General features: G+C 29.7%; 2 protein-coding genes and 1 long non-coding RNA gene across 6 annotated transcripts; 1 reads left to right on the forward strand and 2 right to left on the reverse strand.

The window, feature by feature from the left end:
- Positions 1 to 9,499: 9,499 nt before the first annotated feature.
- LOC129307875 (mannose/glucose-specific lectin-like) lies at positions 9,500 to 11,088 on the reverse strand. Of its 2 annotated transcripts, none has more exons than XM_054948814.1 (5): positions 11,014 to 11,088; positions 10,694 to 10,897; positions 10,373 to 10,606; positions 10,035 to 10,232; positions 9,500 to 9,946 (listed from the first exon to the last, which is right to left on the reverse strand). In XM_054948814.1, exons 1-5 carry the CDS (start codon positions 11,014 to 11,016, stop codon positions 9,701 to 9,703), a joined length of 885 nt encoding a protein of 294 aa, XP_054804789.1. In that variant the 5' UTR covers positions 11,017 to 11,088; the 3' UTR covers positions 9,500 to 9,700. The 2 variants fall into 2 exon arrangements, with proteins under 2 accessions (XP_054804789.1, XP_054804790.1); XM_054948815.1 differs by having other exon boundaries at positions 10,694 to 10,885; positions 11,014 to 11,084.
- A 40,633-nt stretch (positions 11,089 to 51,721) lies between these two features.
- LOC129310025 (uncharacterized) lies at positions 51,722 to 54,327 on the forward strand. Of its 3 annotated transcripts, none has more exons than XR_008593003.1 (2): positions 51,722 to 52,163; positions 54,078 to 54,327. It is a non-coding gene; the product is annotated as an uncharacterized LOC129310025 (long non-coding RNA). The 3 variants fall into 3 exon arrangements; XR_008593001.1 differs by having other exon boundaries at positions 51,722 to 52,092; XR_008593002.1 differs by having other exon boundaries at positions 51,722 to 51,888.
- A 4,361-nt stretch (positions 54,328 to 58,688) lies between these two features.
- Positions 58,689 to 59,616, reverse strand: LOC129308958 (uncharacterized; the record flags this gene model as incomplete). The annotated part of the gene is made up of 1 exon (XM_054950314.1): positions 58,689 to 59,616. A coding segment is annotated over one exon (771 nt), but the record flags the coding sequence as incomplete, so codon positions are not given.
- Positions 59,617 to 60,948: the final 1,332 nt, after the last annotated feature.

Here is a 60,948-nt window from a genome sequence, read left to right on the forward strand (position 1 = left end):
TTAAAAGAGGGGGAAATATTTAGCTATTTTGAGAGAAGATAAAAATTTAATCATTTAGTTTATCAATTTTTGAGAAAAATATGGAGAAAAAAAAAGTAAAAGATATTTAACATAAAATAATATAATACATATTTATAAATAAATTTTATTAATTTTCATTTAAAAAATAAAAATATAATTTAAAAATTTATTACAATGTATATAAGAATATTATTTTAATATTTTAAAATTGTTTATTTTAAGTTCATTTTCCTAAAAAAATAATATTTACTAGTAAAAAATAATATTTTATTAAAATTATAATTTAAATATTCATATAAATCATTTTGTCATATTAATAATTGAAAATAAAATAAAATATATGTATATCTTTTTAATCATATATTATTTGATATATGTGTATGCAGTTACATAATATATATTTAATTTCGCATATAATAACTGTAGGCATATTTCAGTTCAATTGACAAAGAAGAGAGGTTTAAGGCTTGAAGGAGGGAGAGGTCAAGAGTTCAAACCTTAGCTTTGTCATATTTTACAACAAATATGTCATGCGGCGCGTGGTGGTGATGTGGCATGTGAAGTGCTTTGAGAAGGCACACACGTGACAGGTGATGTGACACGAGATAGTAGCGTGGCACATGAGGTAGCTTGAGAGGGCACACACGTGATAGGTGATGTGGCCACGAGATGGTGGCATGGCACATGAGGTGGCTTGAGGAAGTATGTCATGTGACGCATGGTGGTTATGTGGCATGTGAGTTGCTTTGAGAAGGCACACACGTGACAGGTGATGTGGCACAAGATAGTGACGTGGCACATGAGGTAGCTTGAGGGGGCACACACGTGACAGGTGATGTGGCCACGAGATGGTGGCGTGGCACATGAGGTGGCTTGAGGAAGTGCACATGTGTCATGTGACATGGCATGAGATGGCTAAGTGATGTGGCATTATCTGTTGAACACGTGGACTGTGACGTGACACAAGATGGCAAGTGACGTGGCATAATCTGTTGCATATATGGTAGGTGATGTGGTATCACTTAATGCACACGTGGCAGAGTAATGTAGTATAAAATAAATTATTATTTCTTAAAAAAAGTTTTGGCAGCGACATTTGTTGTCGCTAAAAGTATACTTTTGGCGGCGATAATATTTGTCGCCACAAAAAATTATTAGCGACGGTTGTTATAGTGATGATTTTTAGTGGCGGAAAGTCGCCGCTAAAACTTTTTAGCGGTGACTTTTGAATTTTTGGCGGCGACTTTTTGTTATCACCAAAAATCAATTTTTTTATAGTGTTTCATGTTCTATGTTGTGATTTTCCCTAATATTATCTCCAACGTTGATAGATATTCTAGCTATCACACGTCATGAAACTCCAAACCGTCACCACCTGAACCTCCCCATAGTCTAAATGATCGAAATGATTCCCTTCCTTCGCAGATGCTTGAGTAAGCCAAAACCAATAGTCACCGAAACATTTGAATCTATCAGCATGTAATTATCAGAGAAGAGAAAAAAAAGATAAAACTTGACAGATTTATAGTGTCATACCATTTGATTGGATGAATATTTTGAGAATTGATATGCACGCAGCTCTAAATCTGGTTGGTGTGTTGGTGTATGTCTCTTCTTTATGGGCTCTTAGACAGATTGGGAAGCCATGCACAATAAGGATGTCCTTATTAATCCATTGAAAACGAGTGAATTAGTTAATTATTGGAAAGTCAAAATGAAGCTCTAGCGTGTCGCCTTGATAAAGCACTGTATGGTTTCAAACAAACCCCACATGTTTAGCTTGAGCGACCGTCCTTAATTAGTTTTACATCATTTGGGGTTTGTTCACAGTGGTGGATTCAGAATCCAAGGTCAGGGAGGCAGTGGTGAAGCCAGATCCTCAACATACAAGAAACTTTTCTATCTTTTTTAAATTCATTACTATTTCTCTTTTCTTTTTTTCTTTTATTTATTTTTTAATTTAACATTGCAAGCGCAACAAGTCAGCAAAAAGCATTAAATCAATGAGTTTATTCTAGAATATTAAAACTTCATTCTTCATTATCTTTTTTTTTACTAGCCTCTATCTAGTATTTGGAATGAGGATGATATGGTTTTAGTTTAGTCAAATTAGGTTTCCCCCTATTTTTAAAGATTAATTAATAAATAATATTGATATGTAAGTATAGTGAAATTACGGGCTAGTATTCACCATACTTTTGAGCTAAAAAATAAATAAATTTTTGATATAGGCTAAAAAGTAAGATTGAAATGAGTTTAAAGTTTAAAATATGGGCTAAAAATGTAAGTATAAGAAAGAGAGGGTACAAACTGCAAAATACAAAAATTCATAACCCATACATATCATTTTTCCCAAGTGCCCCCACTTCTACCTGTAACTCTGTCCATGTTTATTAGCAATAAATGTGATTTGCCTCACTTCATTGCCTATTTTGATGATTTATATAGTCATTGGGAACTCCTCAGTGAAAATTATAGGTATTATATTAGATTTAAGGTTGTTGGCCAAAAGTTACTTTATTAAAAATTTATTTAGTAAAAGTAAGTTTATATTAAAAATTAATTGTCATAATAAAATTCATGTTAATTAGGTTATATTTTTTTAAAAGTTAGTTTGATAAATTAAAAGTTACTTGAATCACATATAATTTAAAGTGTTTTTGAATGATAATTATAAAAAAGAACATTGATTTTTATAATTTTTAATTTTTGTTGTACAAATATTTCACATTATACATTAAAAATGTTTAAAAAATATGTGTAATAAAAATTTAATTAATAAAATTTAAAATGTTAAATAATATTTCCTCCGTTTTAAATTATAAAACACTTATATTGTTATAATAAAAAAATTTTTAGTTTATAATTTACAATCTAATATCTAATTTATTTTTAAAAATATTTGTATGGAATTCACTTATATTTTAAATTTTTCCAACAATCCAGCCCTTTTCTTTTTTCTTTTCCATCAAAACCATCCATCCTTATTTTCCAAAACTTGAACATCTATAAATAGTATTCTATGTTTTTTTTTTGGTGAATTTTAAATAGTGGCCTGGTTCGTTGTCAAATACAATAGAGAGATAAAAGATGTGGGAAAATACAATAGCTTGGTCAAATAAAAATTAGGTATACATTTAATTTATTCTCTCTATTAAATATAAAACATTCAACTTTCAATTTCAAAATCTCAAATTTTTCTCGTTGGCCAAATTCACTTTCCATCTCATTTGAATGTGCTTTTTCGTAAATTAATTTGGATAACAATTGGTATCCAAATAACATCTCACTTTTTAAAAGTGGGAAAGTATCTCCTAAATGTAAAAAGTTGTAAAACCAAATGGGCAAACAAAGAATTTGCTCTTAAAGATGTTGGAGATCTAAGTTATTTTCTTGGTATAGAAGTTCAGGAGGTTGAAAGATGGAGGCTTGTCTCTATTCTGGGCCAAGTATATCAAATTAGACCTAACTCAAGAAAGTTGGTTTTTTGAAGACGAAGGGGGAGACAACACTTTTATGACATTTAGTCTCTAAGTTGTATAAAGGAAGGAACAAATGTAATGAGTAATATAGAGGCATTCTATAGAACTATTGTAAAATTACCTCAGTCTGCAACCATTACCAGACCTAAGATAAGTTTTCGCTGTCAACTAAAGTCTACCAATTTATGTAGAATCCTCTCAAAAAACACTGGAAGGCATAGAAACACACACTCAGATATCTTGCTGGTACTTTGACTCAAGGTTTACATCTTAAACCATCTAAAGATCGCGCTCTAGCTAGTGGCTTATTCTGATGCTGATTGGGCCAGTGATTGCAATGACAGGAAGAGCACTACAAGGTATATATTGTGCTTATTTTAGTAGGAATTTGATTTCCTGGGGTCTTCTAAGAAACGGATGACTGTGGCTAGGCCTAGTACTGAAGTTGAATACGCAGAAGCATGGCACTGGTTGCTGCTGAAGTATTATGGATTAAGTCCTTGTTGAGTGAATTATGTGTTAAGCTTGTGCATGTTCCTCAGATATTGTGTGATATTGTGGGACCTATATCTTGAACAAAGTAAATTGAGCTTGATCTTCACTTTGTTAAAGGGTGTGCAATCAAACAAGAAATACACTTCTTACATATTCCTTAGGCATCTGGCCAAGTTGCAGATGGCTTGACTGAAGCTATTTCCAGTATACAGTTTGAAAATTTTAAGAAAAGTCTAGGGATCGGAGATGTACCTTGAATTGTGGGGGAATGTTAGAGAAGTAACTAAAGTTGTAATAATGACAGTTAATTTGTTATAACTAGAATGGTTAAGTTAACCATATAGTTTTTGTATGGTTGGGTGAATCATAAATGTTGTAACAGTACTAAACTAACCAGATTGATTAACTCAGATAAGAAGGTTTTGTCAATGCCTAGCTATCACAAAGCTCTTTGCTTTTTGGCCGAAGCAAGTATGGACACTTCGCCCATTATCCTTAACATTGTGCATAATCAATTAAAATCGCATTTACCAATTCTTTTCTTAAGCCTTTCATTAAATAAGATCTTTTTTTTTTTTGGGGTTAAACTTGATTAAACGAGATTTCACTACCTCTCATGTTGAGGACTAGCTGGGGTGTGACAAATTCAAGCTGCATAAATAGGATCAAGATCTATGAAAGAACAATTTATTCCACAAAATCATGAGACAAACACGTAGTACAACCATCAGGGAAATCGAAACAAAGAAGAGCTATGAAAGCCCATGTAAACAACACAAGAAGAAACTCAAAACTTGCACATCCACACACTACAGCAGAAAAATGCATGGAGCATTCATTATTCAAGAGCAACATCGTTATTTCTTTGTTTATTAGAAATTATATTTATATTAATGCAAAGGTTTCATGTGGATGCCAATTGCATCAATATAATAGCCACCTCTTCCATGGAATCCAGCCGCCACACATCCTTCGACCGGCATGGATGAGAAAGAAGTGCCGCTAGCAGTTCCAAATAAGTCCATGTGTGGTAATGTTCGTTGTGAAAGATAGTGATGTGATCACCAAATTGTCCTTGTAATGTCCGTACGTCCCAGTTGTGGATGTCAGATACTCAGAAGGCCCATTAAACTTGTATATGATATATTTTAAACTTTAAATAATTAAATTTGAAACAATTTCACTCCTACCGTTAAATTAAAACAAACATTTGTTACTTTTTTTTTAAAAAATGAAGTCTAATGTGTAATTTCCATCAAATTTCACTAGTCTCCCTCTCTCGTACTTTGGTGATGACTTTGGCAAATTTTACATTCTTCTTTCAATTAGCCAGTATCACTAATCATCTTTACACTTAATTTCTTCACCTAAAAACCTTCCAAAAGCATCATAAAGGGTCTAGAAATGCTTCCCACCAAACCTTAAACCAAAATAGCATAGATTAAATCCAAAAATAACAAAATAAAGCTAAATATGCAAACCCAAGGTAAGATGCACATTTTCTTAACTTGGATAATCAAAATATATACAATTGCATTAAAATATATTAGAACTCAAGGAAATTGTGTTGAAATGATATGAAATTCTGAAGGTTAACAGAACTTATATTTAATTTGAATGGTTTAATTTTTTTAAAAGTTTTTTCAGTCTTTTAAACAATAAAATTTAGGAAGAGAAAACAGCTTTTAAATCGTGAAGCTGGCTAAAAACAAAGAAAAAATTTTTTTTTTCCACCAAATGAAATGCATGATTTTCATTTGCACAATTGCACAGCTTCTTTAATTATGAGTTCATGAAAACATCTTATGTATTTAGAATCTCTTACGGCAGTTGAATCCAGATAATAGTGTGTCTTTTATCTAATTCGCCACCTTAAAACTAAAAGGACCTCCACCACAACCTCCCCAAGGCCCCAATAAAATACTTGAATCTTCCTGCATTAAAAAACTTAGAAGGCTTAGGGCCTATTTGAAATTATTTTTTATTTTATTATTTTAAGAACTGGTATTTTGTAGAGCATATTTTGAAAACCAAAAAAATAATAAAAATAGATGTTTTAATTATTCTCCCTTATTCTTTAGAGCAATAATCCCAAAACACTTAAAAGTTGTTTTCATTTTTCTATTCTCTAAAAAAATATTTTATTTTTTTATTCTTTAAAACACTTTTTAAAAGTACGTTATCAAATAAATTTTTTTATTCTTTATTTTGAATAATAGAAATTATTTCCAGAACTGATTGCCAAACTGGCCCTTAATATTTCCAATCAACCCATCATTAGAAAACTTCAATGATGTATTTTGAGAATGATTAAGAAGATCTAATGCATGGTTTACTAATATTATGTTATAGTCGAATAAATTTACTTGCTGGTTAAACAAAAATACCAAGTCCATCAAGATAATAACCAAATCTCCCATGGAACCCGACAATGTCACCGTCTTCTATCGAAACAGAAATACTAATTGACATCGGTAGGTGTACTTCCAAAAGGTCCGTAATTGTTTGGATTTGTAGTAAATGAGAGGGACATGATTACTATTACGTTCTTGTGAGATTTTCAAGTTCCTCTTACGGATCTCAATTGCCCTGAAGGCCAATTAAATTCAATCTGCGCATGATATAGACAATTATGCAGACAAGGTAATTAAAATGACGACGACGACGGCAACAATAATGATCAAATCTATTAATATATTATGAACCAAAGTCACCTTTTGTTTTTTGTTCACCGAATTCATTTGGTTTCCTGACAAATGTTCCGGAAATATCACCTTTTGATTCTTTGAATGAAATGGAAATAATATTATCTACAGTGTCATCCCATTTGATTGGATGAATTAATATTTTCACAGTTGATATGCTCCCAGCCCTAAATCTGGTCGGTGTGTTTGTGTGTGTCTCTCCTTTATGGGCTCTGTATATAGACAGATCACGAATCCATGCACAAAAAGGACGTCCTCATTAATCCATTGAAAACGCGTGAATTGGTTAATTATTGGAAAGTCAAAATAAAGCTCTACCGTGTCGCCTTGATAAAGCACATGTTTGGTTTGAGTGACTGTTAGTCTTACATCATTTGGGGTTTGTTAGCAATAAATGTGATCAGTCTCATTTCATCAAAGTTCATGGCTTTGAAATAATATATATGTTCTTGCAATGGAATCCTTTGCACAAGGATATGCATATAAGAGCTTGTAGAGTGATGTAAAGAAGTCTTTATATCTGGGGTGTGAAAAATATACATGTTTAATGGGTGTGTTAAAATTAGTCAACTTGAAAGCAAGATGTGAGCGGATCAATGTGAGTTTTACTTGGTTGCTTGAATTGTTAACAGATATGTTTCCTCATGGTAATACGCTTCCCAACCGTCAACAGCAAGGCCAAGAAAATTTTGTGCCCAATGGATATGCAATATAAAAAAAATGCACGCTTGCCCTAATGATTGTGTATTGTACAAAAAGAAATATGAAGGGCTACACAAATAATTAGGCTACAACCACCTCCCTTCTACAAGGCTTTAGTCCAAATAATTGGGTTCGGGTTTGGCCAGAATTCTCAAATAAAAAAACATAAAAATTATATGAAATACAATAAATATTAATTAATTTTTTAAGTTTTATGTCATTTTATACTAAAATATGTGCATTACTATAGTTATTTTAGAAAAAATTAAAATTTTTATATTTTCATATTTTAATATTTTTAATTAATAGGATATCTCAAGATAATATTTAAAATATATTTTAATACTTATTTTTATATTTTAAGACCCAATTTTTTTAAAACTTTTTTGAGTCTTATACATCATTTTCTATTCAAAAAAATATATTTTATATTTTTTATAAAATAATATAATTAATTTTAAGGTAATTAATTAAAAAATTTTGAAAATAAAATTTAGACATGTATGGATTCCCGACTCTATTACTAGATAAACATAATAAATAAAATAATATTATTAAATAATTATTTGGTTATCGTTCATGCCAAACTTGTTAAAAAATAAGAATAAACTAGAGTAAAAACTCCTTGTATGTAAGGGTTAAACAACATAAAAAGTTTAAAGAAAAAATAATTCCAAAAAAATATTTTACTCATAATTAAATAATTTTGTTTCATATAATAAAATGATGGCTATTTTTTTATATTCTAAAAGATAAAAAGTACAGTTTATCCAAAGTTATTAAAAACTTTAAACTAATTGGAATAATAATTTTAACTTAGTAGTCTAACCATGATTAAATTGAGATAACTTGATTGTAATTAAAATAATATAATTTAATTAAAATATATAAAATATTTATATATGACCATGATAAGAGAAATATTTAAATAACCAAGATATTAATTTACAAGTAAATGAAACGTCCATGAATAAATTATACATGATAAAAGGTAACAGAGTTACTTAAGTACAAAGTTAATAAGTTATTAATTTTTATTTTATTCTTTTAAAGCTAAAATAATATTTTATGCTTTATAGAATTATTTAAAAATTAAAATTAGTTCAAAAAATAAAGAAAAAAATATTTTTAAAAAGTTTCAAACATTCAGGTAGAATTGAATAAACCCGAAGCCTGAAGGTATTAGGGTCGGATTTGGTTATATGGATTTTTTAAAAGAGGTATGATACTTTTAACTCTAATCCAAATAAGTTTGGCTCGAATTGAGCTCAACTCGAATAAGCCTAGTCTGTCTGAATTACCGGTTCTAACACAAACACTAATATTTAGAGAAATCTTTGTAACTCTACTCTAATTCACGTCCATCGATCACATGTTAAAACTATTTGTTAGATGATAGATAAGGAGTTTTAGTCAGTAGCTTCGATATTTTCTTGAAAAGGATTGTGCCATTGAATATTCTTCATGGCAATTTGTGTAAGAAAATATGTCCAGAGTTAAATTATATAGCCAAAGTTATTGAAAGTGACAAATATAATGTTATAGTAGCTAAGTGATGGTAAGCAAGGCTGTGAGATGCTTGAATGGTCCAATTACGTGCATGAGTAAATAATGTTTATTATATGTTACTCCCTCCTATCCATAATTATAAATGCCACTTTTTAAAAGTCTCGTTTGGTTTAAAATAATATAAGGCATAAAATATTTTTTATAATTTTTTTAAATTATATCTTTACTTTATTTATTATGTTTTTTAGAAATAGTCAATCGAAATTTCAACGTCATCATTAAAGCATTTATTCAGGTCATAGTGAGAGTATAACTTCATGCTTTAAAAAATCAATGGCTGGAGCATGTAGCAGGGTCACTTGCCCATCATACATGCCCTGGTATTAATTCTTAATCCAAATTAATCAATTAAAATATCGTTTCCCAATTCTTTTCTTAAACCTTTCATTAAATAAGATTTGTTTTTTTTAAAAAAAAATGATTAAACAAGATTTCACTACCTCTCATGTTGAGGACACTAGGCAGGGTGTGACAAATTAAATTCAAGCTGCATAAATAAGATCAAGAGCTATGAAAGAACAATTTATTCCACAAAATCATGAGAGGAACACGCAGTACAACCATCAGGGAAATCGAAACAAAGCAAGAGCTATGAAAGCCCATGTAAACAACACAAGAAGAAACTCAACACTTGCACATCCACACACTACAGCAGAAAATGCGTGGAGCATTCATTGTTCAAGAGCAACATCGTTATTTCTTGGTTTATTAGAAATTATATTTGTATTAATGCAAAGGTTTCACGTGGATGCCGATTGCATCAATATAATAGCCATCTCTTCCATGGAATCCAGCCACCACACCTCCTTGCGCTGGCATGGATGAGAAAGAAGTGCCGCTCGCAGTTCCAAAAGGTCCATATGTGGTAATATTTGTCGTGAAAGATAGTGATGTGATCACCATGTGGTCCTTGTAATATCCGTACGTCCCAGCTATGTCTGTCAGATACTCCGAAGGCCCATTAATCTCAATCTACACGTGGAATGCAAGTACCTAGTCAGCTCACACAAACATGACAAACAATTTGCTTGGCCATGAATAAAATCAATACTAGACTTACTGTTCTTTTCACACCAGTGTCATGTGGGTCACGCCCACCAAACTTTATACAGTCGTCACCAATGGCATTTTTAAAAGCGATGGAATTGATACAGCCACTTTCATGAACAATTATCTCTCTTATCCAACCCGCCACCTTAAAAATAAAAGGATCTCCACCAGAACCTCCCCAAGGCCCCAATGAAATACTTGAATCTCCCTGCATTAAGAAATGTAGGAGGCTTAATATATTTCCAATTGACCCATCATCAGAAAACTTCACTGCTGTATTTTGAGAATGATTAAGAAGATCTAATGCATGGTTTAATAATATTATGTATAGTTGAATGAAGTACTTACTGGTTGCACAAAAATGCCAAGTGCATCAAGATAATGACCACATCTCCCATGGAACCCGACAATGTCACCGTCTTCTATCGAAACAGAGAAATGCTCACCGGTGGGCGTTCCAAAAGGTCCATAACTGTTGAAATTTGTAGTAAGTGAGAGGGACATGATTACTAACAAGCCCTTGTAATGTCCATAAGTTCCGCTCACGGATTTCAATTTCTCTAAAGGCCAACTAAATTCAATCTGCACATGATATTATACAATAATATAATGATGATCATTATTAGTATATGGTGATGATCTATTAACATATTTCTTAACCAAAGTCACCTTTATCTCTTCACCCCAGTCATTTGGGTTCCTGCCACGAAATGTTCCGGAAACAGCACCACTAGCATCTTTGAATGAAATGGACTTAATATTATCTCCAAAATTGATGGTTATTCCAGCTATCCCACCATCAGTCTTGAAACTCCAACGGTTGCCACCTGGACCTCCCCATGGTCCAAATGAAATGATTCCCTTCATAGATGCCTGAGTAAGCCAAAACCATTAATGGTCACCGGAACATGTGAATCCATGAGCATGTAATATCACTTATCAGAGAAGACAACAGAAAAAACCTGATGGATATATGGTTAGTGTCATACCATTTGATTGGATGAATTTGTTGAGAGTTGATGATATGAAGCTCTAAATCAGGTTGATGTGTTGGTGTGTGTCTCTCCTATATGGGTGTCTATTTATAGACAGACAAAGCCATGCGCAATAAGGACGTCCTTATTAATTAATCGATTGAAAACGCGTGAATTAGTCAATTATTGTAGTGATCAAAGCTTTCACGTTTTAGATCCAAAGCCATGTTCCCCCGAGATGCTCGCTGTCCAATCTCCTCTTCATTAGTCAATCCTCTGCATTTAATTTGTATGTCACTGTGATGACGCACTTTAAGGAGCAAATGTGAAATATAATTTTTAAGTACACACGCAATTCATGCAAACTGATTTATTATTTCTTCAGCATTCATGTATATTTTTCAATGCCTGAGATATGGATTTTGAGTAGCGATATTTTGTTTTCTCGATAGTTATGTGTTTTCAGTAGCAATGTTTAATTTTTTCATACCACCTGTGCACTTAGTACTTTAGATAATAAAGCTTCCCAAATGCTTTCGCTTATCCTTTTTCTATGTCATTGGTATTTGTAGATGAGAAGAAATGGTGAAGGCAAAAGGAAATTCATCACAGAAGAAAATAATTGAGCCTTTAATTTGTGTGTTTTAAGATTATGCATTGGTTAGCGAATCTGTTCCCTAATTCAAGTTGGTTGAAAAGTCTTAAAGCTCATTTCAAAGGCCAAACAAAGAAGAAGTAAAAATTGAAGGCACAAATAATAGGCTTCTCTTTGTTATTGACATTTTCTTGCTTCTTTTTGTAAAGTAGTTTTTGCTACGGTTAAAAGGATGGCTTATGTAATTGATATTTACTAAGTTGTTAATCTCAAAAGCTGTGTACATATTCATTTTTGTTATATACAAAATGATATAATTCTGATTAATCTAATTGTTACCACTTTGTTTTCAATAGTAATGAAGCCAGAGTATAAAGTGTGTAACCAAATATTATTTCATTGCATAAGAATATACATTACCAAGTAAGTTACTTGGTTGTCACATGTAACTCTCTAGAAAATAACAACTGATGTTAATTAGGAGGTTTAATAGTGAATATATAGTTGCTATTGAAAGAAAACTTTGTGCTATGCAAACCTTCGAATATTATTATATGAGGATTTCACAAAACCAATTAAGTTTTCATGATTTCAAAAGTGATTCTACCATGATTTCCATCCCATGTTAGAAGATTTTAATTGTCATAAATTTATTTTATAAGAAACCATGTTCTAAACTTAATGTTAGGCAATCTAAGATAACCTTTTTTTAAATGGGTTCCCAAAATTTTAAAAGTAACCTTATACCATGATTTCAGAATGTACACTTGATAATTTACAGGACTTTTGATATAAATATCAATTACATCAATCATGTTTCAGAATGTAACAAAAACACTAAAAAAGAAGGAAGAAAATGCCACAAACAAAAAGAGCCTATAATTTGTCATTTCACTTCTCTCTCTCTGTTTTTTTTTTTTTGGTCTTCCTCGTTGTTTGCCTTTTGAATGGACATCAAAGATTTTGAAAAGACTTGATTTGGGAGATGAGTCAACAACCAATGCATTATCTCATTGCATCTTCACGATTTCTTCTCATGTGCAACAACAAATAACACAAAATAATTACTAAAAAGCTTTATACAAGGTAGTGAATATACATTAAGTAAGAGCTAAAAATAAAATGTTACTAGTGAAAACTTGCAACATAACTATTGAAGAAAAAAATAGAACGTTACTATTGAAAATCCATAATATAAGTACTGGAAAAATACGAAAGCACTAAAACGCCACTACTAATTATATATGATCCAAGTACTAAGAAAATATACATAAGTACTGAAAATACAAAACATCACCGTTGAAAATCCACAATATAAAGCACTGAAAAATGCATATAACATAAGTATTGAAATATAGAATTTCAGTATGAATAATGCATAATTTATGTGGGGCAACAAGATCTCAAAAGTAAACAAACCCACCACTAATTTTAAATCTAAAATCTATACAGATCATGCATGTCACATCCTAAAATATGAGAGTGACTGGTATGGGATATGCATTTAAACTATAATAACCTAAAATTTGAAGTTAATAATATATATATACATATATATATATATATTTCTATGTGTGTGTGAGAGACTAAGTATTCTAATTATATTTTATCATCATCATCATCATCATTATTACTTTCAATAGTTATAAAAAATAATAATAAAAATAATCATACATAAACTGATATTAAGGTATTTTGATTTTATTTCTATTAATTTGTGGTATGGACAAAGCAAGAGAAAATGTTGGTTTAGGGGAAATTGTGTTAACAATTTATCCACTAGGTCCTTGGATCGAATCTCTCTCATACAAGAGAGAAGTTCTATTTATTCCCACTCTAATTTTTTATGGAGTTACAATTTTGCTCCTCTGTATCTTTTTTTTTAAAAAAATTAATGAGACAAATAAAAGAATCAGGCAACTCCTCTTCCTTTCCATTGTTCATTTTCGAAAGCTCCAGGATCAACTTAGTAGCATTTGCCTCTTCTCCGATATACCTTTGATTTCCCATGGTGATTGAGGATGGCGACCGTGAACGAGGAGCTTTCCTTGTCATGCCGCCATGCAGGAGCAGAGTTCTTCATCATCTCCCCTGTTTTGCGTCACAGATAACTCAACGTAGCCAGTCGTCTAGCCTGTCTGTTCATCGCCATCGCTGCTGGAGTCCCGTCCATTCATCACTGCAAGTAGTTCCGGTGAGTGTTTGGCCATTTTCTGTCGCTACGTTGGCATCCTCATTAGAACTGTAATTTCTTCGTGCTTCCCCTGTTCAGTGCTGTTATCTTCTTTCTCTCTCCTTCCTTTATGTGTCGTTAATGATCAAAGGTGAGGCATTTCAATCCTCCTCTTCCTTGCTGCTTGGTGTGCATTGTTGGTTGAGATTGTGGAATTTTCTCCCTCCTTTCTTCGCTGCTGAAAGTAACGTGGATGCAGATTTAATTTTATTCCAGCATTAAAATGGATTTATGTTGAAGGAGAAGATTGGTTAATTTTATTGTTGCCATTGGAAAAAAATTATGAAAAATGGTTGTAATGTTTTCTCTTGTTCAACTACCCTATATGATTGTGTGGGGGGGGGGGATTGGATTAATCTGAAATTTAAGAGTTAGTTAAACATTTCCATTAAATAATTTTAGTTTGGTTATTTTAGGTTATGATTGATGGAGATGAATGTAAATTTGGGTTTTACTCTTAAAGTTAAAAGTTGATTCTTGTTTTTTTCCCTCTTAAAGGGTGGGGATTTGAGAAACTTGTTTAATCTATATATTGATATTTGAAAAAATGTTGGAAAGAATAATAATGAACAAGAGATTTGGTATTTATTTGAATTTTGATGCATATAAGATATTCGATAAAATGTTTAAAAGAAAGTTGAAATTAAAAGTAGAGATTTTGAAGAGAATATTTTCATTGATAATTCAAGTACTAAATTGCTATTTGAAATATCTATGTAAGGTTGTGGCAATGTCTGAGAGGTCCGAGAGGAAGTTTGTTGGATTTGTAGGAAGTTCAATAAAATTTTATTGTATATGATGAGGAGATTGGAAGAGAAAAGGACATATTTGATTTGGGTGTTAATTATTTACAAAATTTACTTGAGTTTGGTGAAGATTTTTGATTGTGAAGCTATTGTGAGACAAATTAGATATTGGGACATTATATGGTTAATGATTATAAATGATAAGTCATTTGCTCCTTACCAAGGAAAGATGGTATAAGCGCAACATAAGGGTATCATTGCTAGTTAGAGAAAGAAATAAAATATTTTAAATATGGCTGTTGGGTTAGGGACAAATATTGATTTAGAAAAATTTGATAAGTTCTGGACAAGATAATAGATTGATAAGTTTTATTGGTAGTATATGAAGTCGAGTTATTGTTAAATAAATTTATTCATTCTTCTAATTTAGATAATTAGAGTAGCCAAAAGGCAACTGAGAGGTGCTCAGAAGGAGCAAATTTTCATCTTATGAGCTTTCCAAGTAAATGAATAACATCTCAACTGATTTGTCAATAAAATTATATTACATATTTAATATTTTATTAATAAATTATTTTTATTTTTATTTTTATTTTTATCTCGAGAAATTAGAAAGAAATGTTGAAGGATATTTGAATTATGGCATGCATATGTGTTTTTCCTTACCAACGATACTTTCAAAATTGATGAGATTATTTTTATCAATTCTGGTTATTTTTGAATTACTTAATAAATGCCAAACATGGACATTAGTTACAAAATTTTAGTTTCATTAGTTTTTAAATGCTCAAAACTATTCATGTGAGTTTGACTTTGAGAATGGAAACTGTATTTTAATAATGATGACTTTCTCGTATGTTTGAAAATGAATTTGGAGGGAATTTTATACAGAACACTAGTTGCCAACGACAGTTTCGTTAGTCCTCAATACGCTATGACTAATGATTAGCTAATTTAATTTTCATGAGCCTTATTCTCACATTTGTTATTCATAGGTCTTATACTCTTGTTCGTTTTCATGGCTTTAAGTCACATTTGGTTAGTATTATCCTTATGAATTGTGTGTCTACTTTTGTTTTGTAGCTCATGCTATGTTTAGTTTCTTACTCTCGTGGATTGTGTATTCGTGTTTGTTTTCGTGGCATAAGCTATATTTGGTTATTTACCTTTGTAGATTGTGTGTCTACATTTGTGAGTTGTTTTGATAAATCTCCAAAAATACAAATTTTTTATTAATTGATGATTTCATATTTAAATGGTTTTTAAAATTGCAAATGTTATTTATTTATTTATTTAATCTATTTGTTTTATCAAGCTTATATGTTAAAGTTACTTTATTATGAAGATCTAAAGGTTCATGCTATTGAAGTTGTATAGAAATTTTTATTCCAAATTTACAAATTTTATCATATTGAATTGTTTTTTTGTAATTTCCATAACAGTTGCCAAATTATTCATTTTTATGCTTTTAAATATTATGGTTGGGACGTTATTTACTGAAAAATATTTTATTTGGTCTCAGATAGCATAGTTGACATGGTACCTCCCACTGACCTTTGACCGACTCATTGTTGAATTGACTAGAAGATTGGTTTTTGATAATGTCTTCCTTTTTATGTAAATTCTAAAATTTATGTTTTATGTTTTGGAAACAAACAAGGCATATGATGCTCTACATTCACTCTAGTTAGGATCTTGACTCTCTTTTGTTATGTTGTCTATTTGGTTTTAAGGAGCAGAGCTTTGTAGTGCTGGGTGTATATTATAAAATTTCTATTGCAAAGATTTCGAGAGATTCTACTTATAGGGAAGGTGCTCTCAAAATTTTTACAAAAAGTTTGATATTTTGATGTATGTGAAAAGCAAATTAGATACATATGATCAAGCTGATAGTGTATTAGATGTATCAATTCAGAACTTCCTTAATCAAGGCTTAGGACATGTGTATTTGTGCCTATATCCCGTACTGGTCACGTTAAATTTTTAGGTGCAACATAAACACTCATCCTTTAAAAATCTCAATTAAGGAAAGTTCTTAATTAATATAGTTGACTTACTATCTACCTAATTGTATAAATCTAACTTTACTTTTCACATAATCAAAATGTCAAATTTTTTGTAAAAATTTCAGCAATACCTTCCCTATAAGTAGGATTTTCTAAAATCTTTGCAACAAAAATTTTACAATTTATACCCAGCAATACAGAGCTCTATTCCTCAGCAATAGATAGACAATATAATAAAGAGAATCAGGACCCTGACTATAGTCTATATGGAGCATCTAATCATATTTTTTGTGACATAATTCATAAATTCATAATTACATCAATAGGAAATATTTACAGAACAAATCTCCACCAAGCTTACCAAAAATTTCCTAATTAAAAAGTAAGATGTACAGTGTCAGCTATGTTATCTAAGACCAAAATAACTTTGCAGTAAATGATATCCCAACCATAACATTTTGTAGAATCAAAATGAATAAAATACAATAGTTATATAAATGAAATGAGAAAGCAATTCTATATAAACAAATTTTAAAACTTGAAATAAAAATTCTATATAACTTCAATAATCAGAACATTTAAATCTATAATGAAAAAGTAGCTTTAATATTTGATCTTGATGAATCAAAATGATTAAATAATAAATAAGAATAACAATATTTACTAATTGAAGATCATTAAATATGAAATCACCAATTAATTAAGAATTCATATTTTTAAAGATTTATTAGAACAATTTACAAATATAGACACACAATCCACGAGGATAAATAATCAAACGCAGCTTATGCCAAAAAAACAAACGTGGACATACAGTTCACGAGGATAAGTAACCAAACGCAACTTGAGTTACGAAACAAACATGAACATACAGTTCACGAGGGTAATGCTAACTAAATGTGGCTTGAAGTCACAAAAACAAACATGAGTACAAGACCTATGAATAACAAATGTGAGAACGAAGCTCATGAAAACAAACTAGCTAGTCATTAACTAAGGCGCCAAGGGCTAACAGAACTACTATTAGCAATTAGTGTCTTATATAAAAGCCCCTTCAAATTCATTTTCAAACATGTTAAGAAGTAAATGCAGATACACAGTCCACGATGGTAATGCTAACCAAACATGATTTGAAGCCACAAAAACAAACATGACTACGAGACCCATGAATAACAACCGTGAGAACAAAGCTCGTGAAAACAAACTAGTTAGTCATTAACCAAGGCACCAAGGGCTAAAGAATTGTTGCTAATAACCAGTGTCCTATATAAAATTTCCATCAAATCTATTTTCAAACATGCAAGACAATCATCAATGATAAATACAGTTCCCATTTTTCAAAGTCAAACTTGCATGAATAGTTTTGAGCATTAAAAACTTTACCAAAATAAAATTTCGTAACTGATATCCATGTTTAACATTTATTGAGTAACCAAAAAAAATCAGAATTGATAGAAATATTCTTATTAGTCTTGAAAGTATTCTTCATAAGGAAAAACATATACAAATGTCATAATTCAAATATCTTTCAACATCTCTTTATAATTTCTTAAGATAAAAATAAAAATAATTTAATTAATAAAGTATTAAATATGTAATATAATTGTTATAGAATGATCTATGTAAAAAAATATCTTGAAAAAAGAATTTTATTGATAAATTAGCTGAGACGTTATTCACTTACTTATAATATGCTCAAGTACTAGAGTTCATTTCTTAAGACTTTAATCAACTCTTCCGTCCTCTAAGCACCCTATTCAATATAAAGAAAAAAAATATTTAATGGACTTACTCTAATTAAATAGATTAGCTTCCGATATTACTCATGCTATAATTAATCGGATTCTAAATCATTATAATTTAATAAACCAAATCTCAATTTCTTCAAGATTGCATATCTTTCTTTTTATTTGACACTTTTTAACTTGTCCTTCCAACTCTTCTATAACACATACAACTAAATTTTAATCAAGAGTTTATATATACACCATAAATTTGATCCATCAAATGTGAAAGAATTTTTTATTTTCTCCTTAATTTATATGCTTCACGATTCATTATGGCAGCCAACTTTAACCACGACAATATACACATACATATACATAATTTTCATAGCTTCTAAGCGTCAATGTTACCACTTCATGTACGTCCAATTTCATTACTTTCATCATCAAGTACTCTATCGACATCCTAAAAGCTAACATAAGAACAACTAACTTGACCCTTAATTTATATATCAAATACCACTTCCAAAAATCCTCTAATTCTCTCTTCAACTTTCATTATAGCAATAATTATTTCCTATAATAATTTAATCAACAACCATGCACTCCCAAAATTTGAATAATTACATATTAATTTCATAATCAAATTTTCTTTTCAACCTTTAAAATAAGTTTATAGATCAATGACACCCATACAAAACATACTTCTCACAATAATCAATAAAATTTCAGAAAGATACCAAAATTAAGCAAAACTCTTCTAATGGGCATTTCATCAAATACCTTATGAATATTAATCTTTAAACTAATACCAATATCTTCCACATCAATTTTGCTTCCCAAAAATTTATCAGCATCAAATAATCAGATCAAGCTCAACCAAAACTCAAATCCAAAACATCATCATTTTGTTCTTTATACTAAAATTTTAGCTTAAATCAATTTCTCTTTTTATATTCAAGCATATACAGTATCACAAAACAAGAGGAATTTCACAGCCTTCATAGCCGCAACTATTATAGCACGCACAAGAGGAGAGTTTACAATTTTATTCACTTAATTACCCACACAAACTCAACAAAATCATGAAGGCTAAGGGTTTAAAGGCTCACATCACGAACAGCTATGACAAGGCAGAGAAAAAGAGTCATGTTTGATTTCCATGCTTGACAATGGAGGTTCATGGCAAGCATAGATCAAAGAAGAAAAAAGATGAAATTCAACACAAAACAAGGGAGGGAAGAACTCACCATTTGCACCACAACACTGTGGTTCTGGGCGGACATCATAGCAACGGCAAGTGGAACTCCTATTCTCATCAACAGCGTGTTGAATTGCATGGGACAGAGGTGGCTGGATCGAGGATTTGAAGCTTCTGAGCAACAAATTTCTCTTGCTCTCAGACGGAAGAGAAGCTCCGATAACACCCATAACATAAAAACGAACAGAGGAGAAGGAGCGAAGGACAGAAGGGAAAGAGAATATTTCCGGTGACCCACATCACCGGTGACAAGTTGGACTGTGGACTGTGGAGAGAAGAGTTGAGATCGCCAAAATTTCTAGATGCAGGGTTCAAGTTCTCTCTCTCTTTTCTGCAGCTGACCGACAAAGGAGGAAACAAAAATGACGTATAAAAGTTGATGGGAAAATTACAAACGAAGACCCCTCAGAATTTTATTTTATCATTATCATTATCATTAGCATTATCATTATCATTATTATCATTATTATTATTATAAAAGGCAAAGGCATATTAGCACTTTCTTCTAGTAAAAGAAAATAAATTAACATTTAACTTAAGTAAGATTTGAACTCTAAATCATCATAACAGTATCAAATTTGCTAAACTATTATTCTTTGTTTGTCTTAAAATTAAAATAAATAAATTAAATATTAATTGAGAGAGAATTTATTAAATTTTAAAATTTTTGGGTCATTACAATGCAAGCTAAATGTGAACAGGTATTTAAAAAACGGAACATTACAAAATAAGGAAAAAACGCAAAAAAAAAAAATGAAGGAAACAATTGGCGAAAATGAAATTGCAAAGATAAATTGAAAACCAACCAACAAGAAGTAGAGTTACAGAGAATTTCTAGTGTATAAGTCACTTTCGATGGTAGTGGAGAGGTAAGGAATGACGACGATGATAACGAGACGGAAAAATTAACGGATAGTCCAAACCGAGTTGTTTTATTCAATTAATCTTATGGGCATTTCAGTCCAATCAAATTCTTTTTGACTACAAATAGGGAACATGGTTCTTAAATGGTATTTCAATAATTGGAGGTCTATAATTGTAATTAATCATCTTATAAGATCTGCAATTGTCATTTTCCCAAAAAAAAACATCTTATACCCTATTAAATGAGAAAAAATATAAAAAGATGATATCAGTTTGAAGACAGATAACTAATTTATTTAGTTAAAAATATTTTATATTTTTTAACAGAAAGATTAAGCATAACTATTCAAGAAATATATATCTATGACACTATTTAGAATTAATCAATTTTCCCTGTTTTACAATTTTTTATTTAATAATTTGCAGCTCAAAGTCCTCACTTGGTACTGGGGATATTTCAGTAAATTTGGTCTCAAATCATTAAAGGACCGTTAGTCCTAATTTGAGACTTTAAATCTTTTAGTCTCAAAATAGATCATGTGGTAGTTTGATTTATATTTTTGTTGAAAAATGGAAATGAAGAAATGAAGAATATATTCCTAGGACATGTGCCTCCGAGATGCTTGCCGGCCTGTCTCAGCTTCATTAATTCGCAAATGCTCTCTCTCATTCTTTGCGTTTTGTATAGCCACGAGATGACGTACTGTAATTCATGCATGCAGCTAATGACCGATTACAATATTGTTTTTGTCTTTGTCTACGTGTTCAGATACTGTCATTTTTGTCTACACGCGCACAATTAATTTGTCCCCACGCGATCTGTATTAGTTGATTACATTTTAGTCTATCTATGTGAGAGTTCAAATTTAATAATCTTACAAAGTCTGTTGTTAGTTACTCTCTCTAATATAACACTATTCTTTCATCTTTAATACAAGATTCTTTATAAAATTTTATGAGACCTCTGCGACTGAAATTGAAAAATGCTCATCACTTTTTCACTCTCTCTCTCTCTCTCTCTCTCTCTATTTTTTTTTTTTGTTTTCATGGCCAACTTGACTTTTCCACTCTCAACGGTTTTCCCATTATCTCCTCCCTCCCTCCCTTGCTGCTAAACTATACCAAACAACAGGTAATTTGAAAAGGATGTAATTATTTTTAACGTTTAAATAAATTTCTTAATTTCAATAAAGTAGTTAACAATGTCTTAAGAAAAAATTGAGAGGAAGTATATCATTTTATTTTTATTATAGAAGTACATCATTTTAGTCTTTCTCTACATGAGACATGAGAGTTCAAATTTTATAAATATGATTTATATTGCACCATCTATATAGTCAATTATAATTTAAATATTTTTTCTACATGAGAATTCAAATTTTATATAATTAATTTCTATGCTGCTTCTACCATGACCATCTTGGCATTTATTTCTTTTTAATTCTACCCAGCTCCATTTTTCACTTAACAAATTATGAAATTTTTGATTAAAAAAAATCTAAACATCTGGATTCAACTGCCATAAGAGATTCTAAATACATAAGATGTTTTCTTCATGAACTCAAAATTAATGAAGCTGTGCAATTGTGCAAATGAAAATCACATGTTTTTTGGATTTCGGAAAGCTAAGGAACAAGCAGTCACGACAAAAGGATTTTGGAAAGCTCATTTAATTAGACTGTATTTTGGATTCATTTTACCTCTGCTGATACTATGCCTAGTGCCAACTCCACAGGGATGATCACCAGTGGCGGAGCCAGGATTTTGGGTCAGAGAGGGCAATGACAGAGTTAGGATCCTTGGTACATGGAGGAAGATCTTTCTATCTCTTCCAAATCCACTATTTTTCTTCCTTTCTTTTTTTCTTTCTTTGTTTCTCAATTCAATTTTCAATTGTAAACTTGTAAGTGCAGCGAGCTAATAAAAGACATTCAATGAATTTAGTCGAATCTTGAATCTTCATTTATCATTGCCTTTTTTTTTGACTAGTTTTGACTAGTTCTTAAGTAGTAGGATAAGGACCATGCGGGTCTAGTTAAGTCAAATTAGATTTTTTTTCTATTTTTTTAAAGATTAATAAATAATATTGTATTTAGGTATTGTGTAATTTATAATATTCACGAGGCTTTGAGTTAAAAAAAATTGAATGGATCTATACTAAAAAAGTAAGATTGAAATACGTTTAAAACTTAAAATATGAAAATAAGTGGTGCAAAGTATAATAAGTAAGGGTGTACATTTTACCCATTGAACTGCATATTCGCTTGACCTGTTTATAAACAGGTCAGCCTATACCCATTCAATTGAAAGAAAAATGGGTGTGGGTGAGTATTTACCATATATGGATAAACGGGCAAGTAACGGGTAAGGCCACAGGTGGCTCGTACCCACTCATTTATACTATATATTTTTTAAAATTTTTTTAGTCTCCTGATTCTAAAAACACTAGCCTAGAATTCATAAAAAAAAAAGAAAACAATAGCCTAAAAAGTCAGAAACAAAAATGAAAAAAGCCTAGACCCAAAAAGGAAGGAACTTCAATCTTCAAAAAAGAACAAGCATCCCTACGTGATCGCATTTACTGACTTGCCATTCATGAGATTTGAATCTACAATTTTGGCTTTCGCATTGTGTCTGCCTGAGTGACTAAGTGTGAGCCCTAAGTCCTGACGACTCTACTCATTCTATCATTTACTATTGCACTTTACTGGTTTGCCTTGTTCTTCAACCTCTCCCCTATTTGCCTGAGTCACAAAAGAGCTCCACTCCTTCTACTGTTCACAGTAGCAATTCACCGGTTCACACTATACTTCAACTTCTCCCTTAGTTGCCTAAGTCAAGTGAGAGCTTTCAGCTTCATCATTGATTGACCTTTAGCTTCAACTTCATTAGAACTTTAAATCAGTTAGTACAAGAAGCCAAGAACTTTAACTTTAGCTTCCTCTCATTATCTCTCATTATTGCTATTCATGACTTTGTGTATTTTATTTTTTTTCACAATTTTGCCCATGATCTTGAAGTTTTGATGACTGATGATGAGTAAATTCTAATTTTGTGAAATACCTAAAATAGGTTCCCTTTTACCACATTCGGATCATATACTGGTCATCCTGTTCTTCAACTTCTCCCTACCCTTGGTTGCTCTATTATAAATAGGCAGCCCATTCCTAGCTATACCTATTTAAAGGTGCAAATAGGTATAAGTGGGTATGGGCAGGTGGTCAACCGTATACCCATAAATGGGTGGGTTATGGGTATGGCCACAAGTGGCCCGTACTCACCTATTTACAACCTTAATAATAAGTAAAGGGTATAAATTATAAAATATAAAAATTTATAATCCAAACATGTCATCTTTTCTAAATGAGGGGGCATATGCCCCCCACAATTACATGTGGCTCCTCCATTGATGACTACCAATATTGCCCTCCTTACTTATTGCATAATGATTGGGAAATTGATTGATCTAGTGCCATTGATTTTTAAATCCTTAAAGGCTTACATCTTTAAAGGGGAAACCACCACTCTAGTCTTCCCTCACGTGATTACAAATATTCTCTTAGTTGTTAGAGTGCCTAATGAAGATTTTGAGCCTCAAGATCTACTTGAGGGCCTTATTAAGTATGAATCCCTTTGCCATCCTAATAATCCTGAGGTGTCGAATAAAGAAGCAAAGCCTGAGAGAGAAATCTAATACTTGGATTTGCCAGTAGTTTGCTCTTTTGAATAAGTAGAACCAAACTACAAGAGAGCAGTTGACATAGGTGTTAGCATAGCAGCAACAAATTTTGGAGGCTCTTAATTACCTCCCTTTACATGTCTTGGCTAATCCCGTTTCTTCTCCTAGTCTGAATACTTAGTGGCTACTGAGGGCTACTATGTGAGCACCAGTACCCCTGACTTCTTTTACTTTATTATTATCTTTTCTTATTGCTTTTGTTTTTAGGATTTCTATATGTTTCACTGAAACTATCTGTGGTGCTATATTTTGATTCCTATAACTGCCTCTGTATTCATTATTAGGTCAATAAATTGAAATTGAATATCCTGTCTTGCTAACTTGACCTATCATGTGTAGTAAACTTTGGAACTTATCCACTTTCTCTACTATTATCATGCCACAAGTGCAATGTCTTCTCCCACTTAGGCTATGTTTGTTGTCTGCCATCGCTTAGTCTATGTGTTTGTTAGCATGAGTTGTTAGGGGAGTACTAGTGTCCCTTCCTCTCTTTATGTTTATGTGTTTTACACATTGGGGCAATGTGCAATTTAAGTGTGGGGGAGGGAGTGATTGTGTTCACTTTTGTTACATTGCTTGTCTTTGAGTTTTATTTTGTTTTTTTTTTGTTAGGAATTATTGTACATGTTTGTAAATTGTCTAATTTTTTTGAAAAAATTGCAAATTTTAAAATCTCAAAAATATTTTGCTTTCTAGAAGTTTTTAAAATAATGTAAAGGACACATTTTATATTTTATCTTTGAAAATTATTAATTGTACCAAACAACAATGCTCTCAACTTGAACCTTTTTTCTCTATGTCCATCATATACTTCAACACTGTTCTCCCACAACAATTTCAAATCTTCAATTAAAGGAGCCAAATAGATGTCTATGTCATTTCCCAACTGTTTTGGCCCTAAAATTAGAATGTATAACATTATATATTTTTGCTTCATACATAACCATGGAGGTAAGTTGTAAATTACCAAAATAATTGGCCATGTATTGTGAGTGCTACTTTGAAGCCCATATGGATTCATTCTATCAATAGATAATATGAGGCAAAGGTTTTTGTCTTCTGCTCCAAAGTCAAGGTAATTGAAATTATTTTTTTTTCATTGAGAAGAGTCAACTGGATGTCGAAGCTTCCTATCTTTGATCTATTCATCTATATGCCATGCTAATTTTTTTTTTTTTTTTGCATTTTTTGCACTACTATATAGCTGTCAAATCTAAGTACAATGGAAAAGTACCATAACACCTTCTCTAGACTCTTCTAGTTCTCTTTATAGCGTAAGGCATTACATTTTGGGCACTTCGTTAATGATGCATATTCATTTTTAAATAATATGCAATCATTAGGATAGGCATGTATTTTCTCATAACTCATGCCAGTGGAGCATAGCATTTGTTTTACCTCATACATAGTCCTTGAAAGTTTGTTGTTCGAAGGTAGAAGTTGTTTTATAAGTGTAAGATTTTTTTTGTAAAACTCTTATTACTCCATCCATTGCTCACTTTAAAGTTGTACAATTTTAACATCACCGACAACTTTGTGAATTCAATACAAGGGCTTCTTTATGTCACTTTTCAACACCTTTAACACTTCAAGACAATCCTCAAGTTTCATTTCAATCTCAGGCCATCTCTTCAAGATGATCACCCTCATAAGTATCAGTATCACAATTATTCAATTTAAAACTTCCTTTATACTCACAATTACTAATACACTCATCATCTCTAGTCTCTCCATGTGTATGCCAACATTTATAATTTCATCAATTCGATGGCACACTAAATGGTCTTCTAACTCATATGAACTAATTTTCTTTACAAGACCACATGTTACACAATGGCACACTATTCTTCTAAGGTCTTTTACATGTTTGAGAGAAAATCCTATAAACTCTTTCACACCAATTAAAATACTTCTTACTTAATCAATTGGTAAACATCCATTCTTTATCTATAACTTTAATTTAGTAAAAAATTCATTCAAGAAAATATGATCAATGACCCATGAATATAGAGGGAAAGGAATAATAGAAAGATTATAAAAAAAGAAATTGCCTGCTCTACATATAATATAGAGTAATTAATGAATCATGAGTCACAATACATGAGCATTCACTTATTCCTTCAATCGCCAAAAAAAGGTAGCATAATGGCATAGAGAAAGTATTTTCTAGACTCAATTCCTTCTCTCAATTGTGGCATCTCACTTAACAAACTAATTTTAACTATATACAATCATAATAGCAACAAAATCCTCACAAAATAATAATCCTAAGGCAGCCTATATCATCTATTAGCATTCACAAGTCCATAACACATCAAACATAAACAATTTTTGAAACTCCACAAATGCAAAATGGGCAACAAATGAGCAAAAATTTATACAAGAAAAATAAACTAATGAAACTATCCATAATATTAAATAAATCATTCCCATAACCTAGAAACCTATAGATAATGGAGGAAAATGAAGAAAAAAACAAATAAATCATGCCTTTAAGCAAAGAGAAAAGAAACCCAAAGAGGAAGAAATCAAGATGGTGAGAGACGATGAATGACTATGTCGGAGGCATCAGCTTCATGTTGGAGCAATCTACGATGGTCGATGATAGCAATGGACGAAGATTTTGTGATTTTTATTTTTTTTATTTCATGTGCAAGTAAAGAGAAGAGAAAAAAAGATGATCAGGCACGAACTAAAAAATGAAAGCAGAAATGTATATTAAAAGGGAAATATGATAGTTGTTTAAATGCCCATCATGTATCCCACATATATCATGGGTGTTTGAAACACCGGTCATATATTTGCAGAACTTTAAATGACAGGTGTTTAAAACACCCGTCATTTAAAGTTTTAATTTTTTTTTCTATTTTTAAGCAAAAATTGAGACATTAAATACCTGTTATTTAAAGTTTTAATTTTTTTTCTTTTTTTAAGCAAAAAATTGAAACATTAGGAATCAATATATAACAAGTATGTCAAACACGTGTCATATATTTATAGAGCTTTAAATGACGGGTGTTTAAAACACTCATCATTTAAATTTTAATATTTTTTTCTTTTTTAATCAAAAAACTAAAACATTATAAACTTAAATAACAAGTGTTTTAAACACCCGTCATAATATTTTGTAAAATCTAAATTTTAAACATCATATGATAGGTTTTTATAATTCCCATCATTTATTTGAATAAACACTACTGGAAAAAAATTAATTTAGCAAGGGACTAATCTTTCGCAAAATAGAATATATCTCTCGCTAATTTCATTGCAAAAAACAGTCTCACTAAATTTAGCGATAAAATACATTCCCTCACTAAAGCAAATTCCTTTCTAAAAATGCCTATATTTAAAAATGGACACATAATGCCACATCACTTATGCCTCGTCACTAGCCATTTGTATGTCATCTCATGTCATGTCACTTACCATCCCATTCCTCATCACCCGCCATGTGTGCTACAACTCATGCCATGTCATCCTCCACTGCACACCAAATCACCTGCTCATGCCATGTCACTTATTAATTATGTTTATGTCAACGCCAAAACTTAAACCCTTAACTTCTTATTTTCCCCAAGCCTTATGTTTTTCTTCTTTTTCAATTAAACTGAAATACACCTGCAGTCATTATATAAGAAATTAAATATATATTATTTAATTATATAGATATATCAAATAATATATCATAAAAATAAATATGTATATTATATATTATGTTAAATTATTAATATGTTAAAAATATTTATATTTATATTTATATAACTCTTCGTATTATATTTTCAACAAAAATGTTATTTGTTTGGAAGGAAAATGAATTTAAAATAAATAAAATATTAAATAACTTTATTATGAATATTTTAGTTAATTTTCAAAATTGATTTTTATTTTTAAATGAAAATAATTAAATATAAAATTAATTAAAAGTTATTTCTAAAAGTTAATTTTTTTACAGTAATTAGCTAGGGACAAAATCCCTTGCTAATTATTTAAACTTTAGAGAGGGATGATTGTTTCTCACTATTTTCTCACTAATTATCTTATTTTCAAGGTGGATTGATTGTCCCTCACTAATTATCATATTTTGGAGAGGGATTGACATTCCTTAGCTATTTTCCTAACAAATTTTAAATCTAGTTACAAAACCAACATTTCTTACTAATTTCCTCACTAATTTGGCATTTTAGATAGAGATAGATAATCCTTCAATAAATTCTCTCACTAATTTGCATTTTTAGTAGTGATAATAAATGACGGTTTTAGTTTTAAAATTTGTAATTTATTTCCTGATCATCACTCGCCTCTCTGATATATGATGTATTTTCTTTTGACTATCATATTTTTTGGTATCTTATATTTAACTTTTAGTAGTAGTGGACGTGGTGATGAGGTAGCATTGATCCAATGGGTGACAAGGCGATGGTGAGGTGCATTGGTCTATCGAGTGATGTGGCAATGACATTTTGGTCCACCTAAAAATTGGCGATAGAATTAACGATGAAATAAGTCCATTAAAAAATTTACTTCAGAATATCATATCCTTATTTAGTGATGGAAATTTTCCATCACTATTTCGTCACTAATTATGGACAAAATGAAAATTTTATTGCTAACAAATTAGTGATAGTGTTTTTACAAATGAATATATTTCATCGTTAATACATTTGACAACAGAATTTTTACTAATTAGCCATAGACAGCTATCTTTTTTGTAGTGATAGTTCTATAGAATGCCACAATATTAGTCATTACATTTGTTCCTTCCTTATACAACTTGAGACTAAATGTCATATAAGTGTTTTCTCCCCCTTTGTCTTCAAAAAACCAACTTTATCTTGAGTTAGGTTTTTGATATACTTGGCCTAGAATAGAAACAAGCCTCCATCTTTCAACCTCGAAACTTCTCTACCAAGAAAATAACATAGATCTCCAAAATCATTACGAGCAAATTCTTATTTAATGCCCTGTTTGGTTTTACAACTTTTTACATTTACGAGATACTTTCCCACTTATAAAAAGTGAGATGTTATTTGGGTACTGATGACTTCCAATATTTTACTGAATTTATTAGTGTTTTTAATGCAATTGAAAGTCATTTCTTTGAATTTATTGGCAAAAATATGATTAAGTGGATGACTATGTGTGAAAATGGACATGGAAATGTAATTGAAAGTTAGTGAATCAATTCTAGTATTAATTATGGGTGTTATACATGTAGGGAGGCCCAATTTATAGGCACAAAAGTAAAAATTTTAGAGCCCAAATCTAAGGAAATAAATCTAAAAAGACAATATGTGCAAGTCATGTTCGCTGATGGAATTTTAGTAAAAGACACAATTTTGATCTTCAGTAAACTTTTAGGATTTTGAGACCTCATTTTTTACCATTCTTTACTTTGAGTTGCAGAACATCCAAGGAGAGAAAAAGAGCCAAACAAGGGTTGGAGAAGCGTGGGTTTAATTAGTATAAAATTAAAGATTTTACTCAAGATTGCTCCGATTAAGCTTTTCTCCTCCTTCTTCTCTTTACTTTACTGTATATGTTGCTAATTTTTACTTTCATTAGAGCCTTATGTGATTGATTTTCTCTTAATCTAAGGTAACTATAAATTGATTCTTGAATTAGAGCATGTTTAAACTATTTATTGAGCTTAATATTAATTTTATTTACTTAATCTTGTGCTTATTTATCTATTTAGTACTTGAAGGCTTAGGTTTTGCCTTGGAAGAGCAAAATCTAGATTAGATCATTAGATTGAGTAATGTGAGATTAGAATTATTTTCAATTTGCCAATAAGATAGGAATATACCTATTGGACTCATATAATCACATTAGAGTGAGTTTGTGCTTTTTCTCTCTTAGGTATTTGTGTTGGGAATAGCATATTAATTCAAGAGAGGGGTGTAACTAATCAAAATATAATTATTCCTTTTAATATTCTAGATTAACAAATTAATATTAAGTGAATTTATTTAGGTAATTGCATGCTCTATGAATTGAAGAAAGGATTAGCTACCTTAGGTTGCCTTAATTATTTATGGTTGTTAGAACTTTTATTTTAGTGCATTCCTATAATTTCAATTTCTTAATTCACGAAATTAAATCCAATTTTTGTTTTGCTCAACTTGAATGAAAATGAAAAATTTATTGCCTAATCACTAATTAACTTGATTCTCTATGGGAACTACCTTAATTTATCACTTACTATCTTACAAACCGTACACTTGCAGAATCCATTACATATTTATGTACATCAAGTACCAATTGTTATCCAAATTAATTTATGGAAAAGCACATTCAATGAGGAAGAAAGTGTACTTGGCCAAAAAGAGAAAATATGGAGCTTTTGAAATTGAAAGTGGGATGTTGTATATTTAATAGAGAGAATAGATGTGTATCTAGTTTTTATTTGACCAGGTTATCTTTATTTCCCACATCTTGCTTCTCTCTTTCCTAATGTTCTCTATCCCTTGTTATTTGCTTCTGCCCATACTTCATCGTACGTGACAATAGAATACTATTCAAAGATGAGTTCAAGTTTTAGCAAATAAGGATTGATGGTTTTGACGGGGAAAAAAAGAATAGGGATGGATGGTTGGAAAAAATTAAGAAAATTAAAATATAAGTGAATTCCAAACAAATATTTTTAAAAATATTTTAAATATTAGATTGTACATTATAAAATGAACAATTTTTTATTATAAAAAATAAAGGTGAGTTGGATTTTAAAAGCTCACCAAGGTTAGGGCGTGCTTTTAGATTCAAAAAGTGCTTACAAGAGGTATTAGAGAGGTCCTCACAACAGAAGCGAAATTTGAACCCATGATCTTATGGGTTATGGGCCAAATCCAAATTAATTGAACCAACCTTAGCTTTGTTGGTTGAATTGAACAATTAATCTTTTTAATTTTCAATATTAGTGTATATTGAACTATTTATGTAATTTTTATCCAATATATCAAACTTTATATTTCTTATTCATATTTTCTCTCAAATTATAAGATACTTTTAAACAAAATTGCACATTCCAATAACTTAAGTTCATTAAATATACTTTATAACTTTATTTTTTCAAAAATTTAAACTTTTGAAAATACCTTTTATTTAATACTTCATTTATATATGAAAGAATATTAAAGAGAGAATATAATAGAAATGATAACATTGGAAAAGCATCATCAACGAAACCTTATTTTTTTTAAAGTATTTAATATTTTAGGACACCAAATTTCTTTAAATATTTTTTTATAATTTGAGACAGAGGGAATATTATTTAACAAATTTTATGTTATTTAAATTCTTGTTACATATATTTTTAAAGATTGTTAATGTAAAATACTTGTATAACAAAAATTACAAATTATAAAAATTATTGTTCTTTTTCTTTTTGATACTTGTACATTCAAAAGAAACTTTAAATTTACCAAGCTGATTTTTAAAAAAATGTATCCTAATTAACACAAATTTCAATGTGACAATTGACTTTTAATACTCTCTCCGATCATATTTTTAGGGCAGTGAGGGAAAATTTTTTTTGGATTCTATTTATAAGTCACATAAATAAATTTTCATTGCAAATTTTTCCTTTTGCTCTCCATTAAATGTTGGAAAGAAAAAATATGTTATTACAGTGTGTATATTTATTTAATACGGATAAAATTAAAAACTTGTTAAATTTAATTTTTAGATAGAGTTAATGAGTTTTAAGATTTTTTTTAGTTTTGATGAAATATATTAAAAGTGACTTATAAGTAAAATCAGAAGAGTATAAACTTATTTTTGTCAAATGAGCTTTTAACAAATCGGATCACAAGATTTCTCTAAATATTAGTGTTTGCATGCTAAAATCTAAATTGGATCCCAAGCCCAATTATTTGGACTAAAGCCTCTTAATTATTGCCTATGTCCACCAAATTCTTCTAAAGTGGAGGAAGTTCTAGAAATGACCACAAATAATGGCCAAAAAAAAAAAGAGTATGGAGCCACGTGAAAATTGCCCTTTATGTCTATAAAAGAAAAGCCTCAATGCATACAAGACCTCTCTAATCTTTTCAACAACTATAATTCCATTCAACTCAATCACTACTAGAAAAATGAAATTTAGTGAGGGACGAATCCCTCACTAAATGCCATTTTTCGTAGCTAAATTATATTTTAGCCACGAATTTTATCCCTTACTAAATTCATAGCTAAAAAAGAACTCGTTAAATTTAGTGAGAAATTATATTTTTCTTGCTAATTAGTGAGGAATGAATCCCTTGCTAAAATTAGTTAGGGACTAAATCCCTCGCTAATCCCTCTTTAATACTATTTAAAATTTGATAACTTTAGCGAGGAATTAGTCCCTCACTAATCTCTCGCTAAATATGCTTATATTTAAAAATAACTATGCCACATCAATCGCCATGTGTGATATCAACTAGTGACATGTCATCAACAACCTCACGCTTTGTCAACCATCATGTCACCTACCATCTTGCACCTTATCACCCATCACATGTGCAACAACTCATGACACGTCATTGTTCACCTTCCGTCTTGTCACTTGCTCCTTACCATATCATATGTTCATCATGTTTATACCAAAGCCAAGGTTTGAATCCTTGACCTCATACCTTTCACGCTTTATGCTCTTCTTCTTTGTTAGTTGAACTGAAAGGCACTTGCAATCATTATATGAGAAATTAAATATGTATATATATATTATTTAACTATATAAATATATCAAATAATATATTATAAAAATATACACATATTCATATTAAATTTTATTTTCAATTATTAATATGTTAAAAATATTTATATTTTATTTAAATTATTTGTTATATTATATTTTTAATAAAATATTGTTTTATTAATGAAAATCAACTTAAAATAAATAAAATATTAAATAATTTTATTATGAATATTTTAGTTAATTTTTAAATTTAATTATTATTTTTAAATGAAAATAATTAAATGTTATAATTAAAAGTCATTATCAAAAGTTAATTTTTTTTGTAGTAATTAGTTAGGGATAGAATCCCTTGTTAAATCCCTCGCTAATTATTTTATTTTAGAGAGGGATTGGCAATTCCTCACTATTTTCCTCACTAATTCTCTTATTGTAAAGAGGGATTGACAGTCTTTCGTTATTTTTCTTTCTAATTCTCTTATTTTAGAAAATGATTGATAGTCCCAGGCTATTTTCCTCCCTAATTCTCTTATTTTAGAGAGGGATTGATAGTCTCTTGCTAATTTCCTCGCTAATTTTAAATCAAGCTATGAAATCAACATCCTTCACTAATTTCCTCACTAATTTGGTATTTTAGAGAGGAATAGATGATCCCTCGCTAAATTTTCTTGCTAATTTGCATTTTTCTAGTAGTGAATAACACATCAATTCAGCACTTGGTTTAATCAAATTAGATGAATCTTTCTTTAGCAAATTAGACATAATTCCCTCATAGCAGCACGTATCAAGTAGAGAGCAGCGAGTTTAATTTGCCAGCTACCAATAGAGCACACAACTCCCAATAGGACATTAGTAACAACACTCTAGCACTTTTCTTTTCATTTTTCATCTTACATTTCTTGCAATTTCTTTTTATATCATTATCAATATCATAATGTCTACTCTCACCATGCAATTCTTCCATTTTTCTCCATCTTTCTTAGGATAATGACAATTTCATTAGTACAAAATAGAATTTTAATGACACATTTTTCACCACAATTTCTCAAAAACCTGTGGCAATATATGCGCAAGTAGCTTTTTTATAATTAAATGTTTATGTATTTCATTTATAGCCACAGTCCTAAGATTAATTGTCGCTATAAATGAAATTAGTTAAAGTAAATTAATTTAATTAATTTTAAAAAATTAAATCATTTAATTTAATTAATTAGTTAAAGTAAATTATGACTCAATTGTTTATTACCTAAATATAATTAATTTTAAAAATAACTATAATAAATTAAATTAATTAAGACATAAATACGTAAATTATTTATTTAAAAATTTTAATTCTAATAAATTAAAATAAAATTTAGTAATTAATAATATAATTCTAATAAATTATGTTCATTTGTATTTCTTATTTTAGGTAAATTAATTTTTCTTAAATAAATTAAATTAATTAAGTATTTTTTGAAATTAATTTATCTTATTTTAGGTTAATATATCTGAATTTCAGACATATTAATTATGTCTGAATTTCAAATATAATTAATATGTATAAAATTCAGACATCTTCGACGACAGGCGCCCTCGTGACCGTTGTCGAAGATGTCTGAATTCAAACATCAATATGTCTGAATTCAGACATCTTCATTAGAGATAGCCACAGCGCCGCACGTTTCGTCTAGACCTCCCTTTCTTTCAGCTCATTTCCCTTAGCTCGTTTCCCTTAGCTCATTTCCCTCAGCTCATTTCCCTCAGCTGCCGTCGCTACCGTCATCCTTAGCTCTTTCCCCTCAGCTCATTTTCCCTTAGCTCGTCTTCTTCCCCAGCTCCGCAGCTTCGCCGTCCAGTTGCCTTTCCCACAGCTCACCTCCAGCTGCATTTCCCATAGCTCCACTCTCCGCCTCTCCAGTCGCCGCTGCCGCCGCTTCCAACTGCTATCTCTTCCGGATTTCATCTATAAGGTCTTTTTTTGAGCAATTTTTTAGCTACTTTTTGTACTTAATTATTTTTAGCTTCTAATTTTTTTACAATTTTTTTATTTTCTTTTCCTACTATTTTTTTTCTTTTTAAGTTTATTTGTTGGGTTAAATTTTGATTGTTACTAATTATTATTTATTACTTAATTAGTTTATTTTTTTTATTACAGCTTGCCTCTTGTTATTTTTTAAGTTTTTTTAAATTTTTTTCTTCAAAGAATTATACTATTGATTGTTGATTAGAGTTGATAGTTATTAAAATTTACTTAAATTGATCAAATTGAGAGTTTGGTGCTTGAAAAATCTCAATTTATAAGTTATTATGCTGTCAATTTTTTTTAAAATTTTCATGATATTAATTTCTTTATTTTAGTATAATTAATTTCTTTTTAAGTTTGTTTGTTGGGATGAATTGTGAACCCCATATCATAAATTATACTATTGATTATTGATTAGAGTTGATAATTATCAAAATATCAATCATGGTTTACTTAAATTGATCAAATTGAGGGTTTAGTGCTCGAGAAAATCTCAATTTACAAGTTATTATGCTGTTAATTTTTTTTTTTAAAATTTCATGATATTAATTTCTTTAGGTTTAATATAATTAATTTCTTTTTAAGTTTGTTTGTTGGGATGGATTGTGAACCCCATTATCATAAATTATAATATTGATTATTGATTAGAGTTGATAATTATCAAAATATCAATCGTGGTTTACTTAAATTGATCAAATTGAAGGTTCAGTGCTCGAAAAACTCTCAATTTACAATTTATTATGCTGCCATTTTTTTAAATTTTCATGATATTAATTTCTTTATGTTTAATATAATTAATTTGTAGTTGAATAATTGATATTTTTAAAATTTCTTGAAATTGGCATTTTAGTAACATTAAATTGATAGAATTGAAGGATTTAGTATCTCAAAGATCTCGCTTTATAAATTGTTATGATGCCGTAGTTGGATAAGATCTTGCTTTTTTGGAATAGGTAATGATGAATCGTAGTTGGATAGATGTTTTGCGAACAAGTGATGAATATAAGAAGGGGGTAGATCAATTTTTGAAATTTGCAAAGAACAATGTTCCTAATAACAAAGGATTGTTCTATTGTTCTTGTGTTAAGTGCTTAAATGGGTTGCGACGAAGTTCTATGGAGATTAAAGATCACCTAATTTGTTTTGGGTTTTACAAAGCATATAGATAGTGGGTATTGTATGGTGAATCTAGAAAATGTAGTACACCACAAGTTGAGAATGATGATATAGATTTTGGTAATCAAATAGAGAATATGTTATGTGACATTAGCATTGAAGCTGTTAAAAAGGTGCACAAATATGATAGCTTGTGCACTAATTCAGAAACTCCTTTGTATCCAGGGTGTACAAAATATACACAACTGACAAGCAATGCTAAAGTTGTTCAACTTGAAAGCTAGATATGGGTGGAGCAATAAGAGTTTCACAGAGTTGCTTAAATTATTGAAAGAGATGCTTCTTAAGGGTAACACACTTCCGAGTAGTTACTATGAAGCCAAAAAAATATTATATCCAATGGGTTTAGGATACCAAAAGATACATGCTTGCCCTAATGACTGTATATTATACAGAAATGATTTTGAAGTGTTGGATGTGTGCCGAGTTTGTAGGGCATCATGTTATAAAGTAAAAGAAATAGACGGTAGTGATGATTCCATTACTAAGAGGCCTCCAGCGAAGGTATTGTGGTATCTTCCTATAATACCGAGGTTTAAGCACTTGTTTGCTAATCCAAATGAGGCCAAGAACTTGCGATGGCATGTTGATGAAAGATAAATTGATGGCATGCTCCGGCATCCAGCCGATTCTCCATAATAGAAAGGAATTGATTAAACATTTCCTAAATTTGGCAATGAGCCTAGAAATCTCAGGCTTGGACTATGTACAGATGGCATGAATCCTTATGGCAATCTTAGCAGTCAACATAGCTCGTGGCCTGTTCTATTAGTAACTTATAATCTTCCTCTATGGTTGTGCATGAAACGTAAATATATCATGCTGTCTTTGATGATTTCAGGCCCTAAACAACCAGGAAATGATATAGATGTTTACTTAGCACCATTGATTGAAGATTTGAAGATGATGTGGGAGGTAGGTGTAGATGTTTTTTATTCATATCGAAATGAGTCTTTCAAATTACGAGCTATGATTTTTTGCATAATAAATGATTTTCCTGTATATGGAAATCTGTCTGGATATAGTGTGAAAAGGGCATAAAGCATGCCCTATCTATGAAGAAAATACATCCTATCAATAACTCAAACATAGGAAGAAGACAGTCTATCTTGGTCATCAAAGATTCTTGAGACGAGACCATCCTTATCGTAGGTAGAAGAAATCATTCAATGGCTATCAAGAGTATGATGAAGCTCCAAAGCCATTAACTGCAAGCTTGGTTTATGAATGGGTCAAAAACATTAATGTGGTATTCGGTAAGAGCCAGAAAAAGGAAGCTTAAAAGAATCCATGGAAGAAGAGGTCAATTTTTTTTTTTATCTCCCTTATTGAAGCACCCTTGAGGTGAGACACAATATTGATGTGATGCATGTAGAAAAAAATATATGTGACAGTCTTATTGGAACACTGTTAGATATAAAGGGGAAGACCAAGGATGGAGTCAAAGCAAGACTAGACTTACTTGACATGGGAATATGAACAAATTTAGGTCCAAGAGCAGAAGGAAAGAAGACTTACATGAGCCCAGCTCCTCATACTTTGTCTAAAAGAGAGAAAAAAAGTTTTTGCGAGTGTCTACATGGTGTTAAAGTGCCATAAGGATATTCTTCAAATGTCAAGAACCTTGTATCAATGAAAGATTTAAAATTGGTTAGTTTAAAGTCTCACGATTGCCATGTACTAATACAACAATTGTTACCAGTAGCTATTCAAGATATTTTAGAGGAAAAGGTGAGAAAATCAATCATTAGACTATGTGTCTTTTTCAACACAATTTGCAATAAAGTAATTGATCTTGAGAAATTAGATGAGTTGCAAAATGATGTTGTCATTACCTTGTGTCAGTTAGAAATGTATTTTGTTCTCTCCTTTTTTGACATCATGATACATTTAATTGTACATTTAGTGAGGGAGGTAAAGTTTTCCGGTCCTGTCTATCTACGTTGGATGTATCTATTTGAGCGGTACATGAAAATTCTTAAAGGCTATGTGAAGAATCCCCATCATCCAGAAGCCTCTATTGTTGAAAGATATGTTGCTGAGGAGGTTATCAAGTTTTGCACTGAATACCTATCTGAAGTCAAATCTATTAGTGTTCCTGAATCTCGCCATGAGGGAGTGAGAGTTGAAGGGCAAGGGACACGAAGCATGAAAGTAAAGTGCATGACTCATGAAGAAATGCAACAAGCACACTTGTACATCTTGAATAACACCAATGATGTGCAAGATTATTTGGATGCACACAAAAAGGAATTATGAGATTAGTATCCTAAAAAGGCTGATAAATGGTTGCTAAGTGAGCACAATAGATATTTTTTACTCTGGTTTAAGGTGAAGGTAAAGGAGGATCGTAAGAAGTCTAATGTTTCGGAAGCAATAAGATGGTTAGCTAGTGGGCCTAGCTTTGATGTTACTACTTGGAGTGCATATGACATTAACGGATATTCATTCTACACAAAAATACAGGATGACAATAGCACCATGCAAAATAGTAGGATAATGGTAGTAGCTGAAGCAACTCATTTTTCTAGTGCAAAATATAAAAATCCAACATTGACATCCTCATCATATTTTAGGGTCATTGAAGAGATATGGGAAGTTTTTAAATAATTCCATTGTGTTATTAATAATATATATGTAATATTTTCTAAGTGTGTATATTTGATAAATAGATCTTTAGCGACATATTGAACATTAGCGGGAATGGTTGACAAGAAAAAAATAAAATCAAATTTGTACCAATGGAAGTAAGTATTCCAAATTTATTCCTTAATTAGAATGAAGATTATAATATTGGTTTAATGAATTTAATTATTTGTATTTTATTTATAGTGTCCTGAACAATCAGAAAGTGTAGAATGCGGTTATTATGTGATAATTTTTATATATGAAATCATCACTCAAGGTATTGTTCACTCATTTAATCAGGTAATAATTTATAAATAATGATTTATAATTATGAAGTTTTCCATATACTTGAGTTATTATTCATACATATATTGTTATTGAATTTGCAGCACTTTCAAATTTTAAAGCCATATTATAAGCAAGAGTTGAGACATATACGCAATTTGTGGTCTAGTTTTTTCTTAGAATTAATAGGATTAGAGTAAAAACTTTCTAGATATTTTGTATTGGAAATGTAAGTTTAGTTCATGTACCAGGCATATTTATATTGGTCTTTTTTGGAGCTGTTGTTTCTTAATTAATGCAGGTTTTGTAAGTAAGAAAATGTATATAGATATAAGTGTACGAGTAAAAAAACTATTGTATTTACGGCCACAGTTGTTACACTAACTATGGTAAAAAGCCATTTATGGCAACAGTTGTTGATAGAACTGTGGCCATAAATGAGCTCTAGAATAATTTTTTGTCACAAGTGGTCTCGGACCTGTGGCGAAAGATGAGTCTTTCGCCACAGGTCTGAGACCACCTATGGCGAAAAATTATATTTCTCACCACTATATTTTTTGCCACAGGTTAGATGGCACCTGTGGCGAAAAATATTATATTTCGCCACAGTTTTTTTGACCTGTGGTAAAAAATGTCTATTCACTATCACATGATTTTCTACTGCACAGCATCTTCCGTCGCCAAAAATGCATTTTAACTGTGGCAAAAAATAATTTTTGCACTAGTGTTTGATCCTAACAAAACTTTTTAAAAATGAACTATAATTATCGATTCAAACAATTATAAATAAAAATTTCTTTTACTATTTAAGAATTTTATTTGATACTTAAATACTTATTTACAGTTAAAATTCTTGAATTTGCAATTATCTGGATTAATATTTTCAACTTTTTTTTAAAAAAATTTTGTTATGGACTTACGTGTCATTAATTAAAGTTTCGGGACCTAATTATCATTCTCTCATTCTTCTTTCTTCGTTTACTTTATTTATAAGCACTTACATCAAGGAAAATTATAGTAAATGACCCTGCGAACTCACGATTTCACTTAGAAGTTAGGTATTAATTTCTCACCAATTGAAGACATGCTCCTCCAGCAGCGCACCCCAAAAATTAGCATGTTAAGAGACTGACTCAACTATAATTAATCTCTACTAATTCTCTTTAGATTTTTCGGAAATTTAGTAGAAGTAAAAATTAATTTCCATTTCTTTTTTGGATTGCCGAATTTCCAACCTATAGGGGTTTGGATGCAACCTAGCTTCAAGGAGAGGCTAGATTTTTAAATTTTATATGTATTTTTGACTTTTGGTTTGAATTTTTTTTTATTTTATACTCCGTTCACAACTAATTATAATAATTTTTAAACTACTTTTAAATATTAATGAGATTAATTATTTTAATTAAAAATAATAAATTTCAGTAATAATCACCATGTTACCAAAAATACCCTCTAATGTAGTTGAACAACTTGTGTCTCTTGGCTACTTAATTGATGTGAGAACATACCGTTGTTAATTGGGACATTATATTGCTGTCAAAAATAATAAAAGCAGTATAGACAATTGGAAAAGAGGTCTTATGCACAACACAAAGTTGCAAGAAGGCTTTTATAATTAGGATCTGAGGGAGCAAAATAATTTGAATATAGTTTTCATTTATATGTTATAAAATATTTATTTATAATTAAATTAATTTCCTTTATAATGTAAAAAATTAATATCCATTAAATAAGTGAATCACCAATACCTTGGCATTGTCATCTTCGATCCCGTCCCTCATTTTATTTGCTCTATGTGTTCATTTAATATATATATATATATATATATATATTAGGTGACTTATTTGGCAAATGACATTTGCAAGATTGAGCCAATCACCTTGCAAGAGGTCTTTATGGGATCATAGTGGTGACTCCTTGAGGCGTAACTATCTTAATTAAAAAGGATCAAATAACTTGCAACATGTTTGGAGCAAGATAGCTTTGGAGACGATATTGTAATGTAATCTTGGAGATTGAAAAGGCCATTTTGTGCATATGCCCATTAAATAGTCTCACGGAAATGATGTTATTGTTTTCACTACAACGTTGCTACTTCATAAACAGACATATTTTCAAACATTTGCATGGAACTTAAAATAAGTAGCATGTTTTATGACTTCCCATTTGTTTGGGGCCTGTTTGTTTAGACTTAAATAAATGGTTTCCATATTTTCTAAAAAATGATTTATTATTCAGAGATTTAATGAAAATAAAAAATTAGTTTTATACAAAAAAGTTAACTTTAAGTTGCCTTTAAAAATAATTTGAAACTATTCAAAATAACTTCTCAAAGTAATTTTTTTAAAAAAAATCAGTTTTCCCCGTCTCAAACTTATATTATATATTTTTAAAATTTTAAACAAACATCCTAAAAAGTTTCAAAAGTTTTTCCCTTTTCAAAAAAATAAATGATTTTTTAATGAAAAGTTATATTACATGTTAACAGTGGTGGACCTAGAACCCTAGGCCAGTATGGGCAATCTATTTGAAAGAAAAGATAAAGATTATCATATCATAGGAAACTATATTAATATCATATTATTTGGGTTAAAACTGAAACAACGCTTATTCAAAAGGACACAACGATTATAGCAAGAATTGGATCTAGTGAATGAAGCATCAAGCCCAACAAGAGACCTAATAATGATAAGATTAGTCCACATCATGGTAAAATGACTTGGCTAAGTAAGTTGGGGTCCTTGAATACGTTAAGATTCGGCACCACCATCTAGACCATTGCCTCACAAGACACCATGATCTCAACAAGCCTCCAATCTCACAAGATTGTGATTTCCATTTGTGGATACTAGATACAAATAGCTAACAATGGCCTGTGCACATTATAAATATGAGAACAGCAACAAAGAAAAGGGATCACATAAGCTTATGCAAAAATACCTACAAACTCATGCAAGCTCCATGCTTTATCAATCATTAGCGTTAGTCTTAGTTTACCTTCTGATTTAGTTTATCTTATTAATTGAATTTATCCATTGTAATTTGTGTGCACACACACTAGTTCAATCCAACTTGTTGCATTCTATCTTAACTTGCATCTTTGCATTTAGGTGAATTAAGGTAAGGGAGCCTGTAAATTCAATTTATTTGAAACTCAGTATCTCTAACATGCATGATATTTTTGACTGGTTGGTTAGTTCATTTCCTGAACGTGAACACATGTAAAATTTATATATACTCAAATATTTACGTACCTTATAGTTGTTGTCAATGTGGTTTCATATTTTGAAACCATACATTAAATAATTAATTCATTGTCAACACTATTAAAAACATCCTTTTTAATGTAGGTCGCCAAGCAATCATTCATCTATTTATTCCTCATTCGGTTACATAACCAAATTTTTACAATTTCATAGCAAAGAATGCTCTTTCTACTGTTGTTGTAGCAATAGGTTAAATTATTGCCAACTTCAATAAAAGATAAGCAAGTGGACAAACAACATATCTTCCCATTTCAATTAATTTTTCTATATGACTATTAATATCTTTTAGAGACATAAATTCAACACTAGTGAGCATATCAATTATGTAAGTCTCAAACTGATTATCAAGCATCATTAAATTAGTTGAAGAAAAGTCATGTAGATAAAATTTGGAAAATTCAATCAATTTGCTTTTATCAAAACTAGAGAACAAGTTGGTTGGACTTAAACAAGCCATGCAAAGAACAATCCAGTATTTGTCTTGATGAAATGATCATTAAGTTCTTGAAGCTGCATGTTCACAATAGTATAAAATAATTTAACTTGATAATGATGTTCTACTGTAATATCTTGATCACATTTGCAACATGATCTCCCTTTAAACAAAAAAAAAAAAGGTCTTCCATATTTGGAACATCAATATCATGCACATTGCCAAACAAAGTTACTTCATCCAATAAAGACTACCATCTACTATCTATTATAACTTGTAATTGTTTCTTTGCAATGTTAACCAAATTCATAGCATTATACTATCATAACCTTACATGTTACCAGCACCATCATAACCTTGTCCATGGATGCTAGATATACTCAACCCTTGTATGCTAAACAATTTGTCAATTGCTCTTTTCAATGATAAAGCAGTAGCATCTTTAACATGCGTTAGTCTAAGAAAACGTTTCATAATACTTCCCTCTTTATTAACATAACACAAAGCAACAACCATTCACTCCTTATTTGAATTTTCATGTGCCTCATCAAAAATAATGGAAAAAAATTCATTTCCAAGATAATTAATAATTGTATTAGTGGTTTCTATAATAGTAGCATGAAAAATATCCTTTTGAATTTTATAAGCAGTTAAACGATTATTTTTGGGAGCCCTATCTAAGATAATATTTTTAATTGATTCATTATAATTAGCAAGAAATTTTAGAAGTTTAAGGAAGTTACCTCTATTAGCTAATGTACATGATTCATTTTGACTATGAAAAGCTAATCCAATGCAGTCAATTGATGCTGTCAATCACTTTCGGTATAAGTCTCAAACTTGTTCTTCTTGCTTGGCAATTGCAACTTCTATATGTTGAGTTTGATTCATCAAATCTTGACATTTCTTCAAAGCAATATTGTGAGCACTATTAGGGATCTCCAACATGAGATGACAGCCTTTCTTTTTCTTTTTTGTTTCAATTTATAAATCCTTCCATAACAAATGAATTAGCACCAAATTGCTTCTCAAAATTAGGTCTAAAAAGATAACAATACAAGAAAAATATTGCCTTTTTTTTCTATGCTATACTCTAACCAATTACCAAATTCAGTAAACTAAGAGGAACAAAATCTTCTCAAAGTCTTCCCAATTCTTCTTTGAAGAAAATTATGTTGAGTAGGTTGATTGATAAATGATAATTTTATATATTTTTATCCCTTTAATTTATACTTTTAAATATTCTATGGAGGCTAATTGAGTTTAATTAGATATTATTTTATTTTATTAGCTAATCTTTAATTTTTAGATTTTAACTATTTAAATCTTTGATTTTAAAATATAAATGATATCTTTGATTTTTTACATAGTTGCTATTTTATTTTATTTTATTTTATTTGTGAAGATCTTCTAGATCTAATTTAAAAGATATTGATGGAGATTATTTTGGATAAAATCTTTAAAATATAAATGATATCTTTGATTTTTTACATGCATACTTGAAAATCAGGTCAAGAATAAAATCTTTAAAACTTTATTTATATTTAGTGTGGGTATTTCAGTGTAGTTTTCGGGTTATAATTTAGGGTAGTTTTGTCTTTTAATAAATTATTAGGCTTTAATAATTGATAAAAAGGCAGCACATCGTGCATGAGACCAACAATTGTCTATATATAAAGCAAGCCGCAGAGTACGCAGCGGACGACTTTTGGATTGAAGGAGAGAAACAAAGATGGTGACACTGATTTCTTTTTTAGTTGCTGTGATTTATAAGTCTCAAGTTATGAGAACTAATTTTCTTGGTAATATCACAAACCATTACCCTAAATTTGAATAAGAGTCTTTAATATTCAGAAAATATTTAGTTTTATTTTAATTTATTTTTTTCTTTACTTTTAAATTTTATACTTTAATTGCTATTGTTGCTTAGAGTAACTTTAATGCGTAAATTTTAGGTTAGAAATTTTATCTGAGATTTTATTTGCTATAATCAATTGATATAGTAACATAATAGCAATTTGGTTTGGCTTAAGTAATTACTCACACTTTATTTCTGATATGGCTAACATAGAACAGTTGTTAAGCTTAGCGTTAAGGGAGATTTTAATTAATCTATAATTTAATTTTTTATTTAATTCTTGAATAATAATTTAAAAAATATATAATAAGATCAGAATAATAAAGTTAAAGATGAGGAAAATTAAGTTTAGGTGATTAGATTGTGATTGATTGCGCTACTCGTTTTTAATAATTTTTTCAGTTAAATTTTTTTTATTTATTTAATTTTAATTCATTTTTTTAAATTAATTTCTCCATAAAAATATCCCCCATTATTTAGTTTTTCACAATTATAATTCAAGTAGTTAATCTATTGACTCTTATGCTCTATTTGGATGAAGAGAAAATATGAGATGAAAGAAAAGTAATGGAGAAAACAAGTTTTCTCCTACTTGGATGAAGAAAGAAAAGTGGGAGGAAGGAAAAGTATGAAAGAAAATAAGGGGTGGCATCCATCACATTTTCTCTCCAAATTTTCTCTCCACATATGGAGGGATTTTAAGAAGAAAAATTCATTCCACAATTTGCTCTCATGCTTGCTTACTTTAATTTATTCTCTCTATTTTCACCATCACTTTCGAGCCTTCTTCACCCAAGACAATATATTTGCCACTCTCCCCCTCTTGCATCAGCATCTTCCACTTTCTTTCACATCTCTCATTGACATTATATTGTTAAATATCCTGGATTAACTAATATTTGTATCCAATTCTGCTTCGCAAAGCATTATACATATATGCCCCTTTTTTGTTAGTTGCTATCGTCAACATCTAATTTCTATACATATCTATTTATTAAATGGTACGGTGAGACAAACTACAAATGCTAAAATAAAGTATTGAAAGGAGAAAATAAATAGCCTTTTAAACATACTTCTGGGCAAAAAGAGGTGCAGGCTTATGGTGCTAATTAAAATAATTAAAATAAAAAAGTATTTTTACCAAAAACTAATTTGATTTTAAATTATTTTTTATGATGTTTATTTTAATATAATTTTTGTCTCCAAATTATTTTTATGAAAATATTACATGAAACATGATATATTTTGATATGAAGGTATTAATTATAATCATTGTGATGTTTGCTCATTTTCTTTCCTCCTTACTTTTCTTTGCTCATCCAAATATAAGAAGTGATAATATTTTATTTCCAGTTTTCTCTTCTCTTTATTTTCTTTTCTCTCATTTTCTTTCTTCTCAATTTTTCTTCTTATCCAAACGAAGGGTTAAGAAGATCACCTAAGTTGCGCTTTACTGTAAAATTTAATTTTTATTAATTTTGGTATTATTTGACAGTAGTGTCACATTGACATGATTTCTTTTGTAAATAAGCTCTTTGTATCTTACTCGTCTCATTAAGATGATAGGATGAAATTTTAATATGTTTTCCTATGTTTGATGGCAACTCTTCTAAAGATTGATTCTCTTATTATTGTTGTTGTTGGGATTTTCACTGGTGATGTGTAGATGAAGATTGACACTTCTCACATGACAATTTTTTCTTTAAACATCTTTTCTATTTCTTTTTAAAATTTAAATAATTTGTGATTCACCTATTGTAAATCAAAATAATCTAACCAACATATTAAAAAATATCTCATAAAAAATTAAATAAAAATAGAAATTAATTTTATGATTAAAAAAATAGGTATCCCACTATCCAATTATCCTTAAAATCTATGTCAAGATGCGAAGTATCTTTTCAGCGCAAAAAAGAAGCAACCCCGCTATCAATTAGATTTGTTTAATTAGAATTCATCTGTATAACTATATGGATGTGCAAAGTAAGATAATATTCTACAGTCAACACTCAAGGGCCATTATCAAAAAGTAAATCTATTAAATAATCATTTAAAAACTAATAAACAAGTTTCTACAATCTTCTTCCCACCTGCCCGCCTCATTTTCCAATGATTTTTCTTTCTCAGCTTCTCTCTTTTTACTGACCTTCTCGTCCTTTTCCTGTCAAACACTCACTCTCCATGATTTCCCGTAATCCGAAAATGAAAGTGAAACTTTTTCAAGTCTCAGCTCTTGACTTCTTGCTCTGTGTTCATAATGAAAGAGATGATTCAAGAAAAACTAAATTACCTAGGCTTGGTGTTCTTCTTTTGCTAAAGCTCCAGTTCTACGGTTATTCAGTTCTCTTCTTCTGCGAGTATGCCATTGCTTCTCTTGCGTATAGGGCTAACTAATTAGGGCATGATTTCTAAAAGTTAAGTTTTGTTAGATTTTATTATTTGAAATAATCATTCTAGAGGATTGAGGTTTTGCCGATTTGGTTCTTTCTGCTTGGGTGAGGATCGCTTCTTCATTTCTGTTAGTGGGCTTTGTTACCAAGGCAGGATTTGGGGTTTGCATTAAATATTAGTTAAGTTTATTAGTTTGATTTGGGCCATATTTCATTGGGTTCAAAAAACGTCTATGCAATTTTTTAATCTCAAGGGGCTTTTGCTCACACTACCTGGACACCCCTGCATGTTAATCGAATGACATACTTGCATGCACATGTGTAATGAATGTTCGGGCCGAAAGCAGGGATCATCATCATCATCATCTACTTATATAGTAAAGTGCATCTAAATACTGTAGATATACAGTTGAATCTACAGTAATAAGATGCTTTTTTTCCCCTTTTTTTTTTTTGCTGGGGGCTCTTGTAGTGGGTCCACAATTAGGGTGATGTCTTGAGTTTGGGTGCAATGGTTGAAGGATTTGGGATGATTTTTTTTAGCCCATCTAGAAAACGGATCCTTTTTTTTTAACCCTTACCAAAGCCCATTGCATCTCAACACCTGCTGTGTGCAAATCTGTAGAGAACGTGGAGATAAGTTGAACGGGATTTATCCAGGGAAAAAAAAAAAAAAAAAACACAGCTGAACGGGGAATATTTCGTTTGCTTTTTTATCCTGGCTTTTTAAGCATATGCTGCTCTCGCGCCATTTCCTATTTTTTGTGAAGAAGTGCGTTGCAAAACTCATTTTTCTTATTGTTTATACCGCAAGCTGTGAAATTATATAAACTCATAATGTACCCTTAGTTTGTGTTGCATGAACATGTAAATAATAATAATTATCTTCAACAGGAAAAATTGATTGTTGAGAAAAAGACAGCTTGCACACGCACTACTGTGATAAAGGCCCAGATGACAAATGTGAAAGCTACACCCAGCACTACCTTTGTCATAAAACGACCTTTGGGTATTAAAAAGGAGGAAGCCAACACTCAACCCAACAAAAAACTTCTCTTAGCCAATGCCATGCTCTCACTCATGGATGCTGAGGGAACCCAAAACATCAAGACTAAAGTAGAAGACTAAATGTCAATTGAGTGTCTATCTTTTGAAGTCATGAAGTTTCAACATTTGTTGTACTTTCAATAGGGATGTTCATAGGACGGGATGGGATTGAGACACCCCGTCCCATATTTTGTTCTAAAAAAAAGATCAGGACTAAATTTTGATCCCGTGTTCCGTCCCAAAAGTCATCCCATCCCATTAAGATTTGGGACAGAATCGGGATAAGATCGGGATGTCCCGCCGTCCCGATAAATGGAATAATATCGAAAAAAGATCTGAATAATAACATTCATTAAAATTTTAAATCATATAATTTATTAAGTTTAAAATCAAAACAACACAAGCACATAAATAACAATAATTTAAAATCAATTATTGAATTATATTAATCACAACTACATATTATAATAACAAATACAAGTGATCTTTATGTTATAAAATTAGCAACAACAGACAAGTCAAATACAACATCAAATCATTGTTCTTCTACTTTAATGATAATGTACTAAGCTAATTACTCTTCTAAAAATAAGCAAGAAATATGTTATAAATAAAAGTTATTAAATAGATAGATGTAAGAATAAATTATATTAATATAATTAATATATTATAAAGAAAGATATCACCATGTTTACTCCATGCCATTAAAATTATCAATATAAAAAAACTTTAGTTTTAAATAAGAATTGCAAGTATTAAAATTATAATTGATATAATTAATATAAGTAAAAATTATATTAATATAATTAATATATTTAAAATAAAAAATAATATATATAATGTTCGGGACAGGACGAGACGTCCCGATAGTAATCTCGTGTCCCGTCCCATCCCGAATTTTTTTCTTGTTCAGTCCCGTAAAGTCTCGTCCCGATTATTTTCGAGCCGAGACAAGACCCTTTTCGATATGATCGGGATGATATCGGGCCAATTAAGACGAGTCCAGATTAAACATCCCTAACTTTCAAATATCCCAACTACTTGATGATAGCTAACTTTTCGCTCATGCTTATAGTTGTTGCACTTTTGAACACCGTGGCTACTTGGAGATAGCTACCTTTTGAATTTTCTATGTAAACACCGAAGCTTCATCATGAATATAAATAAAAACTTATATGCATTAAAGTTGTGTCTGGTGTCTAAATTAAATGTGTAAACTTAATATCTTAAACCCAACATGCATCTTAAACTCAAATTTGCTTTACCAATTTAGTTAGACTCTATGCCTCTATTATTCATTTCTTTTAACACTATCTAGTATGAGGTATCTCTGTGGTTTCTATGCAATGTGTGAAATCGAAAAAAGTCTTGGATTGGACTACAAAGTGCTAGCAATGATAAATAGGGGGTTGGGTTAACTCTTTTTCCTCTTTATGCTGTTAGAATACTAGTGCTAATCTGGAGATCATAACATCATTTCAATACAATGAAATTAAATTTTTATTTCAACTCTTTGTTGAGGTCATTATTGCTAATTTTGTTGTGCAAAATATGGATAAAGAAAGAACATATTGAAGGTGAAAATATTCTAAATATCTATTCTTAACTTGACGGTAAAAATTGAGGGTGCGAAACAGGTAAATGAGATGGGAAAATATTTCCCTTTATGCCATCCATTTGTATTGTCGATATTTGCAGTTGTTTTTCTTTTCTATTGAGTAAAAAAATTTTTTATTAATTGGGTATATGTTCCTTTTGTGTTTTCACCTATGCACTTTCATTTGTATCATGTGTGAGTGCCACGGTAATCTGAAATTATTCACAAGTCGCAATAGTGTTTTTCTATGAGCCAATCCTCCCCTCCCCATCATTTCACTCTTCTTACATTTTATATAAACATAACAATTGAAAAATAAAACTTTTAAAATTACATATACTTATAAAATAATTTAAAAAATATTAATATTTTTTTTTGTTTCTTATTTAACACCCGTGCATCGCATAGGGTAACTTACTAGTTATCTATAGTAAAGTGCATCATTTCACTGTAGATTTATAGTCGAATGAACAGTATTTTTATTTTTTCATTAGCTAAAATGCATAAAATTTTTCTGATCTTTAAAACAGCTGTAAATAATTTTTTTTATCTTTAAAAATTTAAAATTAATTTTTTTAATATTTAATTTTATTTTTTAAAACCCCCTATTATTAATTATATTATTTTTTATGAGAGTTAAAATGTCATTCAACTAAAAAATATTATTAAATAAAAATATTATATTGTATAACTTTTTATAATAAATTTTTTATATTTTTTGAATAGTTGAGGCTTTGATAAAAAAATATTATTGTCACTGTATAAAATTTTAAATAGTTATGTTTATATTATTTTTATCCATATTTTTTTATTATCAATGGTGTATGATTTTATTGTTTTAAAAAATAAATTTATATTTATGTTTTCATGTTAGACTAATGTAATGCACATCATTAAAATATTTAAAATTTTAAATATTATTATTTTAGATTAAATTATCTTTTAATACTAAAAAAATATTCACCATTGATAACAAAAAAATAAAAAAATAACACAAAAGTAAATATTTAAAATTTTGTATGATGATAATAACATTTATTTTGGCTATTATTAATTTCTCAACTATTCAAAAAATATAAAAAAAATTATTATAAATAGTTGTACAATATAATATTTTGTTTAATAATTTTTTAGTTAAATGACATTTTAATCCTCATAAAAAATAATATAATTAATAATAGGGGGTTTAAAAAAATAAAATTAAAAATTAAAATGGTTAATTTTAGACTTTTAAAGATGAAAGAAATTATATGTAACTGTCTCAAAATTTAAAATGTTTTATACATTTTAACCTTTTTTATTTTTTATATTTTAAATATTATGTGGGACTTGTAGTATAAAAGTGAACGAGGTGTTTATAGCAAAAAAGTAATAGTAGATGTGAGACTCACAATGAAAATAATAAGTGCTTATATTTTTATATGTATAAGATAATGTAAAATGTGTTTGTCCCACTATAAATATATAGTGAGATGAACAACAATTTTTTAATCTTATATACTTTTACAGATTATGTGGAATCCACAATGTAAAAATAAGTGTGACATTTATAGGAAAAAATAGTAGTAAATGTGAGACCCATAATAAAAATAATAGATGTGAGATCTTATTATTTGGTGTTTATATTATTATATGTATGAGATAATAATGTAAAATGTTTTTGTCCTACTTCAAATCTATCGCGGGATGAACAAAATTTTTTTAATCTAATATTAAAAACAAATGTGAGGTTTACATTGAAAAATGAGTGATATGTGTAAAACCCATAATAAAAATAATGTACATAAGACCTTATCATTTGGTGCTTTTATTTTTTATAAGATAATAAGTGCAAAAATTGTTTGTTTGATAAATAATAATTTTTTGAAATAATTTTTTTAAAATTTCTAGACTTTGTAGGATCATGTGGCACTTACAATATGTAATGGCTTGGGAATTAAAAAAAATTATTATGCAATAAATAATATTGATTTGTGAAGAAAAAAATGTTAATAAAAATTGAAATTCAACGATAGCTACTTAATTATATTTAATAATTTGTTTTTTCAGTGGATGCATTTAGTTCGAATCTTTGCCAACTGGAGAGAATTTTTTTGTTGTGAAGCTATGAATTTACCATAGTGCCCTTACTTTATATATATATATATATATATATAAACCCATCGGCTTTTATTAATATTTTTCATCAATGTCCCTTTGTTCCCCTGATCGTGAGTGAGTTGCGGCAGAGAGAGAAAGAGTGAAACCCTTGTGTGTTTCTTGTTCATCGCCGGCACCTTGTCTGCCTTCTTTCTTGTTCATCATCGTCGACGACCTTGAGAGTGGTGGAGTTGCTTTATTCAATCCTTCCCGAGCAGCGGAGGGGTGTGCGTCTATTTGCTCTGCTTTTCTATTCTCTGCTTTGCAACGTCTCCTTCATTCTTGTTCCTCTGTTTATTGCCTTTGCCGGTGTCGTGGGTGTGTCAAAAATCTTCTCTTCTCTTCTTTGCCGTCGTCGACCTTGTTTCGTCTCTTCCCCTTTTTCGTGTTTGACATTCGACTCTTCTCTCTCTTTCTTTATCCCTGTTCTGGTATAGGGAGCTTCTTCCCTTCTTGTTTAAATTTTTAGCCTGTGATTTGGGTGATAGAATTTGTGATGCTGGTAATTCTTGCTACAATACATGTTTATGAGTTCTAATGCTTGATATTTTCCAGTGTTGAGCAATGATTGGTTCCAAATTTGGATGCGTCGATATTAGAAAGAAACTATGCTTAGTTTGGTTTCCTCAAAAATACAACTTTGGCAACTTTAAAGTGGTATATATTGTCCTTGTTGACTGTGATGTTTGTCTGATGTTTGCTGTACTAAAAAAGTTAGAAGTGGAATGGAAAATATGGGTGTTGGCTGTGCAACGATTTAGAGGGTGAAATTGGGTTAAAGCCCGGTCTTAAGAGAAGGGGATTGTCAAAAGAAGCTTCAAACACTAAACTCATTCCAACTTGAAGTTGAGCAAAGTTTGCATTTGAAGATTAAATCTTAAACAACATTTTGTGTTTCACTTTAAATAGTTCATATTGGAAATTGTGACTTTACGGTAGCATTGGTATAGGAAAAACTAAATTTAGTTGAGTATAATACTGGCAAGATTCTTGATTGAGTTAGGGATTGGATTGTGCTGTTGAAAGATGAAAATGATGATTTTATATTATACATTTAGCTTGGTTCTGGATTGTTTTGATGGATTGCTAGAGTGGTATAAGGTGAGGGTTCACTATTTAATGGATTTTCTTCCCCTTCATAATTTGTTGTAAGACTTGTGACCTGGTTTGTAATATCAAGATTGAATTTGTTTGTTTGTTTGTTTTTTATTTTTTTTTGGGGGGGGTGTTGAGTATTAGTCTCAAGTAATTTAAAGAGTCTGGGTTTGTACTTAGCTAAAGTGTATGTAAAAATGACAATAGTGTTATATTGGGTATTAGGGAATTAAGGAGCGGCCAATATTTTAAAAGTGGCTAACTAGAAGTAAGTTATATATATATTTGAGAATGCTTCTGTTAAGTAAATAACATCCAAATTAATTTATATATTATTGAATTTCCTCTTATCAAAAATGTTATTTTCAACAATTTTGCAGTTATTAGTATATATTTCTTTAGCATTGAATACTTTTGTCAATTAAATTACTTTAACTCTTGAAGTTATGACATATATTTATAATATTGATGAAAATACTTTTACAAGTTCTAGTACTCCTTTCTTGGGTAAAAAAAATATGGAAATTGGTAAGCAAGTTTATGAAACATTAATTGTGAATTTTTATATTTGGAAGGATTGGTGATTTAAATAATTTATGTGAGTTTTTTATTGAGAAGAGAAAAATATATTTTAATAAATGATTATTTTCTTGCATGTTTGAAAATTAGTTTTGAGAGGACTTTATGCAAAACACTAGTTGATAACGACAGTTCTGTTAGTTCTTGGCGTGCCATAGTTATAACTAGTTAGTTTGATTTTCGTAAGTATCGCACTCACATTTATTATTCGTGGGTTTTGTACCTACGTTAAATTTTATGGCTTTGAGCTGCGTTTGGTTAGTATTATTTTTGTGAACTGTGTGTTTATTTATTTTCATGACTTAGGTCACATTTGGTTATTTATTCTTGTGAACTATATGTTCACGTTTGTTTTTGTGACATCAGTCGTATTTGGTTATTTATCTTTGTGGACTGTGTGTCCACATTTATTACTTATTCTGCAAAGTCTTCGAAGTATTAGCTTTTAATCGATTTTTGAATGTACACTTCATTGATTTTGATTATTAAATGTTATTTTTATTCATTTTCTTAATCTATTTTATTTAACTAGATTAAGGATTAAGGCTGTTTTGCTATTGTAACTTTAATGGTTTAGTATCGTTGAAGCTATATAGAATCTTTCAATCTCCAAGTCAGTAATTATAATATATTGATTGCTCTCTTTTTAAATTGCATATAGTTACTTGAATTTACTCATCTTGATTCTTTTAACTTTACTATTGAGATGTTATTCACTGAAAAAATTTTATTTTGATCTCAGATAATATACTGCTGGCCATGCACCTTCAGTTGAACATTGTGGGTTTATCACAAATTGGAAGTTGAAGCGCTATTATGGTTATTCCTTATTTGTTGCAAAATGTAAATTTATTTATTATATTTTGTAAATTAAGTTCTTGAGTCTTCATGTAGACCATATGCAGGATTCCTTACCTTATCAGGTGGTGTCATAGGACTGTTGATATGGAGCAAGGCTCCTCTTTGATTAAATGAGTTGACCTTGTTGTATAGATGTTTTTCTTTTCTTGGAGGTTCTATTTATAGCACTGTTTTGAAAACCGGACCGGACCGGCTGATCGGACCGTTGATCGATCTGGTTTTCGGTTTGGTTCAAAGAAAAAAACCGTTTTAAGAGTTGAGTCGGGTTGAGCCGTTTCAAACTGGCGGTTGGACCGAGAATCAGATTCAGTTTTCAAAAACCGGACTGTTCTAAAATTTTTTTTTATTTTTTATCAAATTTTTTTAAAAAATGAATAATTTTTTTAATCATTTGATATTATATTGTATCATATAACTTGTTAAGTCATGACAAACTTAAAATATTTAAGTTTTTTAAATTAAATAGTAATTTCATATGTATTTCTTATATTTAAATTATTATATACATATATAATTTTTTTTAATTTAATTATTATGTCATCGGTTGGACCATTGGTTCAAGTTGAACTATGCGAACCGTGAATCGCTGACTTTTCTGATTTAATGTCCGGTCCGGTTTTGAAAACATTGATTTATAGTGAAGAGTTTGTTGAAATTTGTATGAGAAACTTGTGACTAAAATAATAGCAATAATAATATTGAAAGAATTCTGTTCTATAGGAGAAATGGGTTTGTGATTAAAAATTAGATTTTTTTTTTTCATTTGAAGGTTTAAGGGATGTGAAATTTTATGTATATTTCATAACGGTAACACCTTAACTTTTCTAGGCGTGACACAATAAAATTAAACATAATTATATAGATAAATTTACTATTAAGTTTTGCCGACATAATTATCATGTTCTAGGACCTAAATATAGGATATACAATGAAATTACAAATTTAATTTAGATAAAGTGTAAATAAATATGTATTTAACTGAATTAACTTTTTTTGGCAATTTAATTTTTAATTATGTGGGGATAACGCTTTCAAAAATAATAAATTATTCTTCATATTTGAGATAAAATTCAATGACAATTAGTTTTAAGGGGGGTTTGCATATTTTTAAAAAATGGAGGAAAAAGTATATGTATTTATAATAAAATAATAGAAGGCATGTTAATGTATTTTCTCTCTTGTATTTTTTTTGTTGGAGGTTGGATCTTGGAATATATATATATATATATATATATAATTATTCACAATATGATAAACTAATTAAAAATTATGAATAAACTAATTAACATTCAAATTCTTGAAATGAGAGGTGTCAACATTTAATACTTGATTGTGTATAAAAAAAAATGATCTCGGAAAAGATAATATACTCTTATGCAATACAAAATATAAAGCTAAGTAACAAATTATAAAATAAAATGTTTTATTGTTTAAACTTTAATTATTCTTTGTACTATTTTTCATATGTTTAATTATTCTTTGTACTATTTTTCCTATGCACAAAATAACAAATTTTAAAGAAATTTGTGTAAAAATAAAATGAGTTGGTGTTTATATTTTTAATATGAATTGGTATGTTATTTACATTTTCAGTATGCACAAGGATAAAGAAATATAAAATGAAAAAGTTGTCATAGCAAATGTGGTTTCACCTAGCTTAGCTAATGAGTAATGGATAATTGCATCAAAAATAAAATATAATTTTATTTTAAAATAAAAAATTATAAAATAAAACATGTTTAAATTTTAATTTTTGTAAGCATGACAAAGCCTGGGACAACAAACTTTTTTTATGTTTATTATTTGCATGGGTAATAGGTCATAAAATAATTTATGTGGGAATAAAACAAGTTATTATTCATATCTTTTATGTGCACTAGGTTGAATATATATTATTAATATATACAAAAAGCCTATGGTTTGGAAATATATGGAAAACAGTCTTGCAATTATGTGCTTCAAAGATAATTATATAATGTTGATGAACTTATTTTCCATTGTACATTTTCTAGACTTTTCTTAATTATTGTTTTTATAGTCTTGTGCATACATATGATCGATGAATAATACCACAATATCAATTATACTATTTGCTTAATTTAAAGCCATTACTTCTTATATAAATAACTTTTTATCTATTTCTATTTTTTACAATAATTGTTATTTTTATTGTTCATAAGTATCCTCCTGATAGACGTAATCTTATTCATGATATAGTCAGGCACTAAATATGGGACTAATTCCTTCTACTAAACTCAACTCTATTAGTGATGTGAACTTTGGTTTGCTATCTTGTGAGGAACTAACTCTTTTCACTAGACTCAACTCTCATTAGTGACAATAATTACAATTTTTTGATAATATTATGACAATAATTACATGTTTTATTTTTTATGGTGATGTATGGGCCAACAATATTTGAAACAAAATAAGTTAATTATATTTCAATTGTATGAGGTGAGAAATTAAAAAAAATTATATATTCTTGAAAAATTAACTTGTAAGTCCTTATAATTTTCTTTAATTTTGAGTTACTCCCTTTGTTAAAAAATTAAGGCATTTTTTGAAGATTGGATGTTTAAAAATGTAAGACATTTTTAGTCTTTTGAGGTATAATTATTATCTTTTTTGAATATTACCCCTATTGATGAGTGACTTTATATTTATTGTAGGATGTTTAATAAGGATAAATATAGAAAGGTCGGATTAGTTGAAAAGTAGGTAACTACTTTATTAGAGAGTGAGATTTAATTAAAAATATCTTACATTTTTGAATGAAGAGAGTAGATCCTTATAGTTTATTTTGTTTCAATTGAGCGCTCTTACAATTTGATTTCTCAGATTTGTTAATTCTTGAATATTAAAATATTTGAATTGTTCCTTGAAAAATAAAATTAAAAATTTTGATATTTTATTAAATAATTATATAGCTTTATAATTAATTTCATTATTTTTATAATTCAAAATTAATATAATTAGGTTATGTATTCTAAATAATGTTTATGCATATAGAATTTTAATAAAAATTAAAAATTATATTAAATAAAAAATTCTACAAACTTAAATTTTTTTTATTTTGCAAAAAGCTATACATCAATCATTTTAACCTTCATTTATTAACATATATAAAACTATAAAGAGTTCAATTCAAATAAAATAAAATATCAAAATCTAATTTGGAATTAAAAAAACTATAAGGACTTGTATATTAATTTTTTGTATATTTTTATGATAAATTATTTATATTTTTTAATATGTATAAAGATAATGCATTGTAAAATAGAATTTTTAAAAAAATATTAATTTACACTGGGCAACACTTTCTAATAAAATAAATTATTATTTATATTTTTAACATGCATGTGTATAACAAATTTTAAAATAGAATAAGTTTTTATTTAATTTTCAATCTACATAAAATAATAAATTATGAATATACTAAATACTCCCTCTGTTCAAAAATATAAAATATTTTCTGAGAAATTAGATATTTAAAAATATAAAATATTTTTAGTCTTTCGAGATGTAATCATTGTTTTTTTTTTCAAAAATGCTCCTATGACTTTATATTTATTGTAGAATTTTTAATAGAGGTAAATATAAAAAGATAGAGTTAGTTTGAAAGTAGATAACTACTTTATTAAAGGGTGAGATTCAGTTAAAAATGTCTTATATTTTTTAATGAAGGGAATATATTTTAATTTGAATATTTATATTTATTTTTATCTTTTAAATATTAAAAGATCGCGTGCATCGCACAAAGAATATATCTTGTTATGGAGAGAAAGCATGAGGGAATGCCATGCTTAACCTTTATATTTAAATTTAAATTTTAATGAAATATCGTGGCCATCAAAACATAACCTAAGAGTTTCAAATTAAAAGTGCGTGATGTTAGTTCTAGCTTTAATATATATACTTTGAAGTTTTAATTATATGCTAGGAGTTTTTAATGTACCATTCTCAAATATTCTTTGTAATACCCTAACTTTTTAATTTTTTTTATTTTTTCTAGATCATTAGCTTCTACGTAAAATAAAAGATATTTGGATATCTTGATATCATAAAATGATGAAGATTTGTATTTTTTATAATTTTTCAAAAATAAAAGGGTGTATTTGTGATATTTTTCTTTAAAAAATTAAAAAAAATACAAATCTTTACTATTCTGGAACATCAAAATATCCAAATGTCTTTTATTTTATGTAAAAGTCAATGATCTAAAAAAAATAAAAAACAAAATTGAAAAGTTAGGATATTACAAAGGGTATTAGAGAAAGGTATATAAGAGGCTTCTAGCCCATACATAAACACACCATTAACAACTTAATTATAAGAAGCATGATATATTCATCGACGACAATCTGTATATTTACACAATTCTTTTTACATAGGATAGCATCTTCTCTCGAAGATTTCAGGTCATAATCAAACAATAAAGACCAAACAGAACAAGAAAGAATTTAAAAAACAAAAAGCAAAAAAGGGCTTGGCTTGCTAGAGTTTCGCTTCATCTTAAAGGTGGCAAACATCACTTCATGATAACCAAGTTTTGATTCTCCCCTGTAAGTTGCATGATTTGCATGAGAGAAAAAAGACACGTGTTTATATCTTCTCATAAACGATACGAGGGCATTATAAATTAAACCCTAATGTGATAGCCATTTAGACTCAAACAATTGAAGAATCGGATGTTCTTCTTCTTGCCTGATTACTTGCTTTCCAGTATCTTTAAATTTCACAATACTTCCACTCCTATGTATATTTTTATTCTCTTCTCTTTCTCTTTCTCTTTCACTTTCATCATCGTGAATCCGTTCCAATATCTTTTCCACATCCTTATAGCTCTCAGCTGGAAAACACTGTGCTGCAGAGCAGAAACTTTCAATTGTATATAAAGATTCTGATTCTGATGATACAAGCTGAATATTTCGATTATCAATTGCTATCTCTTTCATCCTCGAATTTTCCTGTTCCATCTGATTCAACGTGGACACCAACCAATTCAACCATGAAATCAAATGAAGCAATGACCATTGTCTCATTGAGAATGTGAACTGGCAGATCATTGCCGGGAATTTGCCCACCGTGTCATCGAATTTCTCAGGCAAGGACTCTATCATGACTACAATTTCTTCGATCTTGTCGAACACGCGTGATGCGGAAGGCCAAAATATCTCGATCGTCTTTTTGGCCGCCAGAAACTGGTAATCGAGGATGAAGATGATGATTAGGCATTGATATTTCATGATGATAATGAGAGGACTCGCAAATTTAGCCAATTTTGCTGTTGCTCTGAATGTTGAACCTAATGGTCCATTGAGATCTTGAGCTTTTCTTGAGGCAATGTCAGCCATTGCTAAGATTGATGTAATGCAGGCGAATAATGGTCGATGCCTTGAACTCATTTTCCGAGAAATCGAAAGAAAATCATGAAAGAAAGATCAAGAAGATTATAGGAATCATATATATACCAGTTGATTTTGGGGATGTGAAGATCGTAAATTGTAATGATTAGATTAATTTTTAGTAAACTCGAGGAAAGAAGAGACGCTGGGAATCATAATTTTAGATTCCGCAGATCACGGAGCAACCTCTTCTTTAGAAAGATCCAAGTCCGAAGATTATTGTTTCTTGTGTATCTTAGTGGTTGAAGATTGAAAGGCTGAGAATTATTTAAAAAGGAAAATTATATTAAAGGAATAATTGTGGAATAAAGTTTATCACCGTTGTTACTTTTGGTTTTGACAAGTAGAGGTAGTTTTATGTGTGGGAGGAGGCGATTCAATGACGCGTGTCATTTTTAAGCATTACAATGGTTTGGATTTTTCATTTAAATCAATACCAAATTTAAAAAAGAAAAAAAACTATAGTGATGAGTTCCGTTCTGGAGTTCAAAAGTCCAGGGCAGTTTTCTGAATTATTGAACAATAAAAAAAGGCAAGGAAGCCATAATGTGTGTGTGTGTGTCTATATTTCTTTCTAATTATACAGAGCTCATGCTTGGCATGAATTATGGATTTTTGTTTTTCCCAAAAACATGACATATTATTGATAACTAAAGGGTTTATAAAGACAAATTAAGTATAACGAACAAAACATAAATGAGAGAAACAGCACAATGAGAAAAAGAAAACCCTAAAACCAATGCAAAACAATACAAAGGAAAAAAAGACACCTACGAGGATCATTCCAAGCCTTAAAACAAAAATAGAAAGCAAGTAATGGTACCGCTTTCATGAAAACTCCAAGAGACAATAAGTAGCATCGGTAGATCGGGATGGGAGTTCATGGAACCATCCGAACGGTTTCATCCTTACGTAAACAATAATTGCTTCACAGATAGTAGATTTACCACCTTCACACATCAAATTTCATATAGAGAGAACTAAAACCAACAACAACAACTGCAAACCACCATCTATTGAATTAAGAAACCCAAGTTGAGACTCTCACTGACAAACCCAAATCATCAAAATCCATATTTAAAAAATCTCACATATCTTTTAGCTTGTATGAAAAAGTCGCAAAAAGACACTACAAAAGACATGATTAACCATTATTGCCCAAATTGTGATTCCTTCATATAGACAACCTTTATCCCGCCAATGCCAATTGAACCCCCATTTCCTTTTCAGCAACTTATGAGTAAGAAACAACACACACCAGCAAAAAAACAAAATTAAAGAATAAAAACCAACCACACCCCCTAATGCTGGACACCCCCCTCACAGAAAAAGCTACCAAAAATA

The sequence above is a fragment of the Prosopis cineraria genome, unplaced genomic scaffold (assembly GCF_029017545.1).
Source record: "Prosopis cineraria cultivar Desert tree isolate PC_DT_omini unplaced genomic scaffold, ASM2901754v1 PC4, whole genome shotgun sequence".
Taxonomy (NCBI): domain Eukaryota; kingdom Viridiplantae; phylum Streptophyta; class Magnoliopsida; order Fabales; family Fabaceae; genus Prosopis; species Prosopis cineraria.

Bases quoted from the DNA above. Each gene is read 5' to 3' on its own strand.
- LOC129307875 (XM_054948814.1), bottom strand. The intron at 10,233-10,372 runs GTAAGTACTTCA...TTCTTAATGCAG, and splicing joins TTGGCATTTTTGTGCAACCA to GGAGATTCAAGTATTTCATT. The intron at 9,947-10,034 runs GTAAGTCTAGTA...TTCCACGTGTAG, and splicing joins ACACTGGTGTGAAAAGAACA to ATTGAGATTAATGGGCCTTC.